The sequence below is a fragment of the Schistocerca cancellata genome, chromosome 1, assembly GCF_023864275.1.
Source record: "Schistocerca cancellata isolate TAMUIC-IGC-003103 chromosome 1, iqSchCanc2.1, whole genome shotgun sequence".
Classification (NCBI taxonomy): Eukaryota; Metazoa; Arthropoda; class Insecta; order Orthoptera; family Acrididae; genus Schistocerca; species Schistocerca cancellata.
In genome coordinates, this window is record NC_064626.1 from 168,694,297 (window position 1) to 168,766,385 (window position 72,089).

Sequence of the window (72,089 nt, forward strand, 5' to 3'; positions counted from 1 at the left end):
TTTACACAGAGAGACGTTCATGAATTGCGTCTAGTGAGGGCTGCACGTGCAAGTGTCGCTGCATCGGTGATTGAAAGGGCTGTTGTCGTTCGGTCGGTGTTCGTATCGTCGTGCCGTAGTTGCATGATGCGGCGTTGCAGGCACTCATTACGGACGTGGCCTTCTTTGCCACAACCGAAACACGTTCGAGGTTGTCCGCCGTAAATAACCACCGCACGGCAGTCGCCGATAGAAATGTACGATGGGACGTGCCATTTGAGATCTATTCGGATTTGTCTCACACCATTAAGTACTGGATACGTAGTAAAGTGTGCCCATATCTCGGCTACGTGGACTTTTCCGTACGGGCTTAAGCACCGCCATGACTTTATTTTCATTCACCTCGAAAGGTCGTTCGAATACACGGATAGCTCGAAGGATAGGTCCTGCATGGTCGATATCCACAGGCCCGACGTTGCCCTCGGAGTGTCGAAAGTTTAGTCCCTGTCGCGTCCGTTGAATAATCTCGTTGCAGGCAGCGTCGGTGGTCATCTTAACATAAACGACGCTGCTAATGATGGATAGGAGTATGCCGATGAGATCGTCACGGGGGATCTTCACATCTTCGCGTAGGAAGCGTTCGACGGCCAGTGCTTTGGGTTGTGCATATTTATTTGAGAAGGTGAACTTAAGAGTGTTCTTCCTGTAAGAGTTGGCCATTATAGCTGGTTCGGCTGACAAGGGAACCTCCACATCGCACCCCCCTCAGATTTAGTTATAAGTTGGCATAGTGGATAGGCCTTGAAAAACTGAACACAGATCAATCGAGAAAACAGGAAGAAGTTGTGTGGAACTATGAAAAAAATAAGCAAAATATGGAAACTGAGTAGTCCATGCGCATCATAGGTAACATCAAGGAAAGGACCGGCTTAGGAGCGCCGTGGTCCCGTGGTTAGCGCGAGCAGCTACGGAAGGAGAGGTCCTAGATTCAAGTCTTCAGTCGAGTAAAAAATTTTTTTCTTTATTTTCGCAAAGTTATTATCTGTCCGTTTGTTCATTGACGTCTCTGTTCACTGTAATAAGTTTAGTGTCTGTGTTTTGCGACCGCACCGCAAAACCGTGCGATTAGTAGAAGAAAGGACGTGCCTCTCCAATGGGAACCGAAAACATTTGATCGCAAGGTTATAGGTCAACCGATTCCTCAACAAGAAAACACGTCTGATATATTCTATGCGACACTGGCGACGCCATGTGCGTCACACGACAGTAATACGTTGTCGACCCACCTAACTTGTACACTTGGCGAATGGGTAAAAAGATTCTTCTACCTTGCCCAATACTACGGCGCAGTTTACCTCGCATCGTACGGACGGACGGACAGATAATAATTGTCTGAAAATAAAAGATTAAACTTTTCCCTCGAAGGAAGACTAGAACCAAGGACCTCTCACACCGCAGCTGCTCACGCTACCCACGGGACCACGGCGTTCCTGAGCACAGTTTCTCCTTGATGTTGCCTATCTTGCGCATGGACTACTCAGTTTCTATATTTTGCTTATTTTTTTCATAGTTCCACACAACTTCTTCCTGTTTTCTCGATTGATCTGTGTTCAATTTTTCAAGGCCTATCCACTGTGCCAACTTATAACTAAATCTGAGGGGGGTGCGATGGGGAGGTTCCCTTGTGAGAAGCGCGGTGACTGGAAAGTAAACATACACTCCGCGCGCGCAGCGGCGTGGACGGCCGAGCATGGTGTTCACTGCTGCCCTGCCCAACGCAGACTGCCCGACTGAGCCATCCAAGCACGAGTCACGACCTCTATTCAAAGCTTCACTTCTGCCAGTATATCTCCTACCTTCCAATCTTCACCGGAGCTCTCCTGCGAACCTTGCAGAACTAGCACTCCTGGAACACTGGACGACACTCTGACGTCAATGGTATCATCTGAACCTAATCCTTTCACTGTAGAGGCCTGTACAACCTGCTAAACCTTGCGGCATCTGAGGCCACAAATGTTAGGTCTGTCTCGTGAGTTTTCTCATACCATACTCTAGCTAAGTACACCACTGTCTGCACCTGGCCAGCTACCACAACCAAGGTGTTTCAGTAACATATCAAGGTTTAGTCTCATATGGAAATTTCATTGTTATATCATGTGGTCTTCGTCCTAATGTCTGAAAACGAAGGAGTGACTATAAGAAACATACTGTCTTATCACTAATGATATGGAAAAATATCCATGTTAAATAGAAAACTCATCTACAGCGTATATACTGTTGGATTAGTTACATCCTACTTCCGAACGTTTCGTTCACTATTTTCAACCAGCACGACGTCTTCTCTGTAGAGAGTTTGGTTCCAAAAATTAATTCATCACTGTGCCTGTAAACCGCACCTCAGTCTGCTGTGGGAACATTGTGCGTGCCAGCATTAACGACGTTCGAGCGGTTCATCCGAGATGCTTTGAAAAGTAAAGAATGTCGCTGTTAACCTACGTCCTGGGGACATGCGGCAAGTAGCAGGAAGGTCAAAATTCGCGGGTCCGGAGAGTGCGTGCACTTTGTCGATGACGCGGGCGGCGGACGTTTCCTCGCCGCGCGTCCTTCCTGCACCGCTTGCTTCCTTCCTTCCTGTCCGCCCGTCACGTCCGCTCTCTTTCCCTTTTTACTCCTTTTCCCGGCGCGCTGTCCGGAGGTCCGCACCACTCGCGCGCCCCCCGTGCAGCTCAGAAAAGTTTTAATGCGCCATCCAGGCAGCTCGCCGGCCGGCAGCGCCTCCGCTGCAGACATCAAAGGTGGCCGCCGCGGCCGGCGATACATTTTAATTTCCCGCTGAGGACGTCGCTCCCGAGAGCAGAGCCGATTCTGCCGTCGCCGTCGCGGGGCGCCAAGGAGGCCGGCAAAAAGGAGCTTTGTCCAATTAAGGCTGCGAGCGGCGAAACAAAGTGACCAACTCAGGTGGGGCGGCCGGTCCGTGGCCGTCTTGAGCGTTCATTAGGGCGGGCAGCGGGCAGCCAGCACCCCCTGAGAGGGACTTCCGCTACGTTGGCGACGGCTGCTCGCGAGGACCTCTCCAGCAGCGCGAATAAATGTGACAAGAACGCAGGCGGACGCAAACGAGTCCACGCGACACTGCCCAACGTGTCTCAACTGGAGAGGAGCTTTGGCCTACCTTGTCATGCCCTGCCAAACGAAGTGCCCCTGTGACAGTCTACTCCTTCTTGGTAAGCTGTTGCGACTGGTGCGCTCGTCCTCTTCGCTGTTATAAACACCACTTCGTCCGGCCTGCAGACGATGGTTCGAATTTCCCGTAATCTAAGAGGTCTGTGATCGGAACATAACATGATGGCTTCGGGCTTAAGTAATATTACGCGATGTTTTCCAGTACCTCTTGGATATGCACTACTGGCCGTTAAAATTGCTACACCACGAAGATGACGTGCTACAGACGCGAAATTTAACCGACAGGAAGACGGTGCTGTGATATGCAAATGATCAGCTTTTCAGAGCATTCACACAAGGTTGGCGCCAGTGGTGACACCTACAACGTGCTGACATGAGGAAAGTTTCCAACCGATTTCTCATACGCAAACAGAAATTTACCGGCATTGCCTGGTGAAACGATGTTGTGATGCCTCGTGAACGGAGCAGAAATGCGTACCATCACGTTTCCGACTTTCATAAAGGACGGATTATAGGCTAACGCGATTGCGGTTTATCGTATCGTGACATTGCTGCTCGCGTTGGTCGAGACCCAATGACTGTTAGCAGAATTTGGAATCGGTGGGTTCAGGAGGGTAATACGCAACGCTGTGCTGGATCCTAACGGCCTCGTATCACTAGCAGTCGAGATGACAGGCATCCTATCCACATGGTTGTAACGGATCGTGCAGCCACGTCTCGATCCCTGAGTCAACAGATGGGGACGTTTGCAAGACAACAACCATCTGCACGAAGTTCGACGACGTTTGCAGCAACAGGAGACCATGACTGCGGTTACCCTTGACGCTGCATGACAGACAGCAGTGCCTGCGATGGTATACTCAACGACGAACCTGGATGCACGAATGGCAAAACGTCATATTTTCGGATGAATCCAGGTTCTGTTGATAGCATCATGATGGTCGCATCCGTCTTTCGCGACATCGCGGTGAACGCACATTGCAAGCGTTTATTCGTCATCGCCTTACTGGCGTATCACCCGGCGTGATGGTATGGGGTGCTAACGGTTACACGTCTCGGTTACCTCTTGTTCGCATTGACGGCACTTTGAACAATGGGCGTTACAGTCTAGATGTGTTACGACCCCGACTGATGACCATAGCTGTTAAGTCCCATAGTGCTCAGAGCCATTTGAACCATTTTTTTGTTACGGCCCGTGGCTCTACCCTTCATTCGATCCCTGCGAAACCCTACATTTCAGCAGTATAATGCACGACCTCATGTTGCAGGTCCTGTACGTGCCTTTCTGGATACAGAAAATGTTCGACTGTTGCCCTGGCCAGCACATTCTCCAGATCTCTCACCAATTGAAAACGTCTGGTCAATGGTGGCCGAGCAACTGGCTCCTCACAATATGCCAGTCACTACACTTGATGAACTGTGGTTTCGTGTTGAAGCTTCATGGGCAGCTCTGCATGTACACGCCATCCAATCTCTGACTCAATGCCCAGGCGTATCAAGGCCGCTATTACGGCCAGAGGTCATTGTTCTGAGTACTGATTTCTCAGGATCTATGCACCCAAATTGCGTTAAAATGTAATCACATGTCAGTTCTAGTATAATATATTTGTCCAATGAATACGCGTTTATCATCTGCATTTCTTCTTGGTGCAACAATTTCAATGGCCAGTGGTGTAGATTTTTGAAACGTCACAGCAGAAGGCAGAACTTACCAGTGTCAAAATGGTTTAAATGGCTCGAAGCACTATGGCACTTAACATTTGAGGTTATTACTTCCATAGACGTAGAACTACTTAAACCTAACTAACCTAAGGACATTACACACATCCATGCCCGAGGCAGGATTCGAACCTGCGACCGTAGCAGTCACGCGATTCCGGACTGAAGTGCCTAGTACCGCACGGCCACTACGGCCGGTCTTGAATTCTGTTCCTGAGGCTGTTTGGCAGAAAGGGCTGTCCATTGAAAGAACGTCTGTAGAGCGGTTTTGAGCTTGTGGAATTGAGTTGTGTGCTGGCAACTCTCACGGTCGTAGTTGGCAAACCGCTGGCCCCGTGGGACAGAGATACTGATTCATAGTGTTTAACTTGGGCAAGTCGATAGTTAGTCATCATTCATGATTGACAAAGGTTCTTTTCGCCGGTATGAAAACATGGCTCGGCGCTTCAGTCGTCAGGTGGCTCTCAGCCGTGTTGCGAAGCGGACGTGCGAGGAGATCTGTACGGCGCTCCGCGAGCGGGCCGTTGTTTACACGCACTTTCGGTTAGAAAGGTCATAATAAACGTTCCATACCTAGTACGCACGACCTAAGGCATACGAAGTAGAACGTTTCCTGCGTGAAGTAATGCTCGTCGATCCGCAGGAGCCGGCCGTGGTGGTCTAGCGGTTCTAGGCGCTCAGTCCGGAACCGTGGGACTGCTACGGTCGCAGGTTCGAATCCTGCCTCGGGCATGGATGTGTGTGATGTCCTTAGGTTGGTTAGGTTTAAGTAGTTCTGAGTTCTAGGGGCTGATGACCACAGATGTTAAGTCCCATAGTGCTCAGAGCCATTTTTGATCCGCAGGAACTTCTTGAAATACATCTTTCGGTCGTCTTCAGCACAGTTTACCTGAAATTTGTCGATGAAGCAGCGTGCTGACAGTTTATTGCCTTTTCCACGGACGGATATCGTTTCCACCACTAGAACGGCAACGTGGCTATAGTGACTGTCGACTATGCAGGACCCGGCGTTCGGAACATACGAGTCATCGAGCTACCGTTTGACGTTCCGGCCACGCTTTTCGTGACCGCGCTGCGGCCTTACGGGGAAGTACTGTCACATGGAAAAAAAGTGGCATTAGTTTGAGATGTATCCTGTCCTGAACGGAGTGCCTCGAGTTCGAAACGAGCTGCGCAAACACATTCCGTCGTAGTGACCGTTGGTGGCTGTCGAGCGATCGTCATTTATGACCGTCAACCACAGACTTGTTCGGGGTGCGGGCAGGAGGGGCACGTTCGCTTTGAATGCCTGTGGAAACGCATCGTCCAGACATGACGCCTACATCGCAACCGACAACGCTGTCTATTACATTAATTGAGACAGGAAGGAACATGACGGTCCCGCACGTTGTCCCGTTCCAGTTGCCGACCCCGACGGGTCCGGTTTCCGAGCCCACGACGACGCGGCCTGCATCGGAACCACTGACGTGATCGACAGCTGAGACAACGTCTGCACTCCAGCCGTGTGACGAAGGAGAGCACCAGAAGATCGATTCGACCTCGGGCACGGAGATGCGGGAGGTGCCTACTGTTTGTCGTGAGTCGTGATCCGTAGGACGCGAACACGCCTTCCGCAAGCAGGAGTCGCCCAAACGACGAAAGAAGAGGAGGTTCAAATGGCTAAAATGGCTCTGAGCACTATGGGACTTAACATCTATGGTCATCAGTCCCCTAGAACTTAGAATTACTTAAATCTAACTAACCTAAGGACAGCACACAACACCCAGTCATCACGAGACAGAGAAAATCCCTGACGCCGCCGGGAATCGAACCCGGGAACCCGGGCGTGGGAAGCGAGAACGCTACCGCACGACCACGAGCTGCGGACTAAAGAAGACGAGGCTGTAATTAAGAAGCTTCGCGAGATGGTGACACGTTGCAGGAGGATGAGCAAAATCCCTCTGTGGCCTGGGCTGTGGACCTCACTCCTATGGCTCCTGGTTAGCTGCTGCCAATTTCCGCCCAAGGACAAAGACAAGTAGACGATCCTCAGCCGACAGACGAGCTTCCTGGCGATTTTGCGGCTAAGACACCAGATGAAAGTCATCCGTTGCCTAAAGTATCACATCTCCAGCTTGACGATTGGGCGTCCGGGATATAGATGGAAAGAATGGCAGGCAACATGATGCCCACGGCCGGCGGACCGTAGGACGGATATCTTGTTTTCGCGGATTAGGAATACGTATGATGCGGTTGACAGGGACGGTCAAACGGACGACGTGGCGTTTGCTGGCTTAAACGACTGCAGGGTACGACAACGTACTATCTCAGGTGTGTCAGATAGGTACAGTAAATATCAACAGCATTACTTCCGCAATTGAAACCGAGCTGTTATAGGACGTAATTCGGGCGGCGGACATTGATGTGTTTCTTCAACAGGTACATGTATGTTCATGAATAGACGTTTTCCGACAACACAACTACCGAAGGTGGTGGTGGCACGGCCGTTCTACTAGGCGATGGCCTAGAAACAACGAACATTCAGTATTTGCCTACAGCACGAGCCGTTGCTCTCACCATGGGCACAGTCCGTCTAGACAATCTTTATGCCCCGTCTGGTACTGCGAAGTGTCGAGAGCGAACGCTTTATTACTCTAGAGAGGTAGCTCCATTGTTTCAAGATACTACAGAGCACTTTGTGGTGGTCGGAAACTTCAACAGAGTCCTTCGCGCTGAGGATCAGGTCCCACACCATGTCGCATGTCCAGCCCTTCATGCTAAGGTCAGAGAGCTCGCTTTGCAATAAACATGGACACTAATCCACGGTGACCGACACGGATATACACATTTCACCAGCCACTCTGCCAGCGGATTAGTCAGGATTTACGTTTCCGAGGTCTTCGGGCTGCGACTGTCGTTGCCGAGCTATGGCACACTGCATTCACCGACCATAAGGCCTTAATCCGCGCATTGTTTCTGCCATGACAACAGACGGGCCGAAGCAGAGGACATTCGACTCTTAACTTCAACATTCTCCGGGAAGAGGCTTTCCATGTAGTCGTCACTGATACCTGCCACCAAAGTGAGAGATGACGTCAATCCTATGACTCCGCGACACGATGGTAGACACTGCGCCAAACCAGCTATTCCTCGCACGATCATGGCGTATGGACGAGACAGGGCGCTTAGGCACCTGTGGACCTCTGAATTTTACTGAACGGACATGCGAGGGCTAGCGTCGCAACAACCTTCGCCAGAGTCCCAAGCGGCCGCCCATCGGACACAGGGGTGGCTTCTGCAGATCATGACTGTCGGACTGAACGACATGTGGAAGAATGCAAGATTCCATCCCAAATGAATGTGCTTCTCATTATCACATCGTCAGAGAACGGGGACATCGTAATAGGTGACTTAACGACAGTTATTTCGAGGATGGGCAACGTGCAGAGACACACAACGCCGTCTCCCTGGTTCTCACAGATTATTATGGCACTCTCAATGTAGCAGGTCAACGGCCTGACATTGACACTTACGATGTCCTGCACGACCTCCCACCTACGGGTAGGGCGCAAGGTGACGCCACAACCTTGGAGGCCGTCACGTGGGAAGGAATGCGCATGACCTTGTCACTGTGAGCGAGAAACTAATCCCTTGGAACTGATGGTCTTCCCCTTGAATTTTTAGCACCTTTTCTGACCTGATGGGGGAACTTTGGCGCCAGACGTGCTGCGAACTCCTGGATCCAAACTTTCCCGTCCTCCCCCCCCCCCCCCTACGATTTTTGAAGTGGTATCCATCCCTGTGCCAAAACCAGCCGCGGATGCAGACCGCAAGACTTAGAGCCGTTGACATTAATGAATTCAGATTGCAAACTTTTCGCCCACATACTTCGTGCTCGCCTCCTCGCTACTGTCAAAGATACCATCGTGCCGACCAAACATGTCTAGGAGGTGGCAATAATATACACATGGCGTTAAGCTCTTATAAAGATATGGTGGCGCTCATGTCGGCGTGCCGCTTACTTGGCGTCCTCGTGGCGGTTGACCTGGACCATACATTTGGCCGAGTTGAGCCCCATTTCCTGCAGGCTGTCTTAGAACAGATGGGCCTCTTCGCAATATCGGCAGGTGGGGTTCTCCGTCTCAGCCACGGAGCTTCTTCCACAGTCCTGGTCCGTGTCCACCGCTCGCCACCGTTCATTACTGAATACTCGATACTACAAGGATGCCCTCAGTCTCTCTCTTCGCCGTCGCCCTCGATCCCGCATTTCATGGTCTAAGACATCGTTTGGAGACCATTCGCCTCCGCAAAGCTCATTTTAAATGTTGTTCCTACGTGGACGATATAGTTTTTTTCGTAGAAAGGTAGGCAAAAGAAACATGTACGGCGATCGCGTTGCTTCACTCTTTTGCAGTCACCCGATTTGGAGTGGTGTGTGCTGAAAATGTCATGCGTATTTATACTGTTGTGCTACATTCTATTTAAATTGCCATATATCATTCAGTATTGACTTAAAAAATATGAAAAAATTACCACTTATCCATAAAAGTATGTAGAATATTATGGCTTACACAGATTATAATAATGTTTCAAATGAATTTGATTGTGAAAGTCCAAATAAAACATTTTTTTAATATTATAAATTTGACTTTGATTCCATATATATCCAACACTGTGCTTCAATTTAGGAAGGCTAACTACAGCCCATAGAATCTACACACATTTGTGAGTAAAATGACATGATGGATATCAAATTTTTGTTATTATTTAGATAGATGATAATTATTTATTTGAAGAGAACATTACAGAATTTCCGTGTCTACAGTATGACTTAGCATTTGTGTTTAGGAAAACATTCATCATGCAAACCCTTATTACATCTATTCCTTGCAAGCAGTTCTTGACCTTCTTTTCCTTCCCTCACTAGTTTACACACAGCATCTTGACTCTTTCTTCTCTGGAAGTTTGCCCAAACCCGGAGAACCACGAGGATCATCGGTTGCAAATACTGTAATAGTGAAGTGTGACATTTAGTGGCAACTAGACTCTCATCAATACTAAGTTGTTCATGAGGTGTGTAATGATGTCTGAATATATTATTAGGATGATCTACCAATGGCTGGTACCTGATACGTGGGTCATAATCAGGATGGCCTGGTGCTGGACATTTCTCACTATCCGCAAGCTGAAAGAATTTCATAAGATGCCTAAATCGGTGGGCAGAAAACATTTTAACAAACCAGGGAAATGCCTGTGATGGTTTTGTGCTCCAGTATGAGAGCATTGTGGGCCTTTTATTGAGTCCCATATTTAATAAGCAAGCAATAAAACCTCTTACCTCCGTACTTGCCGCATTCTTCCATTTCTTATATGGTTTGAACAATGCAGCATGTTTAGTTGCAAACTGTTTAGCTGAGTGATTTGTTTCAGTTACGTTACAACTTTGTAGTAAAGAATAGATTTAAATATTCTATCACAGGAGGTCCTGTGGCGGCATATGTTTTGGTCCTGGCAGCTCTTGAAATGGCTGTGGTAATGGCTGTAGTGTTTCAGGCGCAATTACTTCAGTGTATTGTACATCTTCCACTTCATCTTCACTTTTGTTCACAACATCGTCAATTACATCACTGTCACTATCTGAACTGTTGCTACTTTCGCTAAGACACTCTGTATCAATAGTATAATCTAAAAGTCCACAAATTTCTTCGTCGGTAAGTCCTCTGCTGTGGCCCGGTGTTGGTCGCATTTTTCACAAAAAGTGGAGAAAATAAACAAATTGTAAACACTTAAGTTGAAGAAAAACTCACAGAAATAATGATAAATACCAGTACTGCGCAAAAACAAGAACGTAGAATGCAATAACAGAATGTAAACATGTACTGCGAAACACGACGTCAATAAACATATGATGCAAAAGCGGAATAATCGAACTCTTAAATATTCCACCGAAACGATGCTCTATTGTCGATAGATATCGACCTACACGTAGCTCAAGTCAAAGAGCATCTGTAATTAGCACTCCAACACCATCTAGCACCTGATTCTGCAAGATAAACAAGACGAAGCAGAGTACCGACGAATCGGCACCCTGACAGTATTAGCGTCAGTAGTGGGTGACGATAGATCGTTACCTTGACATTCAAAGGGTTCAGCTGTACGGCGAGCCGGCCGGGAGCGATATCGACCTCCGGAAGTCGCTCTACATGGAAGTGGGCAGAGAACTGAACGTGAGTACGCCAGTGCCCATACCAAGGTACCGGCGATGAAGTGTTTGGGAGTGACCTTCCGTGAGTACGTGTAGCGTACGGCACCAGCTACGTGTCGTAGACTACTTAATGTGATCCGTAAGCAAGTTCTTCTCCGTACCTTTCATTTTGTCAACGTCTACCTCTCTCTGAAACCTAATCATTACACACACGTTCTCCCGATGGCCTCTACGGAAGCTGCCAAGTTCCGGGCGGTCTTAGGTCGTTTCGTCAGCAATCGTAGGGTGTTCAAGACCCGTTACGAGACACTAACGTTGCCCACACGTGCAGGCAGCATTGTAATGATAAACGTGCACAATAGGGTGCGCGCTCTCTTTCTGTTAACGATGCATCGCCTACGTACTTCAAACGAGGAACCCTCCCTGTTGAACTGATTGAGGAAGTGGCGTCTCAGTCCCTCCGGCCACCGGTTTCCTTTGGACATATCGCGTCAGCACTGCGTCACATTCGCACCTACCTGGTCGGCTTGAGTTATCTTTTGGGTGTCCCACCGGCCAAACAGGCTCCTAGAACCAAGAACTTCTACCGCTACATTCAATGGACACTGTTGCTAATGTGACTGAACCCCGACATCCGGCAATTAGCTGGAGAAAAATACATTCGCCTTTCCTTTCCACCGCTGTGTGGGCTCTACGATATGTGATAACGACTGCAGAACTCCCCACCCAACAACGTTCATACCTATACATCTTGCCCAGGTCCCCTTCTGCCTCAGATGCGCCGCTGTTTTTTGGTACGGCTACAGACGGTTGGCTCCTCAGAAGGCGCATGTTGGCATTGTTGCTGCAACAGACGTCTCAGTGTGTAGAGTCTACCGAACTGATCCATGCTGATGTCATTTACTAATCTGCTACTCGTCATAACCCCACGGTGTGGAGTAAGGGTATGACGTTATCATACCTTTTAGTGAGGGCGCTGCAGGGTTGTTAGATTTTTGGCACTATTTAATGAGGAACTAAACGGTTTTATAACATAAAGCGTCGTATGGTTCGCTCTTTGCGAATTACATCGGAACGTTGTTTATGCGCCCTACAGACTTTGGGGTAAACCAGCTGTGAGAAGAGACTGAAGATAGAGCATATCAACGGTATTTGTAGGATGTTTCACCCTCGCTGAACGAGAGGACGACAGGAATATCCCATCGTCTGGTTGCTGTGGACACCCCCAGACGAGGATCAAACAAATAATAAATAACAAAGAAAAGCATAACAACAAAAACTGAAACAAATATAATATAATTAAAGTATTGTACCCTTTACTTTATCCTTTTTTCGAACAAAACGATCAGAGACGTATTTAATTTTTATACGTGGGTAGAGCCTGAAGTGGTGGCAAACAATCGTCCTAGTTAGCTTTTAGTGTGAAAGTGGCGGTGGAAATAGCTCTGTTTTTGCTTTTATGTTAGGTAGGATTCTGGGGGTTGTATAATTGACAGGAGCCAAAGCCTGAATTGGTAGAGGTCTATGGAAGAAAAAAAAGTGGTTAAGTATCAGACTACAATTCAAAAGGTCTAGGGTCCCATCCATGGTCAATCCTATTATTTTTATTTGTATCTCGTCACTTCCTTTACATCTGCCAACGTTTGTTGGTGTGAGAAATGTCGAATTACATCGTGGTTCGAGTCCACGTTAAACTCTATGGCCCCTTAAAACTGGCCGGGTTTAGATCAGTTCAAAGATCGGAGGAAGGCAACGGCATACCACTTCTAGCAGGTCCACGTCCAGTAAAGCACTGTGATGTTCAAAAGAATGTTCGGACAGATGACTGCTTCTTTATGGAAAGCCACATTATTTTCGTAACACATAACTGATGCAAATCTATCTGCATCCTATACAGGCTGTGATATCATACATAGTCAACCACAAGGAAGAAAACCAGCAGGAGACACCACTGATTTCGATTTCTATCCATACACTGCCCCCTCCTCCCCCCCCCACCCCTAAATGCCACCCTAGTCGCTACAGTAACAAACAATGGACAAAGACTTCTAGATTAATCTAGTTTAAGACTGTTTAAGTAACATTTCTCTGTATGTATGTATAAACGCCTGAAGATGAGCAGAACATGTTCGAAACGCGTTGTATTACGTTAGATTAAACATAAAATAAAAATGTGACTGGTAGCAAAAATAAGAAATAAATTATTATCCCACACAGTCACGGTTCACAAACAGAGCCATTATGGCCGAAAATAAAGACGAGCAATGTTTTATAAAGACAATTTTAATAAGAGAGTGATTATACTAATAGTAACAATAATAATAACAAGGAGACAGTAACAGCAACGGATTATACTGAAACAGAAATAAAATAACAATGTAAAAGGAAACAGTAGGGCCAGCAGAGAAAAAATAACAGCTAAGGTTATGTCACTAAGCAATAAAATGATAATTTGGCACTATATTAATCGTCCGAATCAAAAGCCTCAGAGATTAGTGAACTAATAATGAATTAACTATTATATTGGTATTGCAGGTATTAAAAATGAATAAAAATTTGCAATTAATAATAAAAGTTAAACGTAAACAAACAAACGAAGATAACTAGGGAACACGTTTTCAACGAAAACACTAGGAAATAAAAAGTTTCTGTACAAAACATCACTTCGGACTTGCACAGATTAGGCTTCGAAGTACCGTGTTTTTGCTCACTAAGTGCTTTTCCGTCGCTGTTTTTACTATGATCCTGCCATCCCTGATCCACACGTTTTGCAACGTGAAGTGAGACTGAACTGTTCCATACTTTCATCCTTTCAGATGTTTTCTTGTTTGCTGCAAAGATCTCGGAGTGTTCCAGATAGTATATGAATATTGTTATGATGAACCTCGTTTTTTTTTTTTTTTTTTTTTTTTTGGAATATGGCATCCTGTGTCCCTCTCCGTGTTTCCTATCAATATCAAATTCTGAGACTTGGACGTCCAATTTTACCCGGGTAGTTTTTAAAAAGACTTCGTCTTTCACCAGGTTTATTGGGTACACAGAAGACTCCAAGATTATTACGTCTTTGATATTTTTCAATCTCATTCTTTCTGTCAGCCGCCTGTTTTTCAGTGATATGTACTTAATTATTAGCTTTGGCGATAGACTCCTCTAGGGCACTAACCTTGTTATTGTGCTCTGGGTTTTCTCGAGCACTGAGCTGGAGACAGGGAGTCGGTGACAGCTCGCACGACCAGGTCTAACTCAATGGCGCCCTGCGGCGTGGCCTCCACCCGAGCGCGGAAGAGCTCGCCGCTTATGATTGAAGTTTCTTAACTAAGTACTTAGACACGAGGATCTAATGGTCAGGTAATAATATTTAATTTTTTATTGCATTCAACACCATCTCCTCAATTTCTGCTGCGCGAAAAACTCTTTGCGTATCAACTTGTCAATCGTTCTGTGGCAACAATGGTCCAGTTCAAGATATGTTTCTGTCCACAGCGATACATGTCTTCCAGCTAGGATCACGTGCGTTACGAAACTGCTTCCTGTACATACGGTCGGGTTTTCTACTTACTGCATCCCGTGGCGTCTTACATTAAATGCATGTATACAAGTTCCAGAAGCGATTAATGCACCCACTTCAACGACTCCTTATGAACTGTAAATAGTCGTAAACTCACAGGTGGGCATATCGTAGACGATTACGTGCAATTTCGTAGGCACCTTCACTAATATCAGTACGGCAGGTTCTTGTTTGTCACGAAACATCGGCATAATGACGTTGCACCGACTGAAATACTCATTTGTCACCTATAAGTGCTTGTGCTAACTGCTTGCATAGTAACCAGAGCTGCACCAAAGCGTTATTGATCATTGACTTGCTCAATTTCTAAAGCTCTTTCTCTTGAATGAATCATCCAGTTTTTCTGAAACTCTAATCATCGTGTTTTCCTATACATGCTACGTCAAATATCCCAATTTATATCCCATGCTTGTAATTCCTGAATTTTTTATTTATTTATTGTTGACTTAGAGTCTAACATGTTTCATTTTCTTACATCACAAATATCTCAGTTTTAATGTTTTCATTATGGGTTGCAATCAATTTTTCGCGGTTTAAATTAAGTTGGAAGCGACCTGTTTAACGATGCAATGATATAGTGTCATAAGTGCTGTGCCGTTAGTTATTTTTATTATTCAGGACTCGAATGCGCATCTTAATTCGAAGTCCAATTAACTTATTATAAAATGATTTGTTTTGTATATACATTTACTATATAAAACAAATTACTTTATAAAATGTTAATTGGACTTCGAATTATATACGTTATATACATTGAAGCGATTTCATAAATTCACTGTAGCTCCATTCATTGACATATGGTCACAACACACTACAGATACGTAGAAAAACTCATAAAGTTTTGTTCGGCTGAAGCCGCACTTCAGTTTTCTGCCGCCAGAGCGCTCGAGAGCGCAGTGAGACAAAATGGCGACAGGAGCCGAGAAAGCGTATGTCGTGCTTGAAATGCACTCACATCAGTCAGTCATAACAGTGCAACGACACTTCAGGACGAAGTTCAACAAAGATCCACCAACTGCTAACTCCATTCGGTGATGGGATGCGCAGTTTAAAGCTTCTGGATGCCTCTGTAAGGGGAAATCAACGGGTCGGTCTGCAGTGAGCGAAGAAACGGTTGAACGCGTGCGGGCAAGTTTCACGCGTAGCCCGAGGAAGTCGACGAATAAAGCAAGCAGGGAGCTAAACGTACCACAGCCGACGGTTTGTAAAATCTTACGCAAAAGGCTAAAGCAGAAGCCTTACCGTTTACAATTGCTACAAGCCCTGACACCTGATGACAAAGTCAAACGCTTTGAATTTTCGGCGCGGTTGCAACAGCTCATGGAAGAGGATGCGTTCAGTGCGAAACTTGTTTTCAGTGATGAAGCAACATTTTTTCTTAATGGTGAAGTGAACAGACACAATGTGCGAATCTGGGCGGTAGAGAATCCTCACGCATTCGTGCAGCAAATTCGCAATTCACCAAAAGTTAACGTGTTTTGTGCAATCTCACGGTTTAAAGTTTACGGCCCCTTTTTCTTCTGCGAAAAAAAACGATACAGGACACGTGTATCTGGAAATGCTGGAAAATTGGCTCATGCCACAATTGGAGACCGACAGCGCCGACTTCATCTTTCAACAGGATGGTGCTCCACCGCACTTCCATCATGATGTTCGGCATTTCTTAAACAGGAGATTGGAAAACCGATGGATCGGTCGTGGTGGAGATCATGATCAGCAATTCATGTCATGGCCTCCACGCTCTCCCGACTTAACCCCATGCGATTTCTTCTGCGAAAAAAACGATACAGGACACGTGTATCTGGAAATGCTGGAAAATTGGCTCATGCCACAATTGGAGACCGACAGCGCCGACTTCATCTTTCAACAGGATGGTGCTCCACCGCACTTCCATCATGATGTTCGGCATTTCTTAAACAGGAGATTGGAAAACCGATGGATCGGTCGTGGTGGAGATCATGATCAGCAATTCATGTCATGGCCTCCACGCTCTCCCGACTTAACCCCATGCGATTTCTTTCTGTGGGGTTATGTGAAAGATTCAGTGTTTAAACCTCCTCTACCAAGAAACGTGCCAGAACTCATTGATGTGGACATGCTGCGCCGAGTGTGGGAGGAACTTGATTATCGGTGTTGTGTCTATACAAGACAGTCTAGACACAGGGTGAGGTTACCGATAGGCACGCGTACACACACGCCGGCTGGCGTGAGTTCTGGAACAGGATAACTATTGAATGGTAGCAAGAAAAGTACGTAGTTGCTTTATACTTAACTTTTATTCTCTGATGAATACAGCGTTCTTCTTGAGACATTTATACTATAACTCTCAAAGTAGGTAAGGCTAATGGCGCCTTGCTAGGTCGTAGCTATGGACTTAGCTGAAGGCTATTCTAACTGTCTCTCGGCAAATGAGAGGAAGGCTTCGTACGTCTAGTCGCTAGCAATGTCGTCCGTACAACTGGGCGAGTGCTAGTCCGTCTTTCTAGACCTGCCATGTGGTGGCGCTAGGTCTGCAAGTACTGATGGCGGCGACACGCGGGTCCGACATGTACTAATGGACCGCGGCCAATTTAAGCTACCACCTAGCAAGTGTGGTGTCTGGCGGTGACACCACAATCGGCTTGATGTCTGCCGAATCACTAAAGGGGCACATATCGAACATTTGTGAATGCCTAAAAAAACTTTTTGAGTGTTTGTATGTGTGTGCAAAGCATTGTGAAAATATCTCAAATAATAAAGTTATTGTAGAGCTGTGAAATCGCTTCCATCATTTGTAATAACCCTGTATATTAACTCCTCCCCCACGAACAACGGACCTTGCCGCTGGTGGGGAGGCTTGTGTGCCTCAGCGATACAGATGGCCGTACCGTAGGTGCAACCACAACGGAGGGGTATCTGTTGAGAGGCCAGACAAACGTGTGGTTCCTGAAGAGGGGCAGCATCCTTTTCAGTAGTTGAAGGGGCAACAGTCTGGATGATTGACTGATCTGCCCTTGTAACAGTAACCAAAACTGCCTTGCTGTGCTGGTATTACGAATGGCTGAAAGCAAGGGGAAACTACACCAATAATTTCTCCCGAGGGCATGTAGCTTTACTGTATGGTTAAATGATGGCGGCGTCCTCTCGGGCAAAATACTCGGAGGTAAAATAGTTCCCCATTCGGATCTCCGGCAGGGGACTACTCAGGAGGACGTCGTTATCAGGAGAAAGGAAACTGACGTTCTACGTACCGGAGCGTGGAATGTCAGATCCCTTAATCGGTCAGGTAGGTTAGAAAATTTAAAAAGGGAAATGGATAGGCTGAAGCTATAGTGGGAATTAGTAAAGTTCGGTGGCAGGAAGAATAAGAATTCTAGTCCTGTGAATACAGGGTTATAAATATAAAATCAAATAAGGGTAATGCAGAAGTAGGTTTAATAATGAATAAAAAAATGGGAGCGCGGATCAACTCCTACAAACAGCCCACGCCTTCCACAGTAGTACATGTTTAGATGCTAATTGGCTCCGCCCTTCGCAGATGACGAAGGGACTGAAGAAATGTATGATAGGATAAAAAAAATTATTCAGATAGTGAAGAGAGAAGAAAATTTAATATTCATGGGGGACAAGAATTCGACAGTAGGAAAAGGAAGAGAAGGAAAAGTAGAAGATGAATATGGACTGGGGATAAGGAATGAAATTAAAAGCCGACTAGTAGAATTTTGCTCAGAGCATAACTTAATCATAGCTAACACTTGTTTTAAGAATCAAGAAAGAAGGTTGTATACGTGGAAGAGGACTGGAGACACTGGAAGGTTTCAGAATGGTTGTATAATAGTAAGACAGAGATTTCGGAATCAGGTTTTAAATTGTAAGACAGTTCCAAGGGATGTTCATTCTAACCACAACTTACTGATTATGAGCTGTAGATTAAAACTGAAAAATATACAAAAAGATGGGAATTTAAGGAGATGGGACCTGGATAAACAGAAAGAACCAATGGTTGTAGGGATTAACAAGAAAAGGGGAAAGGAATACAGCAGAAGAATGGATAGCTTTGAGAGATAAAATAAGTGAATGCAGCAGAGGATCAAGTAGGTAAAAAGACGAGGTCTAGCAGAAATCCTTGGGTAACAGAAGATATGCTGAATTTAATTGATGAAAGGAGATAATAAAAAATGCAGTAAATGAAGCGGTCAAAAAGGAATACAAATGTGTGAAATATTATGGGACTCAGTCCCCAAGTTTACACACTACTTAACCTAAATTATCCTAAGTACAAACACACACACCCATGCCCGAGGGAGGACTCGAACGTACGCCAGGACCTGCCACACAGTCCATGACTGCAGCCTCTTAGACCGCTCGGCTAATCCCGCACGGCGGAATACAAACGTCTCAAAACTGAGATCGTCAGGAATTGCAAAATGGCTAAGCAGGGGTGGCTATAGGACAAATGTAAGGATGCAGAGGCGTATAGGGGTAACATAGATACTGCCTACATCGACAATTAAAGAGACCTTTGGAGAAAAGAGAACCACTTGCATGAATATCAAGAGCTCAGATGGAAACCCAGTTCTAAGCAAAGAAGGAAAAGCAGAAAGGTGGAAGGAGTACAAAGAGGGTCTATACAAGGGCAATGTTCTTGAGGACAGTAATAGGAAATGGAAGAGGAGGTAGATGAAGATGAAATGGGAGATATGATAATTTGTGAAGAGTTTGACAGAGCACTGAAAGACCTAAGTCGAAACAAGGCCCCGGGAGTTGACAACATTCCATTAGAACTACTGACAGCCTTGGGAGAGCCAGCCCTGACAAAACTCTACCATCTGTTGAGCAAGACGTATGAGACAGGCGGAATATCCTCAGACTTCAAAAAGAATATAATAATTCCAATCCCAAAGAAAGCAGGTGTTTACAGATGTGAAAATTACCGAACTACTAGTTTAATAAGTCACGCCTGCAAAATACTAACGCGAATTCTTTACAGTCGAATGGAAAAACTGGTAGAAGCCGACCGCGGGGAAGATCAATTTGGATTCAGTAGAAATACTGGAACACGTGAGGCAATACTGACCCTACGACTTATCTTAGATCAAGGAAAGGCAAACCTATGTTTCTAGCATTTGTGGACTTAGAGAAAAAATTCTGAAGGTGGCAGGGGTAAAATACAGGGAGCGAAAGGCTATTTACAATTTGTACAGAAACCATATGGCGGTTATAAGAGTTGGGGGGCATGGAAGGGAAGCAGTGGTTGGGAAGGTGAGTGAGAGAGGGTTGTAGCCTATCCCCGACGTTATTCAATCTGTATAGTGAGCAAGCACTATAGGACATGAAAAAAAATTAAAAATCCATGGAGAAGAAATAAAAACTTTGAGGTTTGCTGATAACTTTGTAATTCTTTCAGAGACAGCAAAGGACCTAGAACAGCAGTTGGACGGAATAGACAGTGTCTTGAAAGGAGGATATAAGATGAACACCAACAAAAACAAAACGAGAATAAAGGAATGTAGTCTAATTAAATCAGATGATGCTGAGGGAATTAGATTAGGAAATGAGAAGCTTAGAGTAGAAGATGAGTTTTGCTATCTGGGGAGCAGAATAGCTGATGGTGGTCGAAGTAGAAAGAAAAGCAGTGGCAAGAAAGGGTTTCTGGAGAAGAGAAATTTGTTAACATCGAGTATAGATTTAAGTGCCAGGAATTCTTTTCTGAATGTATTTCTATGGAGTGTAGCCATGTATGGATGTGAACCATGGACGATAAATAGTTTGGACAAGAAGAGAATAGAAGCTTTCGAAATGTGGTGGGTCGACCACGTAACTAATGAGGAGTTATTGAATAGAATTGGGGAGAACAGAAATTTGTGGCACAACTTAACTAGAAGAAGGGATCAGTTGGCAGGACATGTTCTGAGCCATCAAGGGATATTAAGTTTAGTATTGGAGGGCAGCGTGGAGGGTAAAAATCGTAGAGGGAGACCAAGAGATGATACACTAAGGAGATTCAGAAGGAGGTAAGGTGCAATAGTTACTTGGAAATGAAGAAGCTTGCACAGGATGGAGTAGCATGGAGAGCTGCATCATACCAGTCTCTGGACTGAGGACCACAAGAACGTCAATACATTACCTAAATCTGCTGACATTTTTCACCAAGCATGCCATAAAGCAACAAAGCCTTTTTGGCCTGAAGCTCATATTTATCCATTCTGTTGAAGTTAATGAATATAACTTTATTTCATGTAAAAATATTAAGCATTTGCAACAATTTCAAATGAAAATGCGATAAGTTGTAGCTGTAATCAGGAAAGTTAATCATTTATACCAAAGGGACCACTTGATTGATAATAGCATGCGTACTCAGTAAACTTACAGGCGGCACGACATTCAAACGGTTGCACCAACAGTACATGAATACCTATCCGTGATTTCTTAGTATGCCTACAAAGAATTTCTGTCATTAATTATGTACAATAGAGACTTGCTATTAAACTGCAAAAAAGCAACAGCTCCACGTAAATAAAAGAAGTAAGTGCCTGCATCGCGGTTATTAGCGAAGTTGTACAAACACACTATTTTTCATGTGCTGCTGTTAACTATCCGTGCAAATGAAATATATTATGGATATTTTTAGTGTCTTAAAAGTTATTTGAGGTCAAAATTTAGGTGTAATAGTGTATTCTGTATCCGCATGTAAACTACAGTGCTGTCTTAGGAAACTCATTTTATAAAGAAACCAGTTACCCATCTCGGCTCTGCGCGTGTACCTACGGCCGGACGACTTGTTTGGCCCAGCGATATTAAACTATGAACACAAACATTCCTCATGAATCAGTTTGTTTTAGTCAAAACCATATCGAAATCCCTGCAGCAGTTCCTTAGATTAGCCTTCAACAAAGACAGAAGAACGCGACAGGGTGTCTTAATTCATTATAGTTCGGCCAGTTTTCACGATTTATACTTTATACTGGCTAGGCAGCTCTGTCCATATACGTACTTATTCCAATTCTTTTAGTCTGTGTCTTCTTTCCTCCTCTCGTTGCCCCATCTGCCCCCCTCCCTCTCCATCTCTTACCCTCCCTCTCTCTTTCCACCTCCTCCATCTCCTCCTGCCCCTTTTGTACATCTACTATTCCCCACCTCTCTGCTAACCTGCTCCTCCCCACTCTATCTGTCCATCTGCTGCTCCCACTCTCTCCATCTGCTCCTTCCCCTACAACCCATATCCTTCTCTCCCTGGAACTCCACCTACTCATGCTTCGTCTATCTCTTGCTTACCCCCTGTATCTGTTACTGAATCCTCTCTCCATTTATCTCATTTTCTCCCTTCTCCATCACCTCCTTCCCCTTTTCTCTATCTCCTCCTCTCTCAATCCAAATGTCCCTCCTCTGTCGATCTCATTTTTCTTTCTCTTTCAATTTCGCCCTCTACCTCTTTCTAACCATCTCGTCTTTCCCCTCACTCTGTCTATCTCCTTCACATCCCTTTCTCTATCCATTTCGTTCTCCCCTTCCTCTGTACATTTCCTCCTCCATCATACCTGTGTCCCTCTCCTCTTTTCACCTCTTTGTTATCCACCTGTTCCTACCCTCTTTCACTTTCCTGGTTATCACGCTTACTTCAATAGGAGGTTGCTAGTTCTTAACCTCACAGCATTTCTTTCCACATAGTAAGTAACGTGTGTACCAAGTTTGCCTGAAACCGATCCAGTGGTTTAGGATAAGATTTTTTTATGTATGGCTTTGCCTATTTACGTAAATGTCACATATATTTCACATAAATTTAACACATTTCATTCATATTTGTACACTTATTCTGTACGCCGATGAACCAAAACATGATGACCACTGTTTGGTATGGATTCTACAAGTCGTTGACAGGATTTCAGAATTATATGTCACCAGATGTCTACGACTAGGTCAAGCAATTCCCACAAATTATGGTATGTTGGTGTACAGGCACACAGCTTGCGACCGATATGTGCTGCACTGGATACAGATCAGGTGCATTTGCTGGCCAAGACATCAATGTGACTTTACTGTAACGTCCCTCAAACCACTGTATCATGATTCTGACCTTTGCAACACAGACCGTTATCCTACTGGAAGACGCTATCGCCATAGGGGGATGTTCGCAAAAGCTCTGTAGTGTCACTTTGTTTCGTTTATTTATTTCTTTTATGTGTCACTGTTTTTTTTTGTTTGTTTTTTAAGGGGGGAGACATTAAGCATGAAGCGATACAGGTCGTCCACAGATCCCACGGTAGCCCAACTCATTGTGCCCCCATAGCACAACTCTGCCCTCACTGACCTGCATCTATGGCGTGGTGTCCGCTCCGTGCGGCCATTCGCCTGGGTGATGGCGTCTATGGACCCAGCAATCGACAATGAATACGATTCATTCGACAGGCGACATGTTTCTATTGACCCACCGTGAAAACTCGGTAATGCTGTCCCCAGTGTAATCATAATGACAACGTCGTTGGGTCAATACAGGAACACGTTGGGTGGATCTCCACGTTGAACGGTGTGCTCTGAAACACTTGTGCCTGCACCAGCTCTGTACTCTGCCGTCAGATCTGCCACAGATCGCTGCCTGTCCTGAATTACACAATGGGGGATCCTCCGACCTCTACGTTTTGTGGTGAGACGTGGTCCTCCAATACCATACGGCCTACTCGTTATTTCACCAACTTTGAACCACTTTCCAGACGTGCTCACGACAGTTCTACACAGGATACTAACTTCGACGTTTCAGAGATTCTCGTTTGAGCTGCAGTGCACTACAATGTGTCCTTTTTCAAAACTGCTTGTATCAGTGGATATCCTAATATGCGACCGGTGTCTTCGCTATAATGACTGCCCGTTGGTCTCTCTTCATCTTACACTCTTTGTCTTACTGCGTCACGTGCCCGCTACACCATCAGGAGGCATTCACTCTAGTGGTGGGCTGCGGTCATAATGTTTTGAATCATCAGTGTGTATATCTCTGGAGAGTTTCGCATTGCAGATAAGTTATCTCGCAGAACAGTCTTTACGACATCACATCGCCTGTGCTGTCCAATGACTTACTTTCGTAGGTACATTCAACAGCATTTTGGATACTGCCTGTGAAATGCGTTGCGAATCTAGTTACTCACAAAGAAGTAATAAATTTAAGCGCCTGTATGATGCGGCAGTTTTTCACACGTGTCAGTGTTTATGACGTTATATCTCTTGAACTACGTTTTGTACAGTGACATAATTTTGCAGGTATATTTAGTGGTAAATGTGAATACTGTCTGCAAAATGTTTCGAGAGTACAGTTACAAGTTAAGAAGTACTAAAATAAAACGCCACACGTGATGCTAAAGTTTTACTGCTTGAACAGCGAAAATGCAATAAACTATCAACTTGTTTTCTTTCGTCATTTTGTGCGGGTTGTCAGCGACAAAAAGTTTCATAAGGGTTTCAAATTTTGTGTAAAGTTTATTACAAATCACAAAGTGGTCCCTGAGCCATGATTTGTTTTCAAAGAATATACTTAAGAATTTTGTTATTTACTAGCGATTCATCAAGAACATTAACAATCACACTGTGTGAGCATGGAAGTAGTTGCCAGTGGGTAAATAATGAAAACAAATCAAATTTCTTTCAACAAATGGAAATTTTATTCTTAAAAGTCTTTTTTTTCTTTTTGGAAGCAGATTTAAAATTATAAGCAGAAAGCACCCTCTAAATATCAAGTTACAATTTATTCAGAGGCAGAAAGAACAAATTTTTGACAGTATGAGCTTTCTGGCTGAGAACCTTGCCGCTCCCTTTTGCCACGACCGTAGTCACGACCGCTCACAACAACCTCTGAAAGACAATACTGGTGCAAATCTGCAACACACCAGATTACTTTAAACTAAAAATTTCAAGAACTCACACAAGTACATAAACTATGCACACCGTAGGAGGGATGGAAATGCTACAAAAAACTAACATTAAAAGGTGAACTTGACACCGAAGTTGCAACTTGATTTTTAAAAAAGTCCTACGGTAGAAGGGTGGCAACTTTATATACTAAAATGACCATTTAAATAAAATCCCATGAAATGCAGTCTTACATAAAACATACAAAAATGCTCTACATTACACATGTACCGCGTCTCAAGATGATAGGCAAGATAAAAACATATTTCAATAATTAGGCCGTTACACTTCAAGGAATAAATTCCTTAACACCGAATCCGACAAACATGACAGAGGCATCTATTAACGTAAGCAGTCCGACAGACAGACAGACAGACACTAACTGCCTAACAAAGAAAGAACAAATGCGAACGAGGGACAGACGAGCAAGCTGGGGACGAGAGACTGACCAAGAAAACAAGTAGAATTTAACAAGTAAATGAAGCAACATATCACGAATCACTTCTTGTTGTTGCGGTCTTCAGTCGTGAAACTGGTTTGATGCAGCTCTCCATGCTACTCTATCCTGTGCAAGCTTCTTCATCTCCCAGTACCTACTGCAGCCTACACCCTTCTGAATCATCTTAGTGTACTCATCTCTTGGTCTTCCTCTACCATTTTTACTCTCCACGCTACCCTCCAGTACTAAATTGGTGATCCCTTCATGTCTCAGAACACGTCCTACCAACCGATCCCTTCTTCTAGTCAAGTTGTGCCATAAACACCTCCCCAATTCCATTCAATACCTCCTCATTAGTTATGTCATCTACCCATCTAATCTTCAGCATTCTTCTGTAGCACCACATTTCGAAAGCTACTATTCTCTTCTTGTCTAAACTATTTATCGTCCACGTTTCACTTCCATACACTTAAGTTCTTAAAAAAATTGCGATGTCTGGCGAAGACCTGGTGCATCAGCCCCAAAACGCACTCCCGAACCGTCCCGTCTCATGGCGTCGTAGCTCGCACCAGCCAGACCGATTTCGTGAATTGACTCCTGTTGCTCTCGTGTTGACCGCGAAGCCACTTTCCCTCGCTATACGGCGTAGCCCACTCGACCGACGTGTTGACCTCACATGCGCCGACGCTCAAGACGGACAAGTCATCTTGTGTCCCAGTGCGCGACCGACCAACCGATCGATCCAACCGCCAATGACCATTGCCTGAACAAACTCGAGCAGATTGGCGGCCTAACACATACTAGCACTCCGGACGACAGACAGAAACTAACTGCCCCACACTGACCCGGCTGACCAACTGACCAGACTCGCGAGCTCATAGCGCCCCTTAAATGCACATGAACAGGCAATCTTTTTGTGGTTATTACACCCACAGCGATTTCTTATAGACAGTAAATGATACAGGTGCCAAGTTTGGTTGAAATTGGTCTAGCGCTCACCATATACTTTTATAATATGTGTGGATGCACAAGCCGCCTTCGTGAATCTATCTACTCGTAAAATCGGTTTCTGTGTTCCTACAGTAGTTCCTTCACATTCAGGCAGAGAAACGCGGAGGGTGACTATAATGTGTAGTGATACAAGACGGCATCAACTGACCTGAAATGAGATTGACAGTAAAATGAATTGTGTTGACCCTAATCTGGGAAATTTGAGTGTCAATTATAAAAGAAGTTTAGCTTCCCAGCCGATGTAAGAAGCTCTAACATTCTGCGTGGTTTCTGTTTGTTCTATATCATGTCTCCCTACGACTTTCGCGCAACGACGCTCTGAGCGTGTTTTTTAGGGAATTGACTACTTTGAACCTGGGACCTGTTGCTGGTAAGGAGACGAGAGACTACACATGATATGTAGAGTTCAATGAGACTAACTATGATATAACCAAATACTTAATGATTTCAGCGTCAGCTCCACTGCAGTCCCTGTAAAAGAATCTTAATACTAACTAAATTTAGTGGAAGGGGTTCAAGGCTTTCCTATTTTTAGTTAGCTGATAAAATAACGTCGAAAAAGAAGTTAAGTTTACCATTGGATATTTTATTTTACTCACAAAACAGTGTTTATAAATTGCACTATTGATAAAAGGAAATGTTTCAATACAGGATGGTAGAAACCAACTACGTTCAACAAAAATGTGAACGAACATTCCCTGAATGGGTTTCCAAGTTCTACAATGGATCGAAGGATGACCTATGCCATATCACATCTATAATCTAGGTTTAAATTAATTCACAAAAGAGAAAACTATCAAAATGGTCTACAGTGACCCTCAATTATCTTTAATTACTTATCTAACTTGTCGTGAATTACAGTTGCTGATGTGGCTTCTCAATAATTATATAACAGAAAAATCATCGCGTTTCAGATTTTAACTTACGTATCAAATGTGAATACCATCAGCTTTAATTGACGATCGACGCTAGTATTACGCGAAACGGGGTGTAACAGATGAGACTTCTGCAGTTCTGAGTGAAGCCTCATGCGCTCAAAAATTCGGCATCGCGTGCGTTCATTACCTCGTCGTTGGTTATGCAGCGTAAGACGGCGGCGGGCGACACAGCTCCTTACAGCTCGCTGTCTCGTAAGCAACTCTCACCTAACTTCTCCTTACTACAATTTACCGAAGTTGGTTTAAAAAAAAACTATCTGGTTGTGTTTTCATCTGACCAATCAGGGTCTCAATGTTAACCTTAAGCTCCGCCTACAAAAATTCTGTCTATCCAATGAGAAACGTTGGACTTTTCGTGGTGGGGCAATGTTTTTAAAGTTTGCAACGTAACAGAGACGCTAAAAAGTCTCACGCTAAAACTTGCAGCTGGTGTGGCCCTTTTAGTGTTATCGTAAGATCTATACTGTTCTTATGGAGGGCTCTATCTTTCAACATGGGCTGGAGGGTGGTCCTGATGTAACAGAGACGCGAAAAAGTCTCACGCTAAAACTTGCGGCTGGTGTGGCCCTTGTTGTGTTATCGTAAGTTCTATACTGTTCTTCTGGAGGGCGCCAGCTTTTAACGTGGGCTGGGGGGTGGTCCTGTCGGTTAGCTGGCAACGTGGGGATTCCGTCCCTTATTGTAGGGCCTTCTAGCTTAACACGGTTCTGCTCTCGGCTTCTGTTCACGTTTCTCCCCTCGGAACTGCGTCTGTCTCACGGTGGGAAGGTATGACATGCATTTAGGCATTCTTGTGTTAGTCTGTGATATTCCATTTGCTCACTCGTTACTCGTATTACTTTGGTCAATTTAATGTCAGGATTTATTCGGAGTTATGTGACATACTGCCGGATTTGCTTATCATGTCAGGATTTTCATGAAAGGTGTTGGATTTGCCTGACACCTTACAAAGCTGTGCCACTGGAGAGCTGTGTGGACCGGTGTGGGGCCGCGGAGTGAGCGGGCAGAGCGGCGCTCCCAAGTGGCCGCCGACTCCCGCCTCAGCCGGCTGTTCCCTCCCCGCCACCGATCGCCGGCCTCGCGTCATTAGCAAATGAGTCCTGCAGGCGGCCCGCACGCCGTTAGCCCGCGCGGGTCCTTCTTTTGTGCCGGCCGCTGCGCCCTGCCCTGCAGCACGCGACCTGGGTATCGCCGCATTCCCGCGGACAAATGACGCAGACGCCCTCGCCCCCATCATCTCGACGCTCTCTTTCTTCCGTTCCCTCCCCTTCCCTTTCTTTTCTTCCTGCCGTGTACTTTTCCTTTTTTTTTAAACGCGGGTGTTCGGGGTGCGCGTGCCTCTCCGCCGGTCGAGGAGGGGCGCTGCAAATGAAAATAAATGGTCGACAATCAGCGCGACACTCCAAATAATAATTCCCTAAACAAAAGAAGTCGGGGCGGCAAGTGGCGCGCCTTGTCCGTCACTCCGGAGCAGCTCTCCACGTGGAGGGCCAACACGGAGGCAGCGGGGCGTGGGCCGAGTGACAGCCGCGTCGCTTATCCTTCTTGTCTCGTCTGGCACAAACGTCTGTCACGTGACGTCGTTTCTACAATGCTACGACACCGCCTCCTTTTTCTTGGCGTTAATGTCGTCTGGTGGATCTACGGGGTCCAGGGAAACCTACTCCAGATTCAACAAATTTATTTTAATTAATTGCCGGCCGGTGTGACCGAGCGGTTCTAGGCGCTTCAGTCTGGAACCGCGCGACCGCTACGGTCGCAGGTTCGAATCCTGCCTCGAGCATGGATGTGTGTGATGTCCTTAGGTTAGTTAGGTTTAAGTAGTTCTAAGTTCTAGGGGACTGATAACCTCAGATGTTAAGTCCCATAGTGCTCAGAGCCATTTGAACCATTTTTTTTATTAATTTTGTGACCGGTTGTATCCTGGAGCAGCAGTCGTCATTCATCTAAGGGGGTGAAGTGATGTGCACCACCTTTCTGTGAGGGACCTGCCCAGCAGTTGGCTAAACGGTCCTGTGAACTCGCCTGACAACCACATTCGCGCTAGCCGGTGCAGTACGCTCAATAATACGCCGCACGATTTCGAACTTGGTCTGGCCTACCTCCCTGTCTCGCAAGATAGCGCACTGGGCGTTACGCTGCATGGGCAGTTTCTACACTGTCCAGTTACATTAAGGTAACCGCGTGTCGAAAGCTTGAATAACCACCTTTTTCAGCACGAAACGCTGTGAGATGTGCAGAAAGGGAGTCATGGAGGTATTGAAAGGTACCACCAGGGATGTGGCGCCATGCCGAATCCAGTGACGCGCCCAGCAGCACTAGATTTCTCGATTGGGTATCCATGGCGCGAAGAGCACGATCATGATGATCCAACAGATTCTTGATTGGGCTTAAAACCGGTGTGTTTCGTGGCCAGTAGTGTACTGTAAACTCATGCTGGCGCTCTTTAAACTAGGCACGTATACTGCACCGCTAAGATCCAATTAATGGAGTAATATCGAAGAGGACAGGATTTGTGATTGGTGTAAAGAATGGCAGCTAACTCTAAATATAGATAAACGTAAATTAATGCAGATGAATAGGAAAAAGAATCCTGTAATGTTTGAATACTCCATTAGTAGTGTACCGCTTGACACAGTCACGTCGATTAAATATTTAGGCGTAACATTGCAGAGCGATATGAAGTGGGACAGGCATGCAATGGCAGTTGTGGGGAAGGCCGATAGTCGTCCTCGGTTCATTGGTAGAATTTTGGGAAGATGTGGTTCATCTGTAAAGGAGACCGCTTGTAAAACGCTAATACGACCTATTCTTGAGTACTGCTCGAGCGTTTGGGATCCCTATCAGGTCGGATTGAGGGAGGACATAGAAGCAATTCAGAGGCGGGCTGCTATATTTGTTACTGGTAGGTTTGGTCGTCACGCGAGTGTAACGGAAATGCTTCAGGAACTCGGGTGGGAGTCTCTAGAGGAAAGGAGGCGTTCTCTCCGTGAATCGCTACTGAGCAAATTTGGAAAACCAGCATTTGAGGCTGACTGCAGGACAATTTTACTGCCACCAACTTACATTTCGCGGAAAGACCAAAAAGATAAGATAAGAGAGATTAGGGCTCATACGGAGGCATATAGGCAGTCGTTTTTCCCTCGTTCTGTTTGGGAGTGGAACAGGGAGAGAAGATGCCAGTTGTGGTACGAGGTACCCTCCGCCACGCACCGTATGGTGGATTGCGGAGTATGTATGTAGATGTAGATGAGGCAAAATATATAAGAAATTATCGACAATGCTGAGTTACTTCTCACTCTTGCTTAAACAAATTAATCGGTGCAATCACACAACTTACTACAGAGATAAATAATGCAAAATATCTCTAACTGAAAATAATCTAAACATTTTAATACCCATTAGAGTATCCACTGCTAAAGAACGACCATTTAGACCAATCGCTGTACCTACCCTGCTTAAGGATCGGAGGGCAGGCATTCTATCCATATAGCTGTTCAGGCCGGCTCTGCATGCTCGGCGACCCACCTCATTCCTTCTCCTTACACAGTCTTCTTCACCATGCCTGCACGCTGGAACAATGAAGTAGTGCTCTGAAACAGTCGTGGTTTAGGCTGCAACCCTCCCACCCCCACCCCCCTCCCTTTAGTACAAAATACCGATCTGCCTACAGTGTGGATATTGGCAGCGATACCGCTCTCAACTACTGTACTATAATGCAACATTAGCAAGTGCTACCCCTTATACAGGATGTAGTGATCGCGATCGTAAGTCTAAAGGGTTAAAGCAAACGGTCTATGTACTTTGTTCCCTAATGTAGTATTAAAAGGAGAGAATGAAACACTAGCGGGTACTCGAACCAAGCTTCATAAAGCAACAGGAATAATAATGGTATGTGGCCAGAAAAATGAAAACGGTATCCAGTCCAAATCTAACAGTTAAATTAAGGGTAAATATTAACTATTTTTCTCTTCCTTGTATTCAAAACGCAGCAGTAAGAACGTGTATCGTATGAGAAGATGTTAGCAAAATGAATGACTCACTATCTCTAGAAAGTGCCCTACTTTTAAGCATCATGAAGGTAACAAAATTTGCCACACTATGCCGTTTGTTATCTAGTAAGCTTAATAAACGCAGTGCTGTTTGATAAAAGTTAATAAATTACATATCAATATGATTTCTAGAACATGGCGATCCTAAAACTGTTATGGCATTCAACCTAAAGCAAGCAAAAAGATGTTGTAACAAAAAAATTTTGGATGTGAGGTCCGTCAGTTATGAAAAACACCGTTTTTCTCAGTGCTCAAACATGTTTCGGCACCACTGTGCCATCATCAGTGGGTTTTCGTTTTTTTATTTATTCTGCAATGTGAACATTTTGTTAAATGATTATAAAATTATGTGCATTTTTACTTCAAACAAAAGATCATTTCTTTTTGTAAATACCTCTGCATTTTGTGTGCAGAAACTTTATAGATCACTTTTGTGTTAATTACTACAGGTAGCTTGTCATCTGCAAGTTAGGGTACTGAAAAAACGGTGTTTTGCATATCTGGCGGACCTCACATCCAAAAATTTTTAATTGCAAACATGGCCAATACAAGGAGCTGCATATCAAAAGATGGAGATTTTGTAACAGTTATTTAAGCAAAAATAAGCAAATTAAAACTAAATATTTTCTTCAGCTATTTCATTTCCAGATCACGTGGTGTAATTACGTTAAAAAATGGTTCAAATGGCTCTGAGCACTATGGGACTTATCTACTGAGGTCATCAGTCCCCTAGAACTTAGAACTACTTAAACCTAACTAACCTAAGGACATTACACACATCCATGCCCAAGGCAGGATTCGAACCTGCGACCGTAGCGGTCACGCGGTTCCAAACTGACGCGCTTAGAACCGCACGGCCACACCGGCCGGCCGTAATTACGTACTGCAGTATCTTCTAGACTAATTAATGAAGTAACTCAAAGTTTTGAACACTTTAGTAATTAATGTTACCAAACCTTGCAACAGTTACTCTCACTTTTATGGACACTTGGAAACTTCTACAATCAGGGACAAGATCCAAATATAAATAACATGACTTATGTGAGTACTGTTCTCCTAACGTACGTACTTTAAAATCCACACATACGTTTGTTTACTGCCAGAAACTGGCTGATTTGTGCACTGATACAGTTCCAAATATTCTTCACACAGCACGGGTGTGTCGAAGTGACAATCTGCTGCGACGATGTCATTGGACAGTATTACGCAGTCGCGGCTCTCCTTACAATTTGCTCTGTTAAATTTCTTCCTGGCGACGTCATATCTTAGAGCATTTCACAAACGTCACGCTGCGATATACAGGTAGTATTTCTATTCGAGGCTCGTTTAATGTAATTAGCAGATAATTTTGTATCACTTTCCACTCCATAGCGTGGATACTTCGATTGTTGCCCACAGATTGACTGTCATACTGTTTCACTTCTTCCTTTGGCGAGTTAACACCTCCCAAACACAGAGGGATTTCCCTCCACTTTTTCGAGCGATTATAATTCCAACCATTCATTAACTATGCATCAACCGTAAAATTACAGTACTTACATATGACTTATAAAAGAAATATATCTCGTAATAACATCCAATAGAAGAAATCCGTGCATATGAGAACATACAATAACCATAATGTATTAGTATTTACACAGATGGCACAGAATTGTTAGTGTTGTAACATCAATGATGTTAAGTATTGACATTAAAGGATGTCTCAGTTGTCATGTTAGGAAGATATACGGCGCAGCACATGTGTGGGACGGTAGGAAAAATTTTCCACAAAGGCATTTGCGCCTTTTTCTTGGAACATATGAACATATGAACAAGGGTTCTATCAAACGGATGAAAATATCCGTCGCCACAGTTCAGTCTTGTTGGAGTATTTATTCAATATGAGGACATCATGTTTCCATAGTACCCAATGCAAAAGGCCCTTCGACCTTCACACGTCTGTGACGCTCTGAATCGCAGGATTACGCCTTGTTCTTGTTTCAGTTTAAGTTAGTTCCCTGTTGCTTTCGAAATGTGATGCTACAGAAGAATGCTGTAGATTATGAGGGTAGATCACGTAACTAATGAGAAGGTACTGGACAGAACTGGGGAGAAGAGGAAACTGTGACACAACCTGACTAAAAGAAGGGACAGGTTGGTAGGACACGTCCTGAGGCTCCAAGGGATCACCAATTAAGTACTGGAGGGAGTCCTGGAATGTAAAAATCGTAGAGGTAGACCAAGAGTTGGATACACTAAGTAGATTCAGAAGCATGTAGGTTGCAGTAGTTACTTGGAGATGAAGAAGCTTGCAAAGGATCGAGTAGCATGGAGAGCTGCAGAAAACCAGTCTCCGGACTGAAGACCATAACAACAACAGTTCCGTGTTGCATGGATCATTCTGCACCATAAATCGTAATGACTTGGAACGAGGCATTTTGCATTCACGTCGGAAATTAAATTGTGCATAAGGTTATGTGCTGAACGTCTGTAAGGTTTTCTGTTTATTTTCCTTTTTTTTTTCTTTAAGGGAAAAAGATATACAGATGTGAAATTGTAGTTCGTACCCACCACCTTTTACACACTATATTAATAGCGATTCTTCTACGGAATAGAAGGAGTTATCTAGGAGAAACTTTCTCAATTGGTTTTCAAATTTTACTTTACTTTCTGTCAGCCAGATTATATCACGAGATAAGAGATGAAAAATTTTAGTTAAAGCATTGTGCTAAAAACAACCTTAATGTGGAGTAATGAATGTCATTTTTCCTTATAGTGTTGTAACTACATCTACATCTACATGACCTCTCTGCAATTCACATTTAAGTGCTTGGCAGAGGGTTCGTCGAACCACAATCATACTATCTCTTTACCATTCCATTCCCGAACAGCTCGAGCTCTGATTTCTCTTATTTTATTTTGATGATGTAGGTTGGGCTCAACAAAATATTTTCGCATTCGGAAGAGAAAGTTGGTGACAAATTTCGTAAATAGATCTCGCCGCGGCGAAAAACGTCTTTGCTTTAATGACTTCCATCCCAATTTGCGTATCATATCTGCCACACTCTCTCCCCTATTACGTGATAATACAAAACGAGCTGCCCTTTTTTGCACCCTTTCAATGTCCTCCGTCAATCCCACCTGGTAAGGATCCCACACCGCGCAGCAATATTCTAACAGAGGACGAACGAGTGTAGTGTAAGCTGTCTCTTTAGTGGACTTGTTGCATCTTCTAAGTGTCCTGCCAATGAAACGCAACCTTTGGCTCGCCTTCCCCACAATATTATCTATGTGGTCTTTCCAACTGAAGTTGTTCGTAATTTTAACACCCAGGTACTTAGTTGAATTGACAGCCTTGAGAATTGTACTATTTATCGAGTAATCGAATTCCAACGGATTTCTTTTGGAACTCATGTGGATCACCTCACACTTTTCGTTATTTAGCGTCAACTGCCACCTGCCACACCATACAGCAATCTTTTCTAAATCGCTTTGCAACTGATACTGGTCTTCGGATGACGTTATTAGACGGTAAATTACAGCATCATCTGCGAACAACCTAAGAGAACTGCTCAGATTGTCACCCAGGTCATTTATATAGACCAGGAACAGCAGAGGTCCCAGGACGCTTCCCTGGGGAACACCTGATATCACTTCAGTTTTACTCGATGATTTGCCGTCTATTACTACGAACTACGATCTTCCTGAGAGGAAATCATGAATCCAGTCGCACAACTGAGACGATACCCAATAGGCCCGCAGCTTGATTAGAAGTCGCTTGTGAGGAACAGTGTCAAAAGCTTTCCGGAAATCTGGAAATACGGAATCAACTTGAGATCCCCCGTCGATAGCGGCCATTACTTCGTGCGAATAAAGAGCTAGCTGCGTTGCACAAGAACAATGTTTCCTGAAACCATGCTGATTACGTATCAATAGATCGTTCCCTTCGAGGTGATTCATAATGTTTGAATACAGTATATGCTCCAAAACCCTGCTGCAAACCGACGTCAACGATATAGGTCTGTAGTTAGATGGATTACTCCTAGTACCCTTCTTAAACACTGGTGCGACCTGCGCAATTTTCCAATCTGTAGGTACAGATCTATCGGTGAGCGAGCGGTTGTATATGAGTGCTAAGTAGGGAGCTATTGTATCAGCGTAATTTGAAAGGAACCTAATCGGTATACAATCTGGACCTGAAGACTTGCCCGTATCAAGCGATTTGAGTTGCTTCGCAACACCTAAGGTATCTACTTCTAAGAAAGTCATGCTAGCAGCTGTTCGTGTTTCAAATTCTGGAATATTCCATTCATCTTCCCTGGTGAAGGAATTTCGGAAAACTGCGTTCAATAACCCCGCTTTATCGGCACAATCGTCGGTAACAGTACCATCGGCACTGCGGAGCGAAGGTATTGACTGCGTCTTGCCGCTTGTGTACTTTACATACGACCAGAATTTCTTCGGATTTTCTACCAAATTTCGAGGCAATGTTTCGTTGTGGAACCTATTAAAAGCATCTCGCATTGAAGTCCGTGCCAAATTTCGCGCGTCGTAAATTTTAGCCAATCTTCGGGATTTCGCGTTCTTCTGAACTTCGCATGCTTTTGTGTTGCCTCTGCAATAGCGTTCGGACCTGTTTTGTGTACCACGGGTGATCAGTTCCATCTCTTACCAATTTATGAGTTATAAATCTCTCAATTGCTGTTGCTACTATATCTTTGAATTTGAGCCACATCTCGTCTACATTCGCATAGTCAGTTCGGAAGGAATGGAGATTGTCTCTTAGGAAGGCTCCTAGTGACACTTTATCCGCTTTTTTAAATAAAATTATTTTGCGTTTGTTTCTGGTGGATTTGGAAGAAACGGTATTGAGCCTAGCTACAACGACCTTGTGATCACTAATCCCTGTATCAGTCATGATGCTCTCTATCGGCTTTGGATTGTTTGTGGCTAAGAGGTCAAGTGTGTTTTCGCAACCATTTACAATTCGCGTGGGTTCGTGGACTAACTGCTCGAAATAATTTTCGAAGAAAGCATTTAGGACAATCTCGGAAGATGTTTTCTGCCTACCACCGGTTTTGAACAAGTATTTTTGCCAACATACCGAGGGAAGGTTGAAGTCCCCACCAACTATAACCGTATGAGTGGGGTATTTATTTGTTACGAGACTCAAATTTTCTCTGAACTGTTCAGCAACTATTTCATCGGAGTCTGGGGGTCGGTAGAAGTAGCCAATTATTAACTTAGTTCGGCTGTTAAGTATAACCTCCACCCATACCAATTCGCACGGAGTATCTACTTCGACTTCACTACAAGATAAACCACTACTGACAGACACAAACACTTTACCATCAATTCTGCCTAATCTATCTTTCCTGAACACCGTCTGAGACTTCGTAAAAATTTCTGCAGAACTTACTATGTACATTAGTATTTCTTTTGAACTGTAGTGTATTATTTACAACAAACGTAATGAGGGAATAAATATATTGCAAAGCAGTAGATGGAAATCCCAAATCCTTAAACAGATATCTACAAGATAATCATCGATAAATACCACATATGATTCTTACAGTGCGTTTTTGAGCAACGAAGATTTTCTATCTTCAAGATGAGTTATCCCAGAACGTAATTCTATTTGACATTGTCGATTGAAAATATGCAAAGTATATCAATTTACTGATTTGTCTCTCCCCAAAATGCATGTGAAATTTGGCTGAATTCAGTTGTTTTAGGAGTACCAAAATATACTTTCTTCCAGTTTAAATTCTCATCGAAATCGACACCGTAGAATTTCGAAATTTCCACGTTTTTTCTTATTTCCGTAACATGTGTTACACTTATCAGTGGTGTAGTACTCCTAGATGTGCATAGCTGAATATGTTGCATCTTTTTTAAAAATTGAGGGTGAAACCATTCGCAGGAAACTAGTCAAGGATACTTTTCAGAAATTTGTTTAACTTTTCTACTTTTTCTCTATGTGCTTGGACTGATGACAACCCGCAAAAAGAGCAGTTTCTGCTTCTTTTGTAGTGGTTGGAAGATTGTTTGCATATGTGAGGAACAACAGTAGACAAAAGGCTGGACCTAGGGGTACCCCATAAGTGACTTCTCCACAGTCAAAAATATATCCCTGGACTATAATGGTTCAGTTATTAAGTGCAACTTTCAGCGTTGTTTTGGTTAGATATGACATTACCCAGTGCTTGACTATACCGTCAGTCCCATAAAATATTCATTTATGTAAATACTATGATTCACACAGTCAAATGCCTTAGATAGCTGGCAGAAAATACTACCACGCGCTATTTTATTATTTAATACGAGTACACATAAATGGCATTCTCAGTATAGTAACTCTTCTGAAACCCAATCGTTATTCTTTGTGTAAGTTATTGTTGCTATGGGAGATACTGTTCTACAGTACATCACATTCTCAAAAATTGTGGATAATAATGTCAGCAGTGAAACAATTCTGTAGTTATTGACATCTGCCTTATCTCCTTTCCTACAGAGGGATTTAGCAACGCCGTATTACAGCCTCTCCGAAAAAATACGCCGTATTACAGCCTCTCTGAAAAAAATACAACACATATTTCAGATAAGACTTGGCTCATTATATGAGAGTAAATCTTTAGTACTGTACTGGAAATAAAATCAGTACCAGGCGGGGTTTTATTTTTGAGAGAATTTATAACTTTTCTTAATTTCAGGAGGAGAACCTGGTGATATATTAGTACGATTGAATTTTATGTGAGTTACTTTTTCAGGAGACTGCTTTGATCAAATATACACTCCTGGAAATTGAAATAAGAACACCGTGAATTCATTGTCCCAGGAAGGGGAAACTTTATTGACACATTCCTGGGGTCAGATACATCACATGATCACACTGACAGAACCACAGGCACATACACACAGGCAACAGAGCATGCACAATGTCGGCACTAGTACAGTGTATATCCACCTTTCGCAGCAATGCAGGCTGCTATTCTCCCATGGAGACGATCGTAGAGATGCTGGATGTAGTCCTGTGGAACGGCTTGCCATGCCATTTCCACCTGGCGCCTCAGTTGGACCAGCGTTCGTGCTGGACGTGCAGACCGCGTGAGACGACGCTTCATCCAGTCCCAAACATGCTCAATGGGGGACAGATCCGGAGATCTTGCTGGCCAGGGTAGTTGACTTACACCTTCTAGAGCACGTTGGGTGGCACGGGATACATGCGGACGTGCATTGTCCTGTTGGAACAGCAAGTTCCCTTGCCGGTCTAGGAATGGTAGAACGATGGGTTCGATGACGGTTTCGATGTACCGTGCACTATTCAGTGTCCCCTCGACGATCACCAGTGGTGTACGGCCAGTGTAGGAGATCGCTCCCCACACCATGATGTCGGGTGTTGGCCCTGTGTGCCTCGGTCGTATGCAGTCCTGATTGTGGCGCTCACCTGCACGGCGCCAAACACGCATACGACCATCATTGGCACCAAGGCAGAAGCCACTCTCATCGCTGAAGACGACACGTCTCCATTCGTCCCTCCATTCACGCCTGTCGCGACACCACTGGAGGCGGGCTGCACGATGTTGGGGCGTGAGCGGAAGACGGCCTAACGGTATGCGGGACCGTAGCCCAGCTTCATGGAGACGGTTGCGAATGGTCCTCGCCGATACCCCAGGAGCAACAGTGTCCCTAATTTGCTGGGAAGTGGCGGTGCGGTCCCCTACGGCACTGCGTAGGATCCTACGGTCTTGGCGTGAATCCGTGCGTCGCTGCGGTCCGGTCCCAGGTCGACGGGCACGTGCACCTTCCGCCGACCACTGGCGACAACATCGATGTACTGTGGAGACCTCACGCCCCACGTGTTGAGCAATTCGGCGGTACGTCCACCCGGCCTCCCGCATGCCCACTATACGCCCTCGCTCAAAGTCCGTCAACTGCACATACGGTTCACGTCCACGCTGTCGCGGCATGCTACCAGTGTTAAAGACTGCGATGGAGCTCCGTATGCCACGGCAAACTGGCTGACACCGACGGCGGCGGTGCACAAATGCTGCGCAGCTAGCGCCATTCGACGGCCAACACCGCGGTTCCTGGTGTGTCCGCTGTGCCGTGCGTGTGATCATTGCTTGTACAGCCCTCTCGCAGTGTCCGGAGCAAGTATGGTGGGTCTGACACACCGGTGTCAATGTGTTCTTTTTTCCATTTCCAGGAGTGTATTTGCTTCCTGTGACTCATCATTCAATTCAATAATGATGATATCCTGCTCTGTGAGTAGGTGTCCCGTCTCATTTCACTACATTTTTGATTTCTTGTATTATGTGCATGTTTCTCGAGTTACTAATAACCTTTCTTAGTATTTTTGAGTACTTTTTGTGGTATGCAACTGCTGCAGGATCTCTACTTGTTCTTGCCAACAAATACATTTCCCTTTTCCTTTCACAAGATTCTTTTATTCCTGTAGTGATCGATGGCTTTCTCTATGTCTGTTTAGTAACCATTCTGATTAACGTATGTGGAAAGCTATTTTCAAATAATTATATGTACTTATCATGGAATAGATTAGATTTTATGTCAACATTTCATTCATTTAAATGTTGTATGTATTTTCGTTACTGCACAACTTCCTACTTTATAAATCCAACAACAGCGAGTTTTAAACAGAAGAATCGTCCCACTCGTGTCCCTTGACTTTACCAACGTATTTTGCTGTAATATATGAAGTCTCCATACCCTTCATTCAGTTCCCTTGAAAACTGTTCCAACTGACAGTGGAATATTGTGTGGGGCGTCAGAAATGTTACTATTCGTACCATCACGTGTCCATGCCTGCAAATCTAGCACAAAGAGCTTTTCAATGTATAGAACAATGACACCCGTCTGTCGAACGTTGTAATTTTTTGCTCTCTCATTGTGAACTAAATATCTGAATTCTTTCTGCATCGTACTGCAATGTCGTTGCATAGCAAATACGAAGTAACCGTCACTTAAGCGAATTGAGAATTTCGTCCCTCTCTTCTGTCATTTCCATTCATTTTAAAGGTTTATGACGATAGATCGCTAGACTACCTCTGTTTGTGCAAACAGCCACGGGATGTGTGATGGTCCTTCATGCCACGATAAATAGCGCTTGCACCACGATTTGCCGAACCCGGAGAGTTGTGCCGATCGGAAAATACCGCACCACAATGTTAAATGAAATGTCGTAGTGTTCCGGGTACTTCCGAGAAGGTCCGAGCAAAGCCAAGTTATAGACCCGCGCACGCTGCACGCATGAAGCTTCGCGCGCCCTGACTCATGTTGCTTTCTAGATCGCGAAGATTACTTCACCTGTTTGCATGAGGGTAGACAGTGAAAATCAAAGATGTCATGCAGGATAAAACGTCCAATGCCATGTTAATAGCCAGTTCTAGTGATTACAGTGTCTGCAGCTCTCCTAACCATTAAATTTCCAATCTGTGACATTCTCCGTCATGTGGGTAGCTACATACAACGGAACATTTTTATAGGTATGCGATTATCTCGGTTAAGATTTGAATAATATAAACTAGTATGCAATACTACACATCGAATGTTCAACAAAAGCAAACATAGCCTCTGGTGTGCCCCAAGAAAGAATAACAGGATCATTAACAATGTAAATATGCGCAATTGGAACAGCAGCTCATTCATACTGTTTATTGCCGATCCTGTGGGGTAAGAGTGGCAGCTCTCTTTAAACGAGGATGAACGCAGTAAGTTGCTGTAACAAAGGGAAAGAACGCGACATTATCCGCTTACACGCTTGGACTTTAATACCTGGAGCACATCACATCTTTTAAATGTTTAAGAGTAAGTAGAGCGATCAATTCCATAAAACTTTCCCAGTGGTTGGGATCCTTACAAAGCACAAATGAAGGCTGTCGTTGAACGATTTCACGGACGCACCCTGCTTGGATCGTAGCACGCCAACACAGCCCATACAGAAATGTAGCACAGATACTCGCGGAAAAGAGAGAATATTTGGGAGCCAGCCCACGTAGTTGTCACAAAATTACGTTGGACAAATTTAGGGAACCTCTACCCGAGAACGATCATTATACTGCCAACAACGTACATCTGGCGTGGGAACAATTGGAGTATGAGATATAAGGGTGTGCACAGAGATGCATAATCATATTTCCCTCACTCAGTGTGAAAGTGGAATTGGACAGAAAATCATCAACTTTGGTACGGGGTACCATTTGCCATGCACTGTGAAATGACTTTATGAATATACACTGTGCCCTAGGAGGAATGGAGAATACTCAGTGACACGACAGGAGAGACCATTTGAAACAAAAAGCTCTGTTACACGTGTGCTCTAAGAAGCACAGCTTAGAAGCTATGAGCGTTTCTTCATCTTCGATACCGTGAAACAAATCTCTTTGCCTTCCATATTTTGGAAGGCATTAGTACTGGCCAAAACAAGAGACAAATGACCAGTAAACATACATACTTGTTCGTCTTCGCTACTGTGAAGCACATCTCATCTACTGAACAAGTGCTCGTACCTCGTAAGGTATGCACCTAAGAGCCCATGTTTACTATCATTATTAATTTATTTTTTTGTTTTAGTCCATATTAATTCCTCCCAAAATATGGGAAGCAAAACGTTTGCAGTAGGATTGATTTGTTTCATAGTGCCGAAGGTGAATAAGTGCTCATAGCTCATGAGGTATGCATTTTAGAGCCGATGTTTACTTCGAACGATCATTCATCTCATGTCCCTGAATACTGACCATTGCTCCTGGGAGACGCTGTATGTGTAGTTGTACAGACATTATGTTCGACGTGAGTCAGCCCTCGATTAAACTTCTAACCCATTTGTTCCCTGAGAGGGATCAGAGCTGTTCCGCTTATGTATATATTGACTGTGTGGTGTATACTCTTATCAGTTGCCACTGAACTAACACTGTATTCTAGTAACGATATCGTATGATGGGCCATGGAACGACGTAGTAGCCGACATCAGTTTCTTAGGTTTACTGTCATGTCACAACCAGACACTTCCTGATGTCGGACTGAAAGGTGCCTATGTAGTCAGCACTATCATTTTCGCCAGAATATTTCTTCTTTTCTGAGGATCGCGATATTTATATTTGGTATACTCTACATTAGTCTACTGTAACCAGTTTCGACCATTCGATACAAGCTGTGTGGCCCCCTATTTGCTTGTGCACTATGACGGTTTTCTGTCTTTGGGAGTCTGGTCTGCTTTCGACCAATAGGATTCGTCAACAGGTGCTTCTGCTCGTTTGAATGGAACACTCTTTACATCACTTGCACACTCTGTTCCAACCCGGCGCAGTGAAGTTGAACAGGGTGCGTCCTGATCTCTGATGTTGAGCTGTCTGGCGGAGATCCACGCTATTATGCACATGTTACAGTGGATGAAGAGTCGGCGAAGACCATTAAAGTTTCTTTGCTACGACGCAAGTTACCTTTCGTGGCACGGTTAGGGTGGCTCTGTTTAATCAAGATCATTTCTCGTGGAGCTGTTGGGGCGCGTGCTTGCCACAGTGGAACAGGAGCTCACAAGTTGCTACATCACACTTACTTTGCTTTGTGAAATTTTAAATTCAAAGACGTTACTCTCTCCCGAATTATAGAGATTAGCTTTATAAGCAATTATAATTACGTGTTATAAAGACAATGTTTCTTCTCCTTGTAAACTGAAATGTTGAAATTGTAGGTTGAGATATCCTTAAGTACCTGTAAAGTTGTCTTCTGCCATTTAATGACAGGGACGTGCTTGTTATTTCATTTCTGTAGGTTTTGTTTTGTCACGATGCCTATTATTCTTTGCTTTACTCATTTCACGCGAGCAGAGTGCACGACTCACGTGCACTCTGACGGGAAAGCACTGCACTACTGAACTGCTACTGGTGAATCCTCCGCATGCTACAGATTTCAGTCGATGCTAAAGAAAGGTCGACGTGAGCTCTATCGCTGACTGCTGTTTATTAAATATCGCGTTACGTAATTTTACTCCTTATTATGTAACAACGCGAGTCAGGCTTGTAGTACCTATTGCTCTGATTACCTTTCTTTTTTCTTTTTTTCTTCCAAATCAGATCTAAATTTACACCAAAAAGGAGACAGCCTCATTGTGCAGCTGGTCGTTATAAGAGGAAGGCTAGAACATGTTTAAAGTAGTCCATTGCTTTCACGAACCATTAGACTCGTGTGCAATATACAAATACTAGACAGCAGCTTGCCCATAAGCCCTCCCCCTCTCTCTCCCCTCCCCCCCTCCCCTCCCCCGGCCGCACCATTTCTTTTTGGTGTATCGTGCTTATGAAAGTGCGTGTGTTGTGTGACCATTCTGTATTTAATTCATGAGACAGTGCGCGTTTCCAAATTTGTTTACACGATCATTAGAGTTATGCATTCTCTCTGTCTTGAAATTAAGTGGATTGGAGAAAAATTAGTGACGACACGGCCGTAACATGCAGCACGTGCTGCTGTGTGGGGCTGGCAACAGAACCTCCGTTGAAGTAGTGCAGAGAGTGGCGACGCCTGCGTTTGAGTCAACTGCAGTGTGTACTGTTTCAAAGTGCGGCAGACCAGCTCAAGCACACTAACAGACTGCTACTGTAGTTTCTTGTGACATCACCTTCATCCCGCATTGAGAAGAAAGCGACGGTATCTTCTGGCGCTGCATCCCGGCATTCTTCATGAGAATGCTCGATGCCACCAGGCGAACCCCGTGCAGGAGCTCTTGCGTACGATTGCGGATATACTGGGATATCCACCGTAATCACGAATGTAAGTCCGTGCGTTTACGATCTGCTTGTCAAAATCAATGGCGCCAGCTACAACACGAAAACAAAAAAGAATGGCTCTGAGCAATATGGGACTTCACTTCGGAGGTCATCAGTCCCCTAGAAATTAGAACTACTTAAACCTAACTAACCTAAGGACATCATTCACATCCATGCCCGAGGCAGGATTCGAACCTGCGACCGTAGCGGTCGCGCGGTTCCAGACTATCGCGCCTAGAACCGCTCGGCCACTCTGGCCGGCCACGAAAACATCATCCCTGACATAGGGAGGTAGGGAGGTGTCCGCAGCTCGTGGTCGTGCGATAGCGCTCTCGCTTCCCACGCCCGGGTTCCCGGGTTCGATTCCCGGCGGGGTCAGTCCGGAACCGCGGGACTGCTACGGTCGCAGGTTCGAATCCTGCCTCGGGCATGGGTGTGCGTGATGTCCTTAGGTTAGTTAGGTTTAAGTAGTTCTAAGTTCTAGGGGACATATGACCTAAGATGTTGAGTCCCATAGTGCTCAGAGCCATTTGAACCATTTGATCCCGGCGGGGTCAGGGATTTTCTCTGCCTCGTGATGACTGGGAGTTGTGTGATGTCCTTAAGTTAGTTAGGTTTAAGTAGTTCTGAGTTCTAGGGGACTGATGACCATAGTGCTCAGAGCCATTTGAACCATTTTTTGAGATAGGGAGGTCCTTGCGAGACAACAAGAGATACTGACGCGCTGGTGCTGTGTGCGACGCCTGTTTGTGTGAGCGAGTATGACCGAGATGTTGGGCGATTATATTGACGTTATCTGGTCCGCTGAACGTCTGTGAATAAAGGCTGGTATCAATTATAACAATGTTGCCACTATTTTTTTATCCAACCCACGACTTCAGGACTTCTGAGAGTAATCTCTTTAAACACACACGCACAGCTTTGGAGATTTGGCAGTACATCGCAGAACGCTGCAGGGACCTGCAGGAAGGCAGTAGTGGCGGGAGGCCGGCGGAGCGCCCTGGGGCGTGGCCGTGCGGCGCAGCCACTGTGCGCGAGGAATGCGGCCGCGGTGGCGGCGCGCCGGCCGCTGGCGATCGGCAAGCTGGCCTCCAACTTGCGGAATTTCTTCATCCGGATTGTTGTCGCGAAGAATGTTAAGTGTGGCCATTGTGGCGGACAGGCGACAAATGGGCCGAGGCGGCAGCGGCCGCGGCCGCGCGCGGAATGCAGTCGGCGGCGCTGGGCCGGCCGCCGGTCGCCGCCCCTCCCACGGCCGCCGCGGCTCTGCTGCGGGTTCACACGTCAGCTCTGTTCTCTGTATGGCCCGGCTGGCAGCAGTAACGTTACAGAATCACGAAAGTTAATTTCTTGTTAAGGAGGTTTAAGGCACGCTGCGGTATTAGCCCTCTATCTCGATTATGCCATAAATTACAAGCTATCAGTGCACTCTGTCATCTGTCAGAGGCATTTAACTGCTCCATCGCAACATCCTTTTAAGTAAATTCTAATATTATTATGTCACAAGAAATTATATGAATAACTATCTAACAGGAAAGAGGTAGTGCCAACACGAATGCTTCTGGAACTCAAATGGGTATAACTGGCGATGTATTGCGAATACATAGAAAGAAGGATCCTTTATTGTATGATTATATGATAGCGGAACAAACACTGGTAGCAGTTACTTCTGTAAAATATTTATGAGTATGCATACGGAACGATTTGAAGTGGAATGATCATATAAAATTAATTGTTGTAAGGCGGGTGCCAGGTTGAGATTCATTGGGAGAGTCCTTAGAAAATGTAGTCCATCAACAATGGAGGTGTCTTACAAAACATTCGTTCCGCCTATACTTGAGTATTGCTCATCATTGTGGGATCCGTAGCAGGTCGGATTCACAGAGGAGATAGAGGAGATCCAAAGAAGAGCGGCGCGTTTCGTCACAGGGTTATTTGGTAACCGTGATAGCGTTACGGAGATGTATAGCAAACTCAGGTGGCAGACTCTTCAAGTCAGCAGAGCGCATCGCGGTGTAGCTTGCTGTCCAGGTTTCGAGAGGGTGCGTTTCTGGATGAGGTATCGAATATATTGCTGCCCCCTACTTATACCTCCCGAGTAGATCACGAAAGTAAAATTAGAGAGATTCGGGCGCGAACGGAGGCTTTCCCGCAGTCGTTCTTCCCGCGAACCATACGTGAGTGGAACAGTAAAGGGAGATGTTCTTTTCGAGGAGCACAATAGAAGCGGTATTTGAGGCTGATTACAAAATGATGCCAGTGCCACCAACGTACATATCACGTAAGGACCATAAAGAAAAGACTAGAGAGACCAGGGCTCGTACAGGAGGCATATAGACACTTATTTTTTCCCTCTTTCTCGTTTCGAGTGAAACAGAACGGTAAATGAACAGTAGTGGTACAAGGCACCCTGCGCCAAGCACCATACGGTTGCTTGTGGAGTATGTACGTGCATATAGATAGGAAGAAGTCCTGTGTTTACCCATCAGTTTTCATCAAATTGGGAACAAATTACGCTTGGTCTTCCACAAAGTTATAACTTCGTTTTCTTAGATTTCGTTGTCTATGTTCATGGCTTTTGAACAGTAACATCACCAGCTTGAAACCTTGCGTTGTTGGCAGATAATACAAATAGTAAATGTTACGATAACTCACGAAGTCGAGCTAAAGTTTTCGAGGTCCAAAATCATTCAAAATTTTTTGTGGTGTAAATTCCAGAACGCCCTGTAAAAGCCTTTCATCAGTAATACATCCTTCTGTCAAATCAATAGATTAACCCACGGTACCTAATCTAAGTAAAATAAAATGCGAAAGTGAGTAACGAAAATTAGGGAAATTCAGAGAAGTTTTTATGGAGTGAAAAAACAACTCAGAGCACAGTTTAGACTGGAAACAAACAAGCTAAAGAGGAAAGTGATAAACAAAGACGTATTGAAAACCTTAAGTGGAATACACGCAGTCGCAGTAGAAATGAAATAAATAAATAGTCGATGTTCCTGAGACATCAAAAACAGAACGATACAGGAAAAATATTATTTCACAAGTCAATGAGATATTTGTGGTGTCACCGCCAGACACCACACTTGCTAGGTGGTAGCCTTTAAATCGGCCGCGGTCCGCTAGTATACGACGGACCCGCGTGTCGCCACTGTCAGTGATTGCAGACGGAGCGCCGCCACACGGCAGGTCTAGAGACACTTCCTAGCACTCGCCCAGTTGTACAGCCGACTTTGATAGAGATGGTTCACTGACAAATTACGGTCTCATTTGCCGAGACGATAGTTAGCATAGCCTTCAGCTACATCATTTGCTACGACCTAGCAAGGCGCCATTATCAATTTCTATTTATCTTGTGATGCCTGTACCGTCAGACCGATGTTCACCAATTATGAATTAAAGTTAAGTATTCCAGCAGCAACGTAACTTATTGGCTATATTAATTACATTGTCCTGTTCCAGACCTCACGCCATCCTGCGTGAGCTTAAACGCGTGCCCTTCGGCCTCCCGTCCTAGTGGATTGGCTGTCTTGCCAGTCTACAACAATATTCTAGTTGCAAATATTCATATTAAACTGAGCAAGACGATTCCGAAGCAGAGAACTAAATAGCTGTAGTACTTCGGATAAAATAAATCTCTGAAAGCAAGCGTTAGCGGAGTATTTAAAAAATAAATTCACAGATAAATTAGTAAACCAAGAAGTACCAGGCGGGACAGAAAAGAAACGAATACTAAGGAAAACGTTAAGCAGCAGACGGGACAATCAGTGTAAATCTTCGTCTCCACTTTAACCATTTCCTCAGCTTTCAGGCTGGTCTTACGAAAGGCTTCACTCTATCATCGTCTACTTATCGGTTCTCCTCTGCGAAATATTGCGTCTAACTTACCCGATAATCTATTTGTAAATATGCAAATTGTTTCGACTCTTGCAGCTTTCTTTTTCTAAAGTTTCAGAGCCGAGTTAACTACTAATAACGCCTGACCAGATGTCCCATTAACCAACTCCTTCTTCTACTAACAGTTTTTACCATTGCCTTATTTCCCTTCATATTTCTTTTAAATTACTTATTCGTTTCGCATTTAACCTATACTACTAAACTTAGATATGTAAAGCGGTTTCTCTTTCATTTGTCGCATGTTTCAATTTGACGCAGTACTGTACACCATATTACATACTAATCCAAAAATTTCTCCCTCAATCATACGTCAATATAAGCCCCTCTGAAGCAGTCTTCCCATTTTGAGTCAATGTGTAACTGTCTTTCTTGTTACAACCGACCGGTGTTTTCTTGCTTCCATCATAGCAGAACACCTTTATTTTACTGCCTCATCCGTGGTGCTGATCTTCAGCACTACACAGTTCTTCATCAGTTTTGAATTTGGATCGAATATCTGGTACTGCCTCAAGCGCAATGGACTCTATAGTGATTAAAATAATGATAAATTAGCGTTTCCCTTACGCTTTCAATCATAATCCTTTGAGAAAACCTAGAAGACCTATAACAGCATGGATACGATTTTAATTCCAGGAGTTCTTGAGTTAATTTCTCTTTTCCTATTGCGAAGATGTACTTAATTTTTCTCTGAAAGCATCTCGGTAAGAAAATAATTCATAGTTAAACCTTTGTATATTTTTCACTGAGGTTCCAAGATAGATTATTTGTAATATTTCTGTTATAGAAATGTATTAAGACTGAGCCTGCATGACAACGAGTTTTATAAACTGTGAAAGAAATAGCAACAGTTCTAGACGTTCATTACTCGCTATTAATTATTATTATTATCTCTGTTTAAAGAATTCAATAGTTAAAGATGTCCTTTATTTGTCATTATAAGTGCAATGCTCCCGACAAAAATCGCCTGTATAAAATAGTGGAGTTGAAACGAGGAGAACGTAACGGTGTTGAGACCTTGAATGTTTCTCTTCATTATCGCAGTAACATGTTGAGCTGAGGGAGTTTACTGAGCACGATAAGAACAAAAAACCCTTTTTACTATTAAGATAATATTCTTCAGCTAACCGTCTATTAGTGATACTAGTCTCAATTTAATGTCTTAAAGACAAAGGAATGTTATAAACGAATAAAGAGCAGTCATAAGACATAAATGGTGAGGTTCACATCGGTTTTTGCCAGCCGCTGTGGCCGAGAGGTTCTAGGCGCTTCAGTCCGGAACCGCGCTGCTGCTACGGTCGCAGGTTCACATCCTGCCTCGGGCACGGATGTGTGTGCTGTCCTTAGGTTAGTTAGGTTTAAGTAGTTCTACGGGACTGATGACCTCAGAGGTTAAGTCCCATAGTGCTTAGAGCAATTTGAATTTGAATATTTTTCACATCGATTTTTCGTCCTTTTAGCCAGAAGGAATTTAACAGCCGTGAGTAGTAACGTTTCCAACCGTTTCATTCCTGTTTATTTAAATTGAACGCCCCAGTCACCAATTGCATTGTAGTTTTATTTACACTCGTCAGAAGAAAGGCAAATTTTTATACCTGTTCTCAAATATTGTTTCTCTTCTTTTACCGCTCTTTGAAATCCGAGCCAAACAACTCTGGTGGGAATCTGCATAACTGTTTCAAAATCATCATAACACGAGCACAACATCCTTTATTTTATATTTTTGTTTCCTCCGTCTGCTTTTTGCTTCAGCGTTTCCAGCTCACTCCTTGTTCTCCACATGTAATAACTTTATTCTCTGTATTTCAAAAACTAGGTTTCTTCAGGTACATAAAGGCCAGATACAGCTTTATGAATCTTTTCACTAGAAAACAGCACAAAAGATTTGTTTCTATGGTATTTATACTTTTTTTTTAATACAAATTAAATTTTGTGTTAAATCAAGTTAGACTTTTACCATTTATTTCTATAGAGATGGGACCTGGATAATATTTTTGAAAGTTTCAAAAGCATTAAGCAACACTGAACTGCAACAGGAGAAGGGAATACAGTAGAAGACGAACGATTCGCTTTGAGAGATGAAATAGTGTTGGCAACAGAAGCTCAAACAGGTAAAAGGAAAAGGTCTAGTGAAATCAGTGGATTACTAGAGAAAAGCTAGGTACCAAGATTAGAAACACCTTTGGAGGAACTAGAAGCAAATGTACGAATATCAAGAGCTAATTTGGCAAGCCAACACGGAGCAAAGAATGGAAAGCTGACAGGTGCAAGGAATACACAGGGTGCACACAATAACTACTTATAACCACACACCGTTGACGCAGAACACTTCCAGTCTGTTATTGACTTTAAACTGGCCTACAAAAGTCAGCTAAGCTGCAATGTATGCACATTAAATGAAATTTTCCATATATTCTCGCTCTCTCATGCTACTCCCTTAAGTGTTCACATTATTAATTTAAACTTTACCATGAGGGTAATGAAAGGGAAAAAAAGACTTTCGTAAACATTAGTATATCAAAGTAATCTTTGATCCATTTGACTTAAATCTGTGATGTTATCGTCATCATGACATGACAAGCCAAGCCCCCTTATCTATGATATTCACATTCCAAGAAGTCACACCTCATTTCTTGGAACGGCTGTGGCCATTAAAACGAAACCACGAATTTCATCCCAACACTTTAACAGGGCGTAAAGACAAAAAAGCGAATCACTATGTAGCCCCACAGCCACAGTCTTACGATAGCAAGACTAGGGCAAACACTGTAATTCCTTGTTCCTATTTGTTACCACATTCGTCATGGCCGCAATATGAGAAGGCGGAAATTTACTCTTCATGGTCCGTCGTCGTAGAACAGATTACAGAGTATCACCGCGATAATCGTCTGCAGTGTTTTCGAGCAAAACCAAAGAAAACCTAAAACAGAATGGCCGGCCGGGAGTTTAACACGCGATCTTTCCCAGAACAATTCCAGTACCCCGTTAAGTATGGAGACAATGACATGGGTGAGTTAAAGTGAAAGTCAGTAGTGGCGCCAAACATGTGCACCGTCAGCCTTTGCACTATAGGACGCGTGATATTTTAAATTTTAGCAGTTGTTTATATTATTTGTTTTGCATTTAATTACTTGTAAAAACATTACTTCCTTCATGAAAGATTCCCAGTAGACGAAAAGTAACAGGTGACTGGTGTCCCAATCCTTATCATGAAAACGGCGTCTTCATAACAAGTATTCTACTCACACCCAATGCAAACGCTTCGCAAAATATTCTCCCGTGCAGCAGAACTATCAAATCCCCTTATTTTAAAATGTTGCATATATTTCTACTGCAATTTTTTAACTTGTGTATTAGTGTACAGAGAATAAGTGTTCTATTTAGCTGTTTTTAAGCTTCATTACGTCGAGTGTATTATTTCACAGCACTTCCACCCGTAATACGGATCACTACATTTGAGGGAAATATCGTGCGAACAGCTGCATTAATGGCAAGTCATTTCGTATCTTGTTCTAGCGAATCGTGAATCTGTGTCGGAACCAGTGAAGCAGTCATTGTCGAAAGCCAAGCAGAAGGACGTGCGTTATCACGCAATCGACTTCCTTCTCCCGAAGTGTGGGACGCCGCTCGCTGGGGCCATGAAACAATGGTCATCCAAGGCGCGAGGGTTGGCAGGCAATAGCGGCAAGAAACAAGCGACGGGGAGAACGAGCGGCCGGACGACAGAGTTAGCAACATTCTCAAAATGTGAGATTAGTCGATACGACGTGTCTCCAAAAGTGTCTTATTGTATCTTCTTAATAATATTTTAAGCGCACCGTTTTAGTCTCTGTGAAAAATGTCTGCGAAAGTTTCTGAAATTCCGCTATATGAAATATAAAAGACTACAAATCAGTCTGTAGACTTCGACAGCCCGTGTCCGTGTGAATAAAATCGTTCTTCAGTGCTAGGATGCTTCACTATGACATACTAAAACAACTACAAACTCGAGGCTTCGTCCGTAAGAGCTCCCTGAAGAGGACCGCTGCGAAGATAGTCGAGGCTTCGATTCAGCATTTTTTTAGTTATTCATAATGACGCGGTCTAACACCCAAATGAATTTCATTCTAAGTGACGACGTACTTTCGCAGACATCGCGAGTTGCTCCTCATATACCTCTGTTATTTTCATTATTGTTACATGTTTATTATGGCCGAAATTTTAGGGGAATGGGCCGATCGCCGTTTGGAATTTCTCGAGGGGGTGTTAGGTTCATCATTATGCTATATGCAGCTGAAAACAAACAACAGTGATTACGGCTACAAGAACATGATGTGAATGTGGTTGACAATTGTCATCAGTAGATCAAGAAAGTATTTTCTGCTGAAATTTTTAAGAGTGCGTCCGTGTCAGACGGAATGCAATACGAGGTGCATTCAAGTTCTAAGGCCTCCGATTTTTTTTTCTCCGGACTGGAAAGAGATAGAAACATGTGCATTGTTTTAAAATGAGGCCCCGTTCATTGTCAATACGTCCCAGAGATGGCAGCACCGTATGGCAGATGGAATTTTACCGCCAGCGGCGAGAATGAGAACTGTTTTAAATACTTAAAATGGCGACGTTTTCCTTACTTGAACAGCGTGCAATCATTCGTTTTCTGAATTTGCGTGCTGAGAAACCAATTGAAATTCATCGACAGTTGAAGAAGACATGTGGTGATGGAGTTATGGATGTGTCTAAAGTGCGTTCGTGGGTGCGACAGTTTAATGAAGGCCGAACATCGTGTGACAACAAACCGAAACAACCTCGGGCTCGCACAAGCTGATCTGATGACATGATCGAGAAAGTGGAGAGAATTGTTTTGGGGGATCGCCGAATGACTGTTGAACAGATCGCCTCCAGAGTTGGCATTTCTGTGGGTTCTGTGCACACAATCCTGCATGACGACCTGAAAATGCGAAAAGTGTCATCCAGGTGGGTACCACGAATGCTGACGGACGACCACATGGCTGCCCGTGTGGCATGTTGCCAAGCAATGTTGACGCGCAACGACAGCATAAATGGGACTTTCTTTTCGTCGGTTGTGACAATGGATGAGACGTGGATGCCATTTTTCAATCCAGAAACAAAGCGCCAGTCAGCTCAATGGAAGCACACAGATTCACGCCACCAAAAAAATTTGGGGTAACCGCCAGTGCTGAAAAAATGATGGTGTCCATGTTCTGGGACAGCGAGGGCGTAATCCTTACCCACTGCGTTCCAAAGGGCACTACGGTAACAGGTGCATCCTACGAAAATGTTTTGAAAAACAAATTTCTTCCTGCACTGCAACAAAAACGTCCGGGAAGGGCTGCGCGTGTGCTGTTTCACCAAGACAACGCACCCGGACATCGAGCTAACGTTACGCAACAGTTTCTTCGTGATAACAACTTTGAAGTGATTCCTCATGCTCCCTACTCACCTGACCTGACTCCTAGTGACTTTTGGCTTTTTCCAACAATGAAAGATACTCTCCGTGGCCGCACATTCACCAGCCGTGCTGCTATTGCCTCAGCGATTTTCCAGTGGTCAAAACAGACTCCTAAAGAAGCCTTCGTCGGTGCCATGGAATAATGGCGTCAGCGTTGTGAAAAATGTGTACGTCTGCAGGGCGATTACATCGAGAAGTAACGCCAGTTTCATTGATTTCGGGTGAGTAGTTAATTAGAAAAAAAATCGGAGGCCTTAGAACTTGAATGCACCTCGTACCTCTCACTAGACCATCGCGCACGTGAGGTCTGTGTCCTCTTCACGCCCCAGTTAAAACTGCGCCATACTATACTCTTTGACTCATGATTCACCTTCTTACCACGCACGATACTTACCTGGTGCATTGCACCTGGTCCATCGAGGAGAGTGATGACAGTGTAACTGTGATTCCTTAAGAATCTCTGAGCACACTTTACTTAAATTATCCGTCTAACAACGTAATAAAAACGTAGTTACGTCAGTCTGGCTTATAATACACTGTCTAACTGAGCATTCACTATGAGGTATAAGGGTGGAAAACATGCGTTTTGGCTATCCGCCCTAGAATATACAAGTCCACTGACAGCATCACAGACACGTTTCCTGTTGGTTGGTTGGTTGATATGGGGGAGGGCACCAAATAGCGAGGTCATCGGTCAAATCGGAAGGATTGGGAAGGAAGTTGGCAGTGCCCTATCAAAGGAACCATCCCGGAATTTGCCTGAAGCTATTTAGGGAAATGGCAGAAAACCTAAATCAGGCCGGCCGGACGCGGGTTTGAACCGTCGTCCTCCCGAATGCGAGTCCAGTGTGATAACCACTCTGCCACCTCGCTCGATGCCGTTTCCGTCAGGAGTTTTTAAAGAAGGTAACCTATTGAGTTGGAAAGAGCCATGACCGCAGGGAAGCCAGAACTTCTGGATGATTCTACAAATTTTATATGTGCCTAAGACCTTTGATAGCGACGTTATTGTATTATGGAAATATCATGGAAGCACTAACTCCTGTCTTCCTTTAGTATACATAAGAAATACACCCATAAGGACCACAAAACTCTGAGTACTGCACAAACCAATTCTCGAACATCAAAGTAACGTACAGTAAATGACTTCCGTTATGTACCAGAGGACAATGATAGGACGATTCGTCAAGAGACCGTAGGCTAAAATTGCTATAGACAACTCCGTCATTCGTTTGTTGAACATTGCAAGATGTTTCTATTGACTAATGAGTTAGATTTCTGAATGCGAGATTGAGAGAGGAGTGGATGACAGTGTCAGATGCCATGGAGCGGTGACTAAGGGGTCCCGACGCTCGTATTAGTGCGGGGTTTATTTTCTGGTTTAGATTCACACGATTACTTTAGACCTACAGAAAAATGGACCCGGCTATTTCTGAAAAGGAACAGTTCGTGTCATATCAGCAGATTTCAAAACAGGCAACAGAATTCATTGTGCGACAAACAGAACTGAAAAAAATTCCATCGAAATAAAGTTAAAGGTTTTCTCCCAAGATCAAGTGCTGTGATAGTAGAACAAAAAATCCTGTCCGCTAACATTTTGTTGAGGACGTTTTTAGAATAAATACCAGTGTCCCCAGCGCATTTAATTTCCGAATTTGCTATCATGTCAGGTGAAAGGAGAGTGAGTGATGCATATTCGCAAAGGACAAATGTGAAAAGCATTTCTGCATGTTGGCTGGTTGAATAACGATTCGTTAGTGTGCTGATGTATAGCAGCGAGGAAGAGTAAGCTGAAGTTTGAGAGATTAGTCAGGATGAATCATTACGCAAAGAAGTGGGATGGAAGTACTAAGGAATGACAAGATATGCATGAAGTTCTCTAAGGCTGTAGATACAGCAATAAAAAATAGCACCGTAGGCAGTACTGTTGAAGAGGAATGGACATCTCCAAAAAGGGAAATCAAAGAAATTGGAAAAAAACCTAGGTACAAAGAAGAAACCATGGGAAACAGAAGAAATACTTCACGTGATCGAGGAAAGAAGAAAGTACTAAAATGATCAGGCAAATTCAGGAATGTAGAGAAACGAAATAAATAGGAAGTGCAGGGAAACAAAGACGAAATGCCAGCAAGAAAAATTTGAAGAAACCGAAAAAGTAATAATTGTCGGAAGGACTGACTCAGAATATAAAAAGTCAAAAGAACTTCCGGTGAAATTAAAAGCAAGGGTAATGGTGGTAACGGGATTGCAGAAGAGAGCGAATAAAAGGTAAGAGTACATAGAAGGCCTGTATGTGGAGGAGGATTAGCTTGACGTGACAGAAGAAGAAACAGGTGTCGATACAGAAGAGATAGGGGACCAAGTGTTAGAATCACAATTTTACAGACCTTTGGAGCTCTTAAGATCAAATATGGCAGAAAGGATAATTCCATCAGAATTTCTAAAATCATTGGGGGTAGTGGCAACAAAAAGACTATTCGCGTTGGTACATAGAATGCATGAGTCTGGAGACATACCATCTGACTTTTGGAAAAATATCATCCACGTATTTCCGAAGAATGCAAGAGCTGACTACTGAGAGAATTATCGCACAACCAGCTTAACAGCTCATGCATCCGAGTTGCTTACAAGAATAATATGCAGAAGAATGGAAAAGAAAAACGAGGATCTGTTAGATAATGATCAGTTTGGTTTTAGGAAAGGTAAAGATACGAGAGAGGCAATTCTGACGTCGTGGTTGATAATGGAAGCAAGACTAAAGAAAAATCAAGACACGTTCATAGAATTAGTCAAACTGAAAAAAGCGTTCGACATCGTGAAATGGTGCAAGATGTTCGAAGTTCTGAGAAAAATAGGGGTAAGCTATAGGACGAGACAAGTAATATACATCATTTACAAGAGTCAAAATGGAGTAATAACGGTGGACGACCAAGAACGAAGGGCTCGGATTAAAAAGGGTATAAGACAAGGATTTAGGCTTTCGTCCCTACTCTTCAATCTCTAAGACGAAGAAGAATGGTGGAAATAAAATATAGATCTGTAGTCAAACTAAAATTCAAGGTGGAAAGATATTCATGTTAAGGTTCGCTGATGACATTACTATCCTCAGTGAAACCGAAGAAGAATATGTTGAATGGAATGGTGTACTGAGTACAGAAAGTGGATTGAGAGTAAATGGAAGAAAAATGAAAGTAGTAATAAGTAGTAGAAATGAGAACAGCGAGAAATTTAACATGAAGACTGACTGTCACGAAGTGGATGAACTTCATGAATTCCACTACCTAGGCAGCAAAATAACCAGTGACGGACGGAGGAAGAAGACATTAAAAGTAGATGAAGTCTATTAGTATCAGAAACAGACCAAACTTTGACGAAGAAATTACTGCGAATGTATGTTTGGAGCACAGCATTTTATGTTAGTGAAACATGGACTGTGGAAAAACCATAACAGAAGAGCATCGAAGCATTTGACATGTGATGCTATAGAGGAATGTTTGAAAATTAGGTGGAGGAAGTTCTGCGCACAATTGGAGAGGAAAGGAATATGTGGACACACTGACAAAGAGGAGGGACATGATGATAGAACTTCTGTTAAGACATGAGGCAATAACTTCCATGGTACTAAAGGGGCTGTAGAGGGCGCAAACTATAGAGGAACTCAGTGATTGGAATACGTTCAGCAAGTAACATATCAGAAAACGTTTTGCATCACCTCGGTTCCGAAAGTTCCGGAACCTGTATAGAAAATTGAGATCAACATAAATATCATTTCCGCCCTTTTTATTGCTCATGAAAACCATACATTGCATGTTGTACCACCACACAGTGAGGCCTTCAGAGGTGATGGTTCAGATTGCTGTACACACCGGTATCTCCAATACCCAGTAACACGTCCTCTTGTTTTGATGCATACCTGTATTCGTCGTGGCATGCTACACACAAGTTCATCAAGGCACTGTTGGTCCAGATTGTCCCACTCATCAACGGCGATTCGGAGTAGATCCCTCAGAGTGGTTGGTGGGTCACGTTGGCCATAAACAGCCCTTTTCAATCTATACCACGAGTGCTCCATAGGGTTCATGTCTCAAGACCATGCTAGCCACTCTAGTCGAGCGATGTCGTTATCCTGAAGGAAGTCACTCACAAGATGTGCACGATGGGGACGCCAACTATCGTCCATGAAGGCGAATGCATCGCCAATATGCTGCCAATAAATCTGCACTATCGTTCGGAGGATGGCATTCACGTATCGCACAGTCGTTACAGCTCCTTCCATGACAATCAGCGGCGTACGTTGGCCCCACATAATGCCACCCGAGAACAGCAGGGAACCTCCACCTTGCTGCACTCGCTGAACAGTGTGTCTATAGCGTTCAGCCTGACCGGGTTGCGTCCAAACACTTCTCTGAGATATTGGCTGGTTGAAGGCTTATGCGACACTCATCGGTGAAGGGAACGTGATGCCAATCCTGAGCGGTCCATTCGATATGTTGTTGTACTCATCTGTACCGCGCTACTTTGTGTCGTGGTTGCTAAGACGGACCTCGACGTGGACGTTGGGTGTGAAGTTGAGCTTCATGCAGCCCATTGTGCATAGTTTGAGTCGTAATACGACGTACCTTGGCTGCACGAAAATCATTGTTTAACATGGTGGCGTTTCTGTCAGGGTTCCTCCGAGCCATAATCGATAGGTAGCGGCCATCCACTGCAGTAGTACCGCTTTGGCGGCTTGAGCGAGGCCTATCATCGACAGTTCGTGTCTCTCTGTAACTCCTCCATGTCCGAACAACATTGCCTTGGTTCACTCCGAGACGCCTGGACACTTCCCTTGTTGAAAGCCCTTCCTGGCACTAAGTAACAATGCGGATGCGATCGAACAGCGTTATTGACCGGCTAGGCATGGTTGAGCTACAGACAACACGAGCCGTGTACCTCTTCCCTGGTGGAATGACTGGAACTGATCGGCTGTCGGACCCCCTCCGTCTAATACGCACTGCTCATGCATGGTTGTTTACATCTTTGGGTGGGTTTAGTGACATCTCTGAACAGTCAAAAGGATTGTGTCTGTGATACAATATCCACAGTGAATGTCTATCTTTAGGAATTCTGGAAACCGGGGTGATGCAAAACTTTTTTTGATGTGTGTAATTGAGGACGTAAGTTGCAATTGCTATACTGGGATGAAGAGGTTGGCACAGAGAGGAATTCCTGGTGGGCCGCACCAAACTAGTCGGAAGACTGATGACCCCAAAAAAAGTGTACTGCTGATAAATCTTTTGGATTATCAGCGAAAGAGCAACGCAGGGTAGTCCTTGCGCAGTCCGAGAACGATGCAATGATGACCATCAGTTGACATTCAAGTCATAGCAATATTTGTAAACATTCTCGTTTATGTGCACGTCATTGAAAGTTTTATGACGCCTACATAAATACATATAGGTACTGTGGTGTGCTTCATCATGTTACGTGGATGGACAGTAAGCTCAGTTTCGCACACATTTCCTCTGATGGACCACTCTTGAAAAGAACAGAAAAAGAATGTTGTTGCGACACCATGTAAAATACGCCATACGCAACCGATAGCTTGTAGTGCATAAATACACTGAAGTGCCAAAGAAACTTCTATCGGCAAGCGTATTCAAATCCAGAGATATGTAAACAGACAGAATACGCCGCTAAATAAATATAAAGGTCGCCAACGCCTATATAACAAATGTCTATTTCAGTTGTTAGATCGGTTACTGATGCTGCAATGGCAGGTTATCAAGATTTAAGTGAGTTTGAACTTGGGGTTATTGTTGGCGCACGAGCGATGAGACACAACATCTCCGAGGTAGCAATGAAGTGGAAAAAATTTCCCACACGACCATTTCATGAGTGTACCGTGGGTATCACGAATCCGGTAAAACATCAAATCGTTGCAGCCGAAAAAAAATCGTGCGAGAACGGGACCAACGACGACTGAAGAGAATCGTTCAACGCGACAGAAGTGCAACCCTTCCGCTAATTGCTGCAGATTTCTCATGACCACTTATGAGAAGAGAAGATTGTCGGCAATCAAAATCGACAGATAAATTATATCACAGACAATTCTTTATGTCTTTGGTAAGTTAAAAGTATCTGATTTATAGCCACTAGTTTCTCCCATTTATCTCACCAAATATACTGTCCGAAAAATCGTCTCGTTCGTAAGAACCTATTGAGTGGTGAGTGAACGAACTGACAGCCAGCAAACATAAACTGTGTTGGGTTTAGCCGCCACTACACTACATCATTTGATCACATATCTGACCATGTCAATATTGTTCGAGGCCGTAACATTGTTATGAAGGCTTCTGCATCGTTTGTTGGTCGGGTGCTGCGTCGGGAACTTAGTCTCACGTACCTTCTAGGAAATCCGTCAGTTTGTTTTGACTTCCGTAACAACGTATTGAGCCAGAAGCACGTTGCTGAACAGCAAAGACATTAATGTTCGGCAACTCTGAAGATTACCACAGTATTCTGTCTAGGCCTAATCTTAATTCAGATTACTCAGATGACATGGCTTATCAAAGGAAAATAAAAACGGCAAACACATAATTTTAACTATAGGGTTGTTCCATTGGCCTGACGGTTCAAACTTCGCGTCTTGCACATACTACACATTGGACACTGAATCCTGCTTAATTATCCCAAATCTACAAAAGCTTTGATGCAATCATTGTTGGTGCCAAAGCTGTAGGTATTGAGCTTGCAGTCAGGTATATTGTGCAACTATCCTGATCCTTATCTTACTTAACAACCACATATCGTAATATACTGTAGCTGACTGTAAGGATAACTTTGCTTCTTCTGGGCCTCACAAAGTGTTCGGGCTTGGGACATTATGAACGTTCTGCCACTCTTTTACAACGTAGTTCTGACCAAGATCCAGCCTAGTTCTATGTCTGACATTCAAATTCTGATAACAGTGGACACTGAATCGCACAGAATTCGGATGCATCGGTCGTTCGAGCCCAGAGCAGGGCTGAGGTTCCGCATGCCGCTAGCTCCCTTGTCTCCTTGTCTCAGCGGTGCATGAAACGGGCTTCTATGTCACTGAATGCAGCGCGTCCAGCCTGTGGCGTTTGCAAACCACCTTTCCATATTACAGTGCTGAGATGTGCCGTTGCAGTACAATAAATAAATGATTTGGACATTCAAAAACCTCTTACAGTGGACCGCTGGCGATTTTATTGACGCGTCCTTATCACAGTATCTTGTTGTTCACCCCTTCTTTTACAATGAGTAAAGAGAAGTCATGGGATAGCGGTATGATCATATACAGATGGTGGTAGTATCGGTTACCTCTGTTTAAAAGGGCAGTTCATTGGCGGAGTTGCTATTTGTGCTCAGGTGTTACACACGAAAAGGTTTCCGACGTGATTATGACCACACGACAGGCATTAAAAGGGTGGTAGTTGGAGATAGATGCGTGAGGCATTCCATTTCGGACATTTAATATTCAGAGATCCACACTGTCAAGCGTGTGCCGAGAACACCACGTTTCAGGCTTTACTTCTTATCACGGACAACACTGTAGCCGACGGCCATCACTGAACGACCGAGAGCGGTGTCTTCTGCGTTCAACTGTCATTGCTAACAGGCAAGCAATACTTCCTGAAATAACCGCAGAAATCAATGTGGGACGTACGATGAACGTATCCGCTACGACAGCGTCGCGAAATTTGGCGTTAATGGCCTGTGGCAGTAGACGAACGACGAGTGACCTTTACTAACAGCACGACGGTACCTGCCGTCCTTTCCTGGGCTCGTGAACATATCGGTTGGACCCTAGACGACTGGATAACCGAGGTCTGGTCAGATGAGTCACGATTTTACTTGGTAGGGACTGACGACGGTAGTACATGTGGGACGCAGATTCCGCTAAGTCATCACCCAAGTTCTCAATATGGCGCTGTGCAGGCTGGTGGTTTGTCTAATCGTCTGTGCTGTTTACATGGATAATTGACTGTAAATGGTTACATTCGGATACTTGAAGGCCATTTGTAACCATTCATGGCATTCTTGTTCCCAAACAACGATGGAATTTTTGTGAATGACAATGTGCCTTGTGACAGGGCTGCAGTTGTTCGCGAGTGGTTTGCAAAACATTCTGGACGATTCCAGCAAAGCCGCGCGGAATTAGCCGAGCGGTCTAGGCGCTGCAGTCATGGACTGTGCGGCTGGTCCCAGCGGAGGTTCGAGTCCTACCTCGGGCACGAGTGTGTGTGTTTGTCCTTAGTATAATTTAGGTTAAGTAGTGTGTAAGCTTAGGGACTGATGACCTTAGCAGTTAAGTCCCATAAGATTTCACACACATTTGAACATTTTTGATTCCAGCAAATCATCTGGCCACTCAGACCGCCCGACACGAATTCCATCGAGCATTTATGGGACATAATCGAGAGGTCAGTTCGTGCACAACTTCATGCTCTGGCAACGCTTTAGCAGCTAAGGACGGTTATAGAGGCAGCATGGTTCAATATTTCTGCAGGAGACTTCAATCTTTTTGAGTCTGCACGAAGTCGTGTCACTGCACTACGCCGGACCGACATGACATTAGGAAGTATACTATGAGTTTTGTCACCTCAGTGTGTCGTATCAATCAAATTATGTAACAGGCGTTACCAGGAAAAGACAGAAACAGGGCCCGCATCTCGTGGTCGTGCGGTAGCGTTCTCGCTTCCCACGCCCGGGTTCCCGGGTTCGATTCCCGGCGGGGTCAGGGATTATCTCTGCCTCGTGATGGCTGGGTGTTGTGTGCTGTCCTTAGGTTAGTTAGGTTTAAGTAGTTCTAAGTTCTAGGGGACTGATGACCATAGATGTTAAGTCCCATAGTGCTCAGAGCCATTTGAACCACTTGAACAGAAACAGGGTTTTCTCGCTGGAGTGATCGAATAATTTTCTAGGCCAGGACTGATAGACTGAAATCTGTGAACGCTACGCATGTACTTCCTCGCTCTGCCTCGAGCCATGTACTGTAAGACACTCAATCAGCAAACAGTAAAAAAAAAATTATGTAGAGCTTATTTATGGACGCATTTAGGAAACGCACAGTGTTGGCTGTAGGTGGGCCGCCAAGGTTAAGTTTGCAAGTATCGGCGAATGTTTGCGCGGCCGCCGGAAGGCCGAGCCGCCCATTGTGCGGGCGGGCCCCTGCGCTGCGTCGCGCCGAGCCGCGCTCCGCCAAGCGTGACGCAAGAGCCTCTCCAGGGCCACTACAAGAACCCCGCCCCGGCGGCCTCGAGAGTTCTTACGAACACCAGAACAGGCCCTCTTTTTTCATTAGTGCTCATTCCCGTTCGCATGTTGGCTTAATTTGTGTGAATGGCATTTTTAGCTTTACGGGATTAAGCCTGAATGCTGAGTACCAGGGGCTGAGCCGGGCCGGTCGCCGCCCGCACTCCCTCCCCCGCGCTGCGCCGCTCCTGCTAACTGACTGCGGCAGCGGCCGCCCGCGAACCCAGGGCGCGCCTGCTGTCCCTCGCAGACAGCCGTATGGCCCCGCAGAATGTTATGAGCGCTGCTACAGAGGGATTCTATTGTGTGTGTTCATGAAACATTTAGTTATCGGTATAAATGCTCCATTTGTTATTGATATATGCGTCCAATTGGAAATTATTCATGAATATACCATGTGTTTCATAACTGTTGTTTTGTGGTCTTCAGTCCTGAGACTCGTTTGATGCAGCTCTCCATGCTACCCTATCCTGTGCAAGCTTCTTTATCTCCCAGTACTTACTGCAACCTACATCCTTCTGAATCTGCTTAGTGTATTCATCTCTTGGTCTCCCTCTACGATTTTTACCCTCCACGCTGCCCTCCAATAAATCCCTTGATGCCTCAGAAAATGCTCTACCAACCAGTCCCTTCTTCTTGTTAAGTTCTGCCACAAACTCGTCTTCTCCCCTATTCTATGCAATACCTCCTCATTAGTTACGTGATCTACCCATCTTATCTTCAGCATTCTTCTGTAGCACCACATTTCGAAAGCTTCTATTCTCTTCTTGTCCAAACTATTTATCGTCCATGTTTCACTTCCCTACATGGCTACACTCCATACAATTACTTTCAGAAACGACATCCTGGCACTTAAATCTATACTCGATGTTAACAAATTCCTCTTCTTCAGAAACGCTTTCCTTGCCATTGCCAGTCTACATTTTATATCCTCTCTACTTAGACCATCATCACTTATTTAGCTCCCCAAAAAACATAATTCATTTACTACTTTAAGTGTCTTATTTCCTAATCTAATAACCTCAACATCACCCGACTTAATTCGACTACATTCCATGATCCTCGTTTTGCTTTTGTTGATGTTCATCTTATATCCTCCTTTCAAGACACTGTCCATTCCGTTCAACTGCTCTCCCAAGTCCCTTGCTGCCTCTGACAGAATTACAATGTCATCGGCGAACCTCGAAGTTTTTATTTCTTCTCCATGGATTTTAATACCTACTCCGAATTTTTCTTTTGTTTCCTTTACAGCTTGCTCAATATACAGATTGAATAACATCGGGGAGAGGCTGCAACCCTATCTCACTCTCTTCCCCAGCACTGCTCTCCTTTCATGCCCCTCGACTCTTATAACTGCCATTTGGTTTCTGTACAAATTGTAAATAGCCTTTCGCCCCCTGTATTTTATCCCCGCCACCTTTAGAATTTGAAAGAGAGTATTCCAGTCAACATTGTCAAAAGCTTTCTCTAAGTCTACAAATGCTAGAAATGTAGGTTTGCCAGCCGGCCGAAATGGCCGCGCGGTTCTGGTGCTGCAGTCTGGAACCTCGAGACCGCTACGGTCGCAGGTTCGAATCCTGCCTCGGGCATGGATGTGTGTGATGTCCTTAGGTTAGTTAGGTTTAACTAGTTCTAAGTTCTAGGGGACTAATGACCTCAGCAGTTGAGTCCCATAGTGCTCAGAGCCATTTGAACCATTTTGTAGGTTTGCCTTTCCTTAATCTTTCTTCTAAGATAAGTCGTAAGGTCAGTATAGCCTCACGTGTTCCAGTATTTCTACGAAATCCAAACTGATCTTCCCCGAGGTCGGCTTCTACCAGTTTTTCCAATCGTCTGTAAAGAATTCGCGTTAGTATTTTGCAGCTGTGACTTATTAAACTGATAGTTCGGGAATTTTCACATCTGTCAACTCCTGCCTTCTTTGGGATTGGAACTATTATATTATTCTTGAAGTCTGAGAGTATTTCGCCTGTCTCATGCATCTTGCTCATCAGATGGTAGAGTTTTGTCATGACTGGCTCTCCCAAGGCCGCCAGTAGTTCTAATGGAATGTTGTCTACTCCCGGGGCCTTGTTTCGACTCAGGTCTTTCAGTGCCCTGTCAAACTCTTCACGCAGTATTGTATCTCCCATATCTTCATCTTCATCCACTTCCATTTCCATAATATTGTCCTCAAGTACATTTCCCTTGTGTAGACCCTCTATATACACCTTCCACCTTTCTGCTTTCCATTCTTTGCTTAGGACTGGGTTTCCATATGAGCTCTTGATATTCATACAGGTGGTTCTCTTTCGTCCAAAGGTCTCTTTAATTTTCCTGTAGGCAGTATCTATCTTACCCCTAGTGAGATAAGCCTCTTCATCCTTACATTTGTCCTCTAGCCATCCCTGCTTAGCCATTTTGCACTTCCTGTCGAGTTTCAAAATAAACATCCGGATTTTAAGACTTTTTATCATTCATTACATTTAATTTACAATCATAAATACACTGAAGAGCCAAATAAATTGTTATACCTGCCTAATATTGTATAGGGCCCTCGCGAGTACGCAGCAGTGCCGCAACACGAGGTGCCAAGGATCGTCTAATGTCTGAAGTACTGCTGGAAGGAACTGACACCATAAGTCCTGCAGGGATATCCGAAAATTCGTAAGAGTACGAGGAGAGGGAGACCTCCTTTCAGCAGCACGTTGCAAAGCATCACAGGTATACTCAATAATATTTATATCTGGGGAGTTTGGTGGCCAGTGGAAGTGTTTAACTCAGAAGAGTTTTTCTGGAGCCACTCTGTAGCAGTTCTGGGCGTGTGTCGCATTGTCCTGATGGAACTGCCCAAGACCCCCGGAATGCACAACACACATGAATAGGTGCAGGTGATCAGACAGGATGCTGACATACTATCACCTGTCAGAGACGTATCCAGACGTACCCGGAGTCCCATGTCATTCTAATTCCATTCGCCCCACACCATTACAGACCTTCCACCAGCTGGAACAGTCCGCTCCTGACATGCATGGTTTATGGATTCATGAGGTTGTCTCCATACCCGTAAACGTCCATCCGCTCGATACAATTTGAAGCGAGACTCGTCCGATCAGGCAACATTTTTCCAGTCCCTCGACTGCCAAAGCCCACATCGATGATGTTTCGTTGAATGGTTCACACGGTGAAACTTGATGGCCCACCACTGACATCTGCAGCAATTTGCGGAAGGATTTCACCTCTGTCACGATGAACGATCCTCTTCAGTAATCCTTGATCCCGTTGTCGTAGGATCTTTTTCCATCCGCAGTGATTTGATGTTTCACCGGATTCTGATATTCACAGTACACTCTTGAAATGGGCGTACTGGAAAATCCCCACTTCATCGCTACCTTTGAGATGCTGTGTCCCATCGGTCGTGCGCCTACTACAACACAAAGTTCAGACTCACTTTAATCTTGATAACCTGCCACTGTAGTATCAGTAACCGATCTAACAGCTGTACCAGATACTTAGTGTAATACAACAAATGAAAGAGAAACCCAATAATTTTGTCTGTATACCTGTGACCATGCGCTGTTTCCTGTGCGTTCCGTTAGAAAGCGTTAATAACAAAGATGGCGACAAGAGAGCAGTAAGACTTCAGAGACGATTCGACATTTCACTTAAGTGGAAATATGAACATAGGTATTGTGCGTATCTCGATGTCAGCATATCCCCATGAAATGCTACACTTACAACGAGTCTGCCATAAATTGAATGTTTTTTGTGCCAAATCCCGATGGAAAGTTTATGGTTCTTTCGTTTTCCGTGAAGCAACTGTAGCTGGTGTCTGTCATCTTAATGCTCCAGAACTATGTCTCTTTCCTCAACTGAAATAAGTCGAACCATACAACAGACATTTCTTATTTGGCAGCAACATGGCGCTACGTCTTCAGTGAGATATATCAGTAGGTGATAGTTGTATAGCTACCGTAGGCTACCGTACACTACCGTAAGCAAGCCTATGGTATTAGTCCTAGTACCATTGCCCAGTTAAGGTCGTAGCCTCGTTGCTTGTCTGTTAAGTGTGTTGCGTACCTATCGGACGTTACCTCATAAAGATCGCTTTCCTTACGTATGTGATCGTGTCTTACAACTTTCCGCCCAAAACTGGAAGCGCTAACCCGTCTACAAACTGACTGACGATATATAACTTGCGGGGTAATCTACGGAACATTTTTGTTCTATATTGTTATGCTCCTGCCTGTTACTTCAAAGTAAGTAGTATTTATATCAAAATTCAAATTGTCAACGTTTAGTTCAGATGTTATTCGAAAATTGTTGATGTGTAACGTGACGTGTTGTAGTAAAAATAAAGAAAGAATACATATTTATCATATGGCGCTAGAAAACGCAACTTCCTCAACAGAAAGGTAAAATAAAAAAATTAAAAAAAAACACAAAACAAAAATATATCAAACATCGCTTAAGTACTTCGTCGAACTTATATAAAATAACTTTCTGTTATTCATAAACGACTTTCACATTTATCAGTAACAACAGAAAACCTTTGCCTTCGATCATGATGAGAACGTACAATTGAGTGCCAAATAACAACAACTCACACATATATTTTTTATGCCTGTGCATGTAAACCCTACTTATATCAAACTTTGGTTCCATAAAAGAGCAAAAGACACGTGCTCAAATAATTTTTATTGCTCGTAAAGTGAAATTTATATACTGTAAGAATGTATAATTCACGAGGGAGTAACGATGAATGATGTTCGGTTCTAATTATGTGAAAAATAGCCAACCGCACAAACGAAAAAAGCAAAGAGAAGCCATCTTATGCCAGTTTCTCTCTCACATAGTCATTTATGTTTCTTTCCCTACCAGTAATATCAATACTGCTAGTAGTCCTACCAATTACTACGCCATTTATGCAGTGCACCAAGACTACCGAACCCTAGGTTTGGTGGAGAGCAAATCTAGTGGTTAGACGTTATAAAGACCGTTGGACTGGCTCCTAGGAGCCGGATGACAGAGCTTGGTTCACACGGCCTCACGTTCAACTTCTGTGACACCAGGCGATTTTTACCTTTAAAGGTTCATAAAGGACCAGGAGTATGTCCCTTCGCTGCCAGCTAATCTACCCGACTTGTGGAAGAGGACTGATGCAGTTATTGCAACAATTACTCCAGAAACGCTGATCAAGAGCGACTAACGCATGAAGTGTTTCACGTTGGCTTGGGCTGCATGGTGATTTGTTATGCTTCACCTCATTCACCAAATACTTAGGTAATTTGCCATCTGAACACGCCTTTTATACAAATGAATGTTGCTTACTGAATATTTGGTCGCCGTTAAGCATTATTAACCACGGTCCAGCTAGCCTGTGCCCTGAATCTTTCTCCAGCATGGCTCAGACTTCGCCTCCTTACACACTGCAGATACAGGTGTTGAAATTTAACTTCTCGTTCTCATTCACTCCGCCAGATAATTCAGAAGTGAATTCAATTCAGCTTCTTATAATATTTTCGGAATAACAACTCAACACGCGACAAGTGAGAATAGCTACCAACTCGTATACTACCTGTTTGTACTAAGTACATAACAGATCTGATATTCTACTTGATAATTAACAATTAGATTACATTTTCTAGCTTTGCCATTTCGCGTTCTTAGATTTCGTGGAGCTCTTTCTTCCTCACCAACCACTCCGTGGAACTCCTCTCTCCACCTCAGCAGGTAGGATCGTCTAACTGCTACCTACTTTCGTACAGTTACTGGACGTTTGCTCTAGTATCAGCACCTACGATTTAAAACACCTCCCAACAGTGGGTTGCTGACCACTTATGGACTATTCTCAGTCACGAACATCTTTCTTCTGACATATGTATTTAAGGAGGTGATACCTCCCATTCAAGGAATGTATGGTACTGTTGGCTGTTCAGCCAGCTAATCGGAAAGAGTATTCTTCCAACTTGGACAATGGCCGCTTTCCATGCGGTGTATGAGAGTTGTCTCTTAAGTCTGTCTGTTGAGTGTAGCTGACTGTTGACTTTCTGCCATGTATGTTACATGAAAGGGAGAAACCCGATGTCGGCACACAGCCCACCCCTTTCGAACGACAGCAAGGGGTCCGCCAACCTCAACGGTCCCACCCGACAGACGGACTGCCATAAGCAGTGTCTCATGGCCTCTTATAGTGAGACGCCGAGGACCCGTTTCGAAACTAATCCGGAATGCTGGTGAAGATTGTCGTGATGAGGAATCTGGAGCCACCACCTCCTTACTCCTCCCTCCTCCCTACGAAGGCTGAAGCCTGCTACCTCCGAGTCGAGCACCATAGCACAGTCGCGCCTTAGCGACCCGGGCTGCGGATGATAGTTAGAAATGAGAACAAAATATCTGATACATTCTCTCGTGTTAAACCATATTGATGTGCGATTAACACAATATTTCTTTGACATCCCTCTTCGTAGCTATACTAATACTCTTTAGAAAGTGTAAGTCATAACTCACAGAGACAGCACATCTCGTGAAGTTAATTTTTCCCTTTTTTTCCAAGTAAGTAATACCTTTTGACCCATTGCTTGGATAATATCAAACAGTTTTTGGGTTTAAGCATATACTGCAGGGAAGTTTAGATCAAGTAAAATAAAGGACCGTATAGTGTTTGTGCTCTGTGAGCGCCCAAGTCAATGTTCAGCAGTCCTCAAAGGGAAGACTATGAACTTACGTGGAATCACACCTGTTCAATGTTAGTCTGGCGTTAGTTGCAAATAACCGCCATGTTTACAAATTGAAAGCAAAAGTCACGCCGGCCGGAAGAGTGGTTTGAACGCGCCGGTGCTTTACTGGGTAATACGTTCCTCCAGCCTTCTGACTGGCTTACTCATACACTTACTTGAAAACCTACAATTTAATGCCGGAGTTCAATGCAGCAATAAGTAACAGAAAAATGCTCTATTCTGATAATCGAACTCCAAACTTTTGGGCTTGCAATTACGAATCCACTTAGCAACCTAGTCAGGAAGATTACATGAAGAATATAATAATTTACTTCTGCAGCCGATGAGCGGAGGGAAAGGGCAAACCTAGTGCCAGAATACAGCACATTGCTTTTAAGTAGCAACAATAATGTCGTGATACGTCTTTCGTAAGAGATGATATACTTGTAATTTTTTCCAGCGAACTTACTATAATGTATAGATTTAACATGTTAAATGTCACCCTTCAGCTCACTGTAATTTAGACTGTAGCTAAGACCTCATCCTGCTCATCTCCCTCTTCTGACGAACGGAGCGCCATAAATATGCCCTCCGTCTCTGGGACAAACAGCTGGCATGTAACACGTAATATAACGATTACGAATCCTGTGTCGCCATCTATACTCTCCTCGCTGATTAAATCCCAGTGATGGATTTTTTTCCACTTTGTCACTCAAAACGACTACCTTCAGGATGAATATCAGTGCACTACTCTCAATAATATGTTATTAGATTAGGTTGCAGACGAGCCGTCCAAGCACCTACTAGCACATATACAATGTCAAACCCAGAGTTACATTCTCTCGAGACTCAAATAAACAATGAACCTGTATGTCATATACAGAACACAAGAAAAGCTAGTGCCTTTACCCGATGCTCATAGCTCATGAACCCTTGGATATGGAACCTGTTCATAGCAGCCACCATGATTTTACCAGCATCGTCGAAGCATTGATTCAGGCATACGATATAAGTACCGAATTTGATGGCGATAAGGCAGTTTGTGTCCTGTAGCTGCCTGTCAAACAACTGTATAAGATCCAAACTGCAGCAGTATAATTTCGATTTAACTTCCAACCAATGACTAGAAAGGACTACTAAGTTTCATTTAAATATAAAATATCCTAACACTTCCTCTCAATAAATAGGTAAGCCTTCGAGAACGCTCTCCCTGCCGGCCGTTGTGGCCGAGCGGTTCTAGGCGCTTCAGTCGGGAACCGCGCAACTGCCCCGGTCGCAGGTTCGAATCCTGCCTCGGGCAGGGTGATGTCCTTAGGTTAGTTAGGTTTAAGTAGTTCTAAGTTCTAAGGGACTGATGACCTTAGATGTTAAGTCCCATAGTGCTCAGAGCCATTTGAATTTGAACGCTCTCCCTGTCCTGATACTCCCTTCGAAAAATACGACATACTTGTAATTTTTTCCAGCGAAGTTGCTGTGATGCATATCTTTTACACGTAGAATTTCATCCTTTAACTCTTAATGCAGGCTAAGCTAAAAGCTGTCCGACATATTACTTAGACTTCACTCTCCATGAAATTTTACTGATGTTTACCAAATGGGTTTCTCATCAGTGCTGGATTTTTTCCTTGCAGAACTTTAATGAGAAATAAATTTAAAAAATGGTAAAGGTTCCTCGAACTTTACTTGAAGTTGATTTTCTCTATATTGCAGAGTGCTTTTTATGGCTGCAGTCAGAGTCGGATGTCCGGCGCTCAGAAGCCGTTTTTCATTAAGGCTCTAATCGGAGTGCCTACTCTAGTTTCTCCACATGAAGTCTCCGCTACAGACTCTCCCCGCAGAGTGTCTACTTAGCAGTCTCCAGGTCAACTCTATCCTGTCAGGACGATGCTTCTCTTAGCGTTCTGCAGAGCTCTCCCCTTTAGCGTGTGCATGGACACCCGATTGGTCAGCTCATGTTGTTTTCCTGGCCAATCAGATTATTTTGGAACATCTTAGGTAACTATTTCGTACTGCTCACAGATCTCATAGCAGTAAGACCGCACACATACGCCAAGAAATATCATCCTAAAAAGGACGGCCTCACTTAGGAAATTGCATGTCGCCCTTTAAGTACTGATGTCATCTCTCCTGTGGACGTATCTATTTGTCTTCTCTGCGTTTACAATTGCAAACGTTCGATTTCGATCTAAAAGACGGCCAAATGTTTTCAAAGTGCGTGATAGAAAATATCATGAGCAGAACACTAGATACAAAGTAACAGTTTAACATGAATTAACATTCTTGGCTGGAACACAAAATAAATATTACTTGTTTAATAAATCTTTTCATGTCCTGATAGATTACATCTATCGTGCCTTCATAAAAATAGAGTATCCTCTGACCATAAATGATGACAGTTTAATCAGACATGGAATTTTCACCGACATACTTTGAGTACCAGGTTGCAGCACAGAATATTCCAAACACAAACATGCAGTTTAACTTTCATTTCCACTTCGTAACTATTCATGAAATAAAGGGTACCTAAACAGTAACAAAATGAGATGTGAAGAGAACATTGGTTCCATCATATATGGAGTCAGCCTTGCATTCCATACACTTAATATACACAATGGATGTAACAAGAAGCATTTAATCCACACGCATTCACACAGTGAGAGAGCGGTCAGCTTTTGTTTCTAAAACGTACTTCCACTGAGGCAAGCAACAAATGAACATGGACGTACTGTGAGCGGTGTTGTGTCAAAGACGCAATGTCACAAGAATCGAAAAATAGTTTCCGAAAGAAAGTTATTCCGTTATCTAGGTATTCACTGGGTGCATAATTTCATGCTCTTTAACATGCATGGCAACTCTAACTGGAAACTATCAGACCAAGAACGTGTAGGGGCCTAATGGACAAAAGCAGTAACAAGGGATGCAATGGTTCATCATCTAAAACAATATCGAAATATATACGATATTCGCCACACAGTTCGTGAAGTAATGCAAAATCAATTTAGGTCACACATGGTGTTAGTTCAGAAAGAACAAAGCATACGCCATCAAGCTACTCCCTATGCCCGAAATTTAGTAAACGAATC